Below are 67,969 nucleotides of genomic sequence, written 5' to 3' on the forward strand. Positions count from 1 at the left end.
CGAGACGAGTCCGCGGAACGGGTATCTCGGCGCCTCAGAGATAGCCCACGAAGCCATACAGCAAGAAGACCAAGTCCAAGAGTAACCCGATCTCGAGAATCCAGCCGCCGAGCCTCAATAACAAGTGATAAAAGCGGCTGCCTTGCTAACTGAAGCTATCCAACCTGGTGGAAGGATGGTATCAAGGAAGGTCATGACAATAGACCGGTTCGTGCCCGGTGCCCGGCAACCCAATCAGCCCCCAACTTCTCAGGGTCGGGGTCAGGTGCCTCATCCTCCACCCTCTTCCCAGGCAGGGCGAGCCAAAAAGAAGCAAAAAGTCACCGATCAACCCTCCACCGGCCCGGGAGATGCTGCCGTGCATACCCCTCCCCAACCAGCAGGGGGGATTGTTATCCGCGAGCCACAAACCCAGGTTGGAGCGGGGGTTGCGTCCTCCTCCCAGGTGGCCCCAGCGTGGAAACCCAAGTTCCTGTTGGACGGCAAACCTTTGCCTTCTACCGCCTGCGTGCGGATGTGGGAGAAGGGTGAAGGTGGCCGGATTGCCCAGACGCTGGCCGAGGGTCTTCTTCTCCCCGATGACGTGCACGCCTTCGAGGATGGATCCGAGGAGTCTGTGGGGCGCCGGTTAGAGTGGCACGCCATTGCGGTAATTCTTTAGTCTATCTACTCCTTCATACAGATTTCCTTCTACTTCTTTTCTAACCTTTGTGCTTGCTAGGCTGTTTAACTAGCTCACATTGTGGCCGCCCGGGCACGGGATCTTGCCGAGGAAAACGAGCGCGAGAAGGGGGCGCGGGAGTCAGCGGCCAAAACGGCGAAGGAAAAGCTGAAAGCTACTAAGTCTGCCGAGAAAAAGGCTGCTACCGCGGAGAAGAACCGGGCATTGGCCGAAAAAAGGTGTTTAGAGCTCCTGGCCAAGCAGAATGAGATGGAGGTCAAGTTAGTTGAAGCCATCAGCCTCAATACTGCCAACGCCGAGGAGTTAGCCGACCTCAGGGCAGCCTTGGCGACCGCGGAACAAAAGTGGTACAACGAAGGTTTCGCTGATGCCGAAAATTCTGCAGAGCCAGTAGTGGCTCAGGCTCGGAATATGGGTTTTGAGGCCGGGTGGTTCGCCGCTCTCCAAGCAATGGGAGCTCCCGAAGATTCGCATCTGAGAGACCCCGGCCAAATCCCCTTTCCGAGCCCTGTGCCTGCCGTCCAGGAAGCCCCGGTTGCTATTAATGAGGAGGAGATGGCCAGCATGAGGGAGCTGGTTGAACAAATTGACGCTCACGCCGAGCCTGAGGAAATGGAAGCCACCAGCATCCCGACTGTGCAGGAGCTTCTCGGTGAAGACCCACCTTTCCCCTTGACCGACCAGCAGGAAGTGACCCCGCCGACCCAACCTCCCAGCTGATTTTACTTTTATTATTATCATATTTCTAATTTGTTGGTTTATTTGCCTACGTCACCGGGATGTGGTGACTAAACAATTGCCTTTGTTTGTTTAATTGGTAAACCGTTTTCTTTTTTTGTTTCAATCTGTTGAATGAATTTATATCTATTTGTATGCTTTGCTTGGATCATGCCAGCGTTCTGGCCGTTTAATGGAATGATACCCCCAAAACCTGTTGTGCGGTGCTTTGAGGAATCCGAGAGCGCTAGTGGACTTAGCATTTGTAAAGGGTTAGGTTTTCATCCTGCTTGGTGATTTTAGCTTAACCGAGAACCAGGTTTTCTTCCTTAGAGCATTTAGTTATAAGGTTTAAACCTGTTCGGTGATTTTAGCTTATCCGTGAACCTAGTTTTCGTCCTTAGAGCATTTAGTTATAAGGTTTAAACCCGTTCGGTAATTTTAGCTTAACCGAGAATCAGGTTTTCGTCCTTAGAGCATTTAGTTATAAGGTTTAAACCTGTTCGGTGATTTTAGCTTAACCGAGAATCAGGTTTTCGTCCTTAGAGCATTTACTTGTAAGGTTTCCACCTGCTCGACGATTTTGATCGAGCCGAGGGTCAGGTTTCTGTCCTTAGAGATTTGTTTGTAAGGTTTCCACCTGCTCAGCGATTTTGATCGAGCCGAGGGTCAGGTTTCTGTCCTTAGAGATTTATTTGTAAAGTTTCCACCTGCTCGGCGATTTTGATCGAGCCGAGGGTCAGGTTTCTGTCCTTAGGGATTTATTTGTAAGGTTTCCACGGGCTCGGCGATTTTGATCGAGCCGAGGATCAGGTTTCTGTCCTTAGAACTTTATTTGCAATTCTCTTGGTGTGCGGTCACGGAGCCAAAAACAACATATACAAATAAGTTCATCATAATCTTAATTTTAACAAAATACAAGTTCTGACTTACACGAATGATCATGCGTAGAATTTCTTTAAGTTGTTGGCGTTCCATGGTCGGGGAAGCGGCCTCTCGTCAAGGTCCTCCAAGTAATAGGCCCCTGCACCTGCGATGGCCGTGACTCTGTATGGTCCCTCCCAGGTTTGAACAAGCTTCCCTGCAGCTATGCTCGCATGTTTCCCACAACCTTTCTTAACACTAGTTCCCCGGCACTGAATTCCCTCCCTTTTACGTTTCGGTTGTATCTTTGGGCCAGCTTCTGCTGATACTCGGCGAGTCGTATGGTCGCAGCCTCCCTGCATTCTTCTAGCCAATCCAAATGCTCCATCATCAGGTCGGTATTCTGGACGAGGTCAAACCCGGCGACCCGTGCACTGCATAAGCTCACCTCAGTTGGTATCACTGCCTCCGCTCCGAATGTCAGAGAAAACGGGGTTTCCCCCGTGGACCTCCTGGGGGTAGTGCGGTAAGCCCACAATACACTGGGTAGCTCTTCTGCCCATCTTCCTTTCACCCCATCCAACCTTCTCTTGAACCCGTTCAAAATAGTCTTGTTTACTGCTTCGGCTTGGCCGTTGCTTTGTGGGTAAGTCGGGGTTGAATACTTGTTCCTAATGCCGAGCTCACTGCAGAAGGTCCGAAAAGCGTTGCTGTCGAACTGTAGCCCATTGTCTGTTACTAGCGAATTTGGCACCCCAAACCTTGTAACTATGTTTTTCCATACAAACTTTTTCACGTCAGAATCCCGGATATTAGCCAAGGCTTCAGTTTCAGCCCACTTTGTGAAGTAATCTACAGCCACCAATACAAAACGGCGGTTCCCCGTTGCTCGGGGGAATGGTCCGAGGATGTCTAGCCCTCACTGAGCGAACGGCCACGGGTTGCTGACAGGATTCAGACGTCCTGCAGACTGATGGATCATAGGGGCGTGCTTTTGACACTGTTCGCAGCTCCGAACGTATTCAGCGGCATCCTTCTGCATCTGTGGCCACCAAAACCCCTGGGTCATCGCTCTGTGCGCTAAAGACCGTCCCCCAACATGTCCGCCACACACTCCCTTATGCAGCTCGATCAAAAGCTCTTTGACTTTTTCGGGATGTAGGCACAAGAGGTAAGGGCCTGCGAAGGACCTTCGGTACAATTTTCGGTCCGAAGACAGCCAGTAACGAGGAGCCACCCGGCGAATCTTGTTGGCCTCGTCTTCGTCCTCTGGAACTTTATCCTCGGCAAGAAAATCTATGATCGGGTTCATCCAACACGGACCAACCACTGCTACCTGCGCAACCTCTACCCCGGCTTGGTCGGGAAAACTCTTCACACAGATACTTGGCTCCCTTATAAGTTCTATTGTGACTAGCTGTAGCGTATCCTCGGTAGCCGATAAGGCTAGCGTGGCAAGGGAGTCAGCGTGCTTGTTTTGTGATCGAGCTACCTGGGATATCTTCACCATTCCGAATTGACCGATAATCTGCTTTGCTGTACTTAGATAAGCTTTCATTCGAGAATCCCGAGCCTCGAAGTCCCCTATGATCTGATAAACAACCAGCCGAGAATCCGAGTAAATCTCTACATCCTTTGCGCCCAGATGCAATACGGCCCTCAAACCGGCCAGTAGGGCCTCATACTCGGCTTCATTGTTTGAGGCTTTGAATCCCAATCTGAAGGAGTGTTCCAGTCGTATACCCTCAGGGGTGATTATGACAATACCAGCCCCGGCCCCCATATCATTTGATGCGCCGTCCACAAATACCCTCCACGGGCGAATTTCTGCACTACAGATTACCTTGCCATCGTTCTTGGGTGTGAATTCGGCGATGAAATCAGCGAGAACCTATCCCTTCACCGAGCTTCTAGGCCGGTATCTTATGTTAAACGATCCCAGCCGAGTCCCCCATTTGGCAATTCGACCTGTGAAGTCAGATCTCTTTAACAGGGACTGCAATGGATACTCGGTGAGGACGAACACCGTGTGAACCTGGAAGTAATGTGGCAACTTCCTCGTGGCGTGCACCAGGGCTAAAACTAACTTCTCCAGGGGCAGGTACCTTGTCTCGGCATCTACTAAGGTTTTGCTTACGTAATACATTGGCAGTTGTACTCCCTGGTCCCTTAGCAACACAGCACTTACGGCATGTTCGGTGACTGCGAGGTACATAAACAAATCCTCCCTAGACTCCGGGGCTGTCAATCTCGGCGCCTTTGCCAAGTATTCCTTCAGCTCTCGAAAAGTCTCATCACATCCCTCATCCCATCGAAACCCCTTCCACTTCTTCAGAAACTGATAAAACGGCCGGCAACGATCGGCAAACTTGGAGATGAATCGGTTCAGGGCAGCTAACATTCCAGTGAGCACTTGCACCTCTTTAGGATTGCTTGGTGGTTTGAGGCGGTTCACGGCCTCTATCTGGTCGGGGTTAGCCTCTATTCCCCGAGTAGAGATCAGATATCCTAGGAACTTACCAGCCCCCACTCCGAAAGTGCACTTCTCGGCATTTAGGCGCAATTTGTACCGCCGTAGTATCTCGAATACTCCCCGGAGATCTTCGGTGTGCTGTGACTCAATTCTTCTTTTTACCACCATGTCGTCAATATAAACTTCGACCGTGCATCCAATTTTTTCTCGGAACATTCTCGTCATCATTCGCTGATACGTGGCTCCGGCGTTCTTCAATCCAAACGACATGACCTCGTAGTGATAGTTTGCGTTCGGGGAAATAAATGCTGTCTTTTCTCGGTCCTCGGGCGCCAAGGCAATCTGGTGGTAGCCTTGGAAGGCATCTAGGAAGCTCATCCTTGGGTGCCCATATGTTGCATCTACCAGCTGATCGATCTTGGGCATTGGGAATGGGTCCTTGGGACATACCTTGTTCAAGTCTGTGAAGTCCACACAAACTCTCCATTTGTCGTTCTTCTTCTTCACTACGACAGTGTTTGCCAACCATCTAGGGAAGAATATCTCTTTTATGACTCCGGCCTCCTTCAGCCGCTGGACCTCCAGGTTTACTGCATCGACGTGTTCTTTTGACGCTCTTCTCGGTTTCTGCTTTTTCGGGGGGAATAATGGGTCCACGTTGAGTTTGTGGACAATGAACTCAGGATCTACGCCGGGCACTTCGTACGGGTTCCACGCGAAAACATCTACGTTCTGCAAAAGGAACAACAACATCTCTACCCTTTCCCGGTCATTCATGCTTGTACCTATCTGGAAATATCTGTCAGTATCTGGAAGAATTCTAACCTTTAATACCTCCTCGGCAACGTCCGCCCCTATTTCCCCTTGGGGTTTCTGTAATTGCTACGAAGTCTCTTTCTCGGCATGCTCGGCTTGACCGAGCTGTTCATTTTTCCATCTGACCGCGGTGACAAGGCACTGCCTCGCCACTTGTTGGTTCCCCCTTACCTCGGCAACTCCATACTTAGTAAGAAATTTTACTTTCACGTGGAGGGTGGACGGAACAGCCTTCATGGCGTGAATCCACGGCCTCCCCAGAATTGCGGTGTACGGTGAGAATGATCGGACTACTATGAAGGTAACTACAACTCCCTTGCCTTCCATGTCCACCGGGAGAGAGATTTGTCCCTTGGGAATTATGACTCTCCCGTCAAATGAGACCAGCGGCGTGTCATACTTTGCCAAATCCTGGGTCTTTAACCCGAGCCCTTCGAAGAGGTCCGGGTAAATGACGTTAGCCCCGCTCCCTTGATCAATCATTACCTTCTTCACCAGGAATCCGCCTATCTGAGCAGTCACCACCAAAGCATCGTTGTGAGGTTGGACCGTTCCTTCCAAATCGTCTTCTCCGAACGAGATGGCTAGCCGTCCAACCTTCGTTTTCTTCTCGGATGATTCTTCCCCCGTGCAAGCCACTGTCAATACCCTTTTTGCTGCTGCTGTTCCTCTTGGTGCGGCATGGATGACTTCGATTACCCCCAGCAAAGGTGGGAGGGGGTTTCTTTTCTGTTGGACGCCCTGTCCGGCTTCTCGGTCAGTGGAGTCTACTACAAACTCTTTCAGGTACCCTGCCTTTACTAGCTGTCCGAGATGATCTTTTAATACCCGACATTGCTCGGTGGTGTGTCCTTTGTCTCTGTGATAGGTGCAGTATAGGTTTTGGTTCCTCCGAGATGGGTCGCTCCCCATTTTGTTTGGCTACCTGAAGAATGACTCGTTCTTGATCCGTTCCAAGATTTTGTGCACGGGCTCTTTGAACGCCACATTAACCCCTTCGATTTGCACCTCTGGCTCCTGCATTCTAAAGCCTTTTTTTGTTTCGTCGGCAAAATGCTTTGCCGAGATCTCCCCACTAATGGAGCTTTCCCCCTGTTCTGCAGCCGGTCATCCTCCAGGCGTTTGTACTCCTCTATGCGTCTCATCAGTTGCCTCATATCCTCGGGGGGTCTTCTCGTCAGTGACTCCCGTAATTCAGAATCTTCGGGGAGCCCCATCCTGAAGGTGCTTGCCGCAATTCTCTCGTTTCCTCCATCAATCTCGTTGTAGAGTTCCCAGTATCGGCTGGCATAACTCCGAAGGGTTTCCCCGACCCTCATTTTCATGGAAAGTAGTGCGTCAACCGGCTGTTGCACTCGGCTGCAGGTCACGAACCTACTGCCGAACTCTTGAATCAGCTCGGCGAAGCTGTGGATAGAACCTTTCTGTAACCCATTGAACCATCTCAGTGCAGTAGAGCCGAGACTAGAAGGGAATACCTTACACATCAATGCATCATTGTACGCATGCAAAGACATCATGTGGATGTAATGACTAACATGCTCCACGGGGTCTGTCCTCCCCTCATACGAATTGAATGGCGATCGCGTGAATCTGCTCGGCACTGGGGCCCGTTCAATTTCATCGAAGAATGGAGACCGGGCCGCCATCCGCAAGGCTCGGCTCATAGCATCCATGGCGGCATTGTGGTGCTGTCGTTCCTCCGGCGATTCTGATCCTTGGTCATCGTAACCATGCGACCGTGAGCGGTTCCGCCGATGACGTGGTTCCCGTGGTTACCGATGTGACTCTTGAGAGCGTGATCGGTCTCGGGATCGTTGCGTACCAGATCGGCTGGAGCCCTCCTCGCCCTGATTTCTCCTTTGCTGGGGGTTACGATTCCTTTCATGTCGCTGACCCCTTGCTTCCAGCTCTAAATCCATTACCAGTCTGCGCAACCGCTCCAGCTCTCGGTCTCTATCATCATACTGCTGATGCGCCGAGACGCCTGAAACTGTCCGGTGTGTCTGGGCCGACCCTTCTCCCAATCCGGACCTTTCCTCCCCTCTTGGGTGCTCTCTATCTTCCCACCGTTTCTGCCTTCTCTCCCTCCATGTTGATCCCCGAGAAGATCCTATGGAACTGCTCGGTGCACGCTCTCCTGAACGCTTCTCAGACATTCCCCTCGTTTGAGTCTCAATCGAACCACAGCTTCATAGGAGAGCCCCACGGTGGGCGCCAATTGTAGGGACCAAGTATGAGACTTCTGGGCCTTAAAACACTTGGGCTCACAATTTATTTGTAGTGGGCTTGAGGATTTCCTACTATGGGTCGTTCTCGGCAAAGAGACTCAAAGCAACACTCGGTTGATACTCTCTCACTTGGCTGTTTTCTCTCAGTTTTTCTGAACCCTTTCTTCTCCCAAATTTCCTCTATTTATAGCCAAGGTTAGTGGGAAGATCATGATTATAGCCACCGTTGGTGCTACTGAAGGTCCAATATTATCTGGTTAAAGTGGATGTTTAGGTGAGAGGGCGGTGCAGCATTTATGGCCTTGGAACTTGGTTCCAGCTTGATCGATTATGTTCGGCAACTCAGTTTCCCGTGCATATCATGATGTTCCCGGACACGGCTCATGCGCTTGCCCGGGAAAGTTTAACCGATCACCTCTGGGAACTCAATACCCAAAACTTGTTTCTACATTAAGGCAGCTTCAAGAAGGGTATAGGGTAACTGGACCTTTCTGCTGGGCCTACGCCCAAAGCCGGTATGGGCCTGGGCCCAGGGCCTGTATAGACCTGGACCCAAGGCCAGTATGGGCTTTGGGATCTCGGTGCCGTACAATATGATTTATGAATGATAGGGTTGTAGGCATGCACTATGTGCATCAACCCAATTGTTGGTTGTTTTATCAGTTCTTGGTGTCAGGTGTGTACTATATATATTTTCATCTTTTCTTTCCTAAATTAATTTCCTTCACATACATTCTGCGTGGAAAATTACAATAAATTGTTTTTATACATTAATTTTGTGACTATATGACACGACAAAGTCGCCGGTAAGCTCTAATTCAAATATCATCTCTTCTTCTTGTAACTTATCAAAACTCAACAAGTAATAAAAAGAGAAAAAGAATTTGATGCCAAATAATCCCTGTTATTAGTAACGGGTAAGAGGATATATCATCATCATCAGTCCAATTTAAGTAATTTGGAATATTGCAATATGCAAACATGCATAAATAATCTCATTTCTTAATATTTAGAACTTTTCAATGTTCACAGAAAATTATTCATAAGATAAGACAACAATTCTTGAACGGGATAAGAAAATTGAGAGAATCAACAAAACCATAGAGAGGGATCAAGATTTTTTTTTTTTTTTTATTTAGAATAAAAAAGGGTGTTGCATTGCAACACGAGGACCTCTCCAGAGGTCACCCATCCTAATACTACTCTCAAATATATAGAAGGGTGATAATGTAAGATAAAATACATAAGCATAATACTTTCTACCTTGTGATGCAACATATAAACAAACTAGCTATCCTTAAGTTTAAAACTTGCAAGGCACAGACTGGCCACAACATAATCCCAGGTATGGTACTGTTATAGATATCAGTTTTCAAATTCAATGTATGGATACTTGTCATATTATTATAAAGCAATATTTGTATACATATTCTAACTTGTTCACTAAGGAAGAGGAACTAATATCTTATAAATAGATAATATTGTAAAGAATTTGATGGCTTTAGTTCAAGCCTTCTCCCCTATGGAGAGAGGAGAAAAATTATAGAATTGAGCGTGAAAAGAAGAGATAGAAAAAAAAAAAAAAAAAAAAAAAAAAAAGGTAGTTTTTTCGCTTGGGAGGTAGTGCAAGTAGAGAGAAAATAAAGTTTGGGTTTTGTCGATGACATTTTTTTAAAGTGCACAAATCTTAGAGAATTTATGAGGTTTTGTTAATGTTGCAAAGTGAAGAAAAGAAAACATAGTGAGTGCAGTGCATGAGAAGAAGAAAAGTTAGACAGAGATAGCAACCAATAGGTCGCTTGAAGCAAAAAAAAAAAAAAAAAATTGTTTTGTGTTCTTAAGGTTAAAGTGTAAGTTTTCTAATTTATACTAGCTATAAATTTAGAGGCTGATAGTAAGTATAATTTTTGGACCAAGAAAACATAAGATTCACTACAAAATACAAGGGCTATAGCAACGCTTGTAAAACGTCACTATAGATCCTGAAAGTGCCACTATAGGTCTAGCTAGGTCTATTGCAGCATTTTTGGAAAGTGCTGCTATAGGTCCATAACCTATATTTTATTTTATTTTTTTTAATTGGCTATAGAAGCATTTTTTAAATTCTGCCATAAGTTATAGACCTATAGCAACGCTTTTGAAAACGCCATTATAGAGCAATTTATTTATTTATTTTAATTGGCTGTAGCAATGCTTTTAAAAAGACGCTACAGGCCATTTTCTTTTTTAAAAATAGTTTATTGCAATATCAAATGATTTAAGCAAGGTGCACCACTATATGAGAGAATTTTCATACCTAGAAACTGTGCTTGAGACAGAAATTTTTTTAGCAACAATCCAACTTTACCATCTGCTTGGTTGCAGAGAAATAATAGAGATATCAAATGATGTGATTTTGAATTCCAAAGTTTTAAGTTATTTTGATTTTCGAAATGCAAAATCTAAAGCTTCAAAATGGGAAAGGAACCATTATAAACAGATAGTATCATTAAAAACTATTCTTAGTCCTAGGAATAACTTGCATCAAACTACAGCTTATAAACTAAATTAACAAAAAATCTCACATAAAATTTACTTAAAACTATTTCTTAATTTTACCATAAAAAACTCCAAAATTTTTAAAGCCAGAAAATTCTAATGGCCCTAAATTGGAGCTCTATACTAAACTTAGAAAGAAAAGCAATATACAATCTTAATTCAATCTTGCATGTTCTCTTAGTTTTGCAAACTTCAAATAAGTCAACACTAACCCTAATTGTATCACTGGTTTAGTAGAGTGGCAACCCATTACTTCTCAATACTCATATCAATGAAATCACATTATTCAAAATTTTGACATCTTTTTTCCATCACTTTCTAGCAAATCAAACAAATCTTAAAGCAAGGAACAAAATTTATAAACAGAACTAAACAAATTCAATTTCTAAGCCATGTTGGCCTTATGTATATCTAAAAATCAAAGTTTGCATTAAAAAAATCACAAACAGTAACTCTTGTTAACAAATCAAACAGACCCATCAGAAAAAAAAATAAAAAATTTAAAGTTTTAGCAAATAAAGATTTAAAGTTTCTCTTTTAACCTTTAGTTTTCTAGGAGAAGTGGCATTAAAATTTGATACTTTAGAGTGGAATTTCATAGCTTTACAAGTATTTCCAAAATTCTGACAAGATCTAGAGAGAAGAGAGAGAAATTCAGTTGCTTAAAAGTATCAACTTCCTTTCATAGCCAAGAAAAATCCTAACTTTTTAATAACGGTTTTGATTTTTCTCTCTCTCTCACTCTTTTTTTTTTTTTTTTTTTTTGTGAATTCAATTATGAAAAAATTAACCACAAAAACTAAAATAAATTAACAAATCCAGGCTTGCTATGAAGAGCTTGTACCTTGTTATGTTTTGCTTGTACTTTAAATTATTAATTCAATTTTCTTTTTCCTTTTGTCCCCATTGGTAGGTTGGGGGTACGGTTCTAGTTAGAGATGGAGAGGTGGAAGCCGGCAGCGTCAAGGTGGTTATGGGTGAAGAGAGAGAGATTAGTGGGTTTGTGGAAGTTGGTGGAAGATGAGCTGGAGGTTGGTGGTGTCGAGAGGGGTCGACAATGAGATTGGCAGTTGGGGCTGGCTGGAGGTCCGAGTATGGCGCGCGCACGCGCAAGGGAGAGAGAGAGAGAGAGAGAGAGAGTCCATGTTTTATATGTGAGGGCGGTTGTCAAGTGCCGCTATAGGTCCTTCAAATCCTTTTTTTTTTTTTTGTTTTATTTTTTCGGATTGGACTTATTGCGATGCTTTAAAAGCACCGCTATAGCCCTTAGGAAGACTAGGACCTATTATGGCAGTTGTCAAGTGCTGCTATAGGTAATTCAATATTTTTTTCGTTGAGTTGGACCTATTGCGGCGCTTTAAAAGTGCCGCTATAGGTCTTAGAGAGAAAGCACTTACGAAGGGACGTCGAAAATAGAGAAGGGGACTAGGATTTGTTAGAGAGAGTGAGAGAGACTACAAATGGCCAGCTTTGATGAAAGAAAAGAAGACTAGGCTCGATGTCAGATGAGTGAAACTTGATAAAGGATTATTGTTTGTTGAGTTTGAATGAGACAACACATGGTCTGGGCCCCACAACCTTTCGGTTTATTTACAAGATTGCCACTAAATTTGGTTCTCAATTTTCAAAAAACACCTAAAACTTGTTTCTGGCCTTTTGTTTTGACATAGTGATGATTGGATTCAATTTTTTAAAAGAAAAAAAAAAAAACTGAAAATGCTTTCCATAGAAGGGCCCACGATTCTAAAAATTGAAAACAAAAAACAGGTTGAAACAACTTGACCAAATACATTCTAGAATTCACTTGCTAGTACAAATAATTGTAAAAAGTAAAATAAAAGACAACAAAAGTATGCCGCATGCAAAATTCTATCTTTATAGGAGAAGTAATGTTCAGGATATTACAAATTTTCTAATTTTATGAATTGATGTATTAATTCTTAAATATATAACAAAACAGTAATTAGGATATTAAATTATTTAGTTATTATATTATTATTAATTCTCACCCTTTCTCTCTTTACAGTGAACCTTTGATTTTTACAATTTTTTTTTTTAGAATTTTAACGCTATGTTCTTTTCCTCTCTCTTATTGGACTCACTTTTTTTAGATTTGCCAATGAAACTTCTAAATTGGGCAACACCAGGAAACACAGTATACATATTGTCAATACACGAAGTCTGTAAACAAAGGGTAATTGAGGAATTTTAAATAGTTCTAGCCTTGTCGATTTAGGTTTATGATGGGTATAATTTGGAAATTATTTTTAAGAGAGTTGTTCCTTACTTCAAAAATTAGAATCCATTGAAATTTTTTTATTAGTTATTTTATCTTGCTCAAGTTCTACTTTAGTGGTAATTATAGAGTTGTATGAGGCTATGTAAAATGGTGGACATTTGAGAAAATGTATCTGACCTTGAAACTTACTTTAGCGCTTGTGTTACTGAAAGGAGAAATCTTGTTTCTAAGTTTTTTTCTAGAAAATATGTGAAAACTTTATGGAGAAATTATTTCAAATTTTTGCACAGGAAATAAATTTTAGAGAGAGGGAGAAAAAAACATATAAATAAGAAAGCAATGTTGTTTTATTTATTCTTTCTTTTGTGAGAAGGAATAGGAGAAAGAATGTTGTGTCTCGAGTTTAGTTTGTGTTGTATATATAGGTATATACAAGATATGTTGTAATATATATACCAAAAGATGTTTGTTGAAAGGTCATAATCATTCATATTTGATATATATTAAAGGTGCCTATTGAGCTAAAAGGTGCCTATCGCCCGAAAAGGTGTTTATTGAATGAAAATGTGCCTAATGAAGGGTCATAATCCTTTGGGTATAAATAGTGGTTCATATTCATTTGGTAACTTCTTCTCAACTTCTTTTCTTTCTTCTTTCTTAGAAACACAAGAAACATGTAGGTCTTTTCCATATTGTTATTTGCAGAATTCAATAAACTTGATTGTATCCTGAAGACAAATTTATAGTTACCCTTTAGCAACTCTTGTGTGGGGGCTGTTTAGGTCATATTTTATGTAATTGGCTAATATTTTGACAAAATGCACATTACTTGTAATTGGGTAGATCTAAATTGGGTTTAATACATCATGAAATATGTTGTTCAAGCATATTAAGTGTTCATATTAAAGACATAAAGATTAATCCAAGAAACAAGTGAAGAAAAGTTGTTTCATTAAGTCTCAATATATACCTTGACAAATATTGCTATCAAGACTAAATAGTAGCTTGACAGATGGCTCGATCTTTCAAGAATTACGATTTTCAGATTTCTAGATCTGAAATTCGGCCCAAACTTATGTATTTTTTTAGGGTTTCTTTTCTCACAATCCTAGATATATTTATATATATATATATATATATAAATATATATAAGGCTTATTTTAAGAGTCGTCACACACGGGTACAGAGACCAAGAGCTTTATTTTCTCTATGAGAAGCTACTGTGTTTATGCGCCATAGGGTTTTGTAACCAAGTGTTTCCTGATCTTCATTGTTGATGAAGTGAAGAACTTTGTAGCCAACAACATCTATTCAAGTTGCTGAAATTAGTCAGTACTGGGATCCGTGCAAAAGGGTTAATCACAGATTGGAGATTTGTGCATCAAAGGAAAGAAAGCTACTACAAGATCAAGTTCAATTAGGTACTGGAGCAAGGGTTCAACTGCAGGTTGGTATTTTGGGATAGGCCAGAGTAGTGATAAGTTTCCTTATACTTCTAACCACTTGATTGTTGATTAGTAGATTCTTGAAAGTGGTGACCTTAAAATCACCCAGTGGAGTTTTTTTTTTTTTTTTGCCTTGCGAGAGGTTTTCCCCATTTGTCAACAAATCACCGTGTCAATTTAATTTCCGCAGTATTTAGTTTAATTTGTGATTTGTTGGTACCTTCATAATTTGTACGCAATTTAACCTAATTAATCAACTTGGATAATTGAATTAATTAACCAGAGTCAAGCTATTTTAACCCAACAACTGGTATCAAAGTGGGCACACTCTGATTAAGTTTTAATCTTTGCTGTGTAATCCATTGACCCTTGTTGTTATGGATCATGGGCAATCCTTAATTATTTCTCCTTTATTTGATGGTACTAACTATGTATACTGGAAAGTACGCATGAGAGCCTTTTTGCAGTCTTTAGATGAGAAAGTCTAGCTTACAGTTGAAGTAGGTTGGACTAAACCTGATGATCCACTGGCATCGTGGGATGACTATGATCAAAGCTGCAAATTTTAACAGTAGAGCACTAAATGCCTTGTTTAGCACTGTGACCAATGAGGAATTCAAAAAGATCTCCTCTACTATTAATGCAAAGGAAGCATGGACTATTCTTCAGAATACTTAAGAGGGCACAAAAGCTGTTAAAAACTCCAAAGTCCAAAGGCTCACTACTAGCTTTAAGGAAATAAGGATGGATGATGATGAGTCATTTGATGAATTCTATGTCAAGCTTAAGGACATAGTGAATTCAACTTTTAATCTTGGAGAACAGATTCCAGAGCCCAAGATTGTCAGAAAGATTCTCAGATCTCTTCCAGAGATTTCATGCCAAGATCACTGCAATAAAAAAATCAAAGGATCTTGACTCTATTCCTTTGACAGAATTGATTAGGAGTCTGCAAACCTATGAACTAGGTTTAGTAAGGGTTGGCAAAGGTAGAAAAATCAAGAACATGGCCTTGAAGGTCAAGAATGATGATAAAGATGAATCGTCTGAAGATGAGGGAACTAAGTTCAAATCATACATCACTAGAAAATTCAAGAAGTTCATCAAGAATGCAAAAGTCAAGGCAAGTGACAAGGATCGCAAACAATCTGGATCTTCTCAGTTCAAGTCCCAAGACAAAGGCAAGAGAGAATTCAAAGATGCTGGATAAAGCAATAATGTTCCTGTTGGGCCAAAGTGCTATAGATGTCAAGGATATGGACACATGAAGTAAGAATGTCCCACATATCTCAAATCCATTGGCAAGAGCAAAGCCCTAGCTACCACCTTGAGTGATACAAAACCAGAGGGAGATTTTGATGATAGTGATCAAGAGGGGATAGTGAGTGCTTTCATAGCTACCAATGAGGCTCCTGAGGAAGTAGTAGAACTAGTTAATGAGGAAGAAGAGCTTATGGAATCCAAGTTTGAGAAGATGGATGAACAAGATAACATCCACACTGCCTACTCTAAGCTGTATAAAGTTTCTGAGAAGCATGAGAAGCTTTACAGGTTAGCTACAAGGAAGCTAAGTGAAGTGGAGTTGGAATGAGAGGAACTCTCCACTAAGGTTGATAAAGCTAATCAAACCATCAGAGCACTAAGGTTTGAAAACAACTTTCTTGCTGAAAAGACCAAGAAACTGGATGCAAAATTGTTTCAAGTGAGAGCACCATTGGAAAGGACCTTAAGTGCAAGTTGGATGAAATGCTAAACTTTCAGAAGTTTGCATCTAACAAGACAAGTTTCGGGTATGATCATTCTCTCTCTTCTTGCAGTACATCTTCTAATGCTTTAAATAGAGTCATTTTTGTCCCCCCTGCTAATGATGATAACTGTGAGGTAACTAGAACTAAAACTGAAAATGTGAGTGAAGATAAAAATGATAAGGGAAAATCCATCCTAGGAGCACCCCCTAAGGTTCTTAAGAAAGAGACTAAGCAAAATAATCATCGCTCTACCAACAAGAAGTCTCAACCAAAGAAGCCACATTTCTACCATTACTATGGAGCAACCGAGCACACTTGTCCAAATTGCTATTAGTGGCTAGCCACTTAACAAAGTAATAGTGTGTCATCCTTTGGGAGACAAAATCAACTCCAACTCTCTTTAGCTCCTTCTGGAGAACTTCTTAAGGTTGTCATGTCTTCAGTGGATTCAACTCTCCTTTTTATCCATCTGAACAAAGGTTTATACAAAAGAAAGGTTCTCCATCCAGGTCTCCCATCTCAAAGGAAAAAGATTTCAAGTGATTCTTTCACATTCTTAATCTCACACATGGTTGTTTTGTTGTGGTTTGAGTCAGTCTAGTTTTTTATGTTTTTGTGTGTTTGAAAAATACAAAAACAATGTGTGTTTCTGTACATTGGTACTTGTGTACCTTGGATGGCCTTTGAAACAAAGTTTCTCAATTTTGTATCTCTTGTAGCTTAGATAAGCATCTTCATGCACAACTAAGCAATGTGAGTTTTGTGAATTGTTTATGTGATTTGTATGTTTTGGTTGATCTTTTATTATTCATATCTTTATCACTCTTTTTTATGGGAGGGACTAAAAATCCTAAGAGAAAGAAATAAATAACCATTTCACCACTAAAAGCCATCAATCATAAAACATCTGAATGCAATTCATAAAAGCCGTGCTCGGTAAGGTGTAGAACTTACACAGCAAAAACAGAATGTTTAGCTTACATAATTGAGTATTTCTTTTCTCTCTCTTATATGCCCATGCATGATATGCTTAAAAGAAAAAATATGCAAAGAACATGAAAAGCAAAAAGAATTAAAATGCTTTTAAAATGGTTGCAAGCGTGTTTCTAAGAGATGTGGGAGTTATATGATATACCTTAAAGGTGATGGTCCCAATCAAAAAATTATGATTGTGTGTGGATGTAATTGATCTTTTTATATTATTACTCTTCATATAGTAAATTGCTTATGCTCTCTTGCAAAAGTTTCACACACAACACGCGTACTCTTTGCTACTCTTGATACTATTGTACAGGTACAATGTGATTTGGCCATCACAAGGAATACATGTGGTAGTATATGCTCTCTAAACAGTCTAAACTTGTTTTTGAAAAATAAAATTGGTTAGACTTGTTTAGTGTGTTTTGATTTAGGAATGCTTTGCATCTAGAGTTGTTAACGTGTTTAAGTGCTTAACATGCTTCTTGGTTGCTTGTTTTGGTATCTATCTTGATTGCATTCATCTTTTGTTGTTTTTCCTCCTAGAAAAACCTTGTTTCAAGCTTCTCGATAGATGCTAGATACCTTCTCGATAGAAGCTCGATAGCACCTCGATACAAGTCTCTTCTATCAAGATTTTTAGGTTTTTTTTTTCGATACCTTTCGATAGATAGCTCGATCCATCGAGTCAATTCTTTGGAGTCTCTGTCTACTCGATACCTCCTCGATTTATCGAGAATTTTTTGCCACTGATACCTCCTCGATATCTCTCGATCTATCGAGTTTTTGTTCTCGATACCTTCTTAATTTATCAAGCTGCGTTTTTCTATATATATCTCAGGTCCGACCTAGTTTTGCTCAAACTCAAATATCTTGATCTCTCTCTCTTCTCTCTCAATCTAAACCCTTTCTTTTCACCAAAAACCTTTTCCATTCAAGATTTCAGCCTAATCCAAGCCTCATTCTCTTGGTACGTGTTCTAAATCTCATCTTTTTCTCTTTCTTCATGCATTTCATGCATTTTAGACCTAGATTTTCTCTTTTTGGAAAAAATTTTGGGTTTTTGAGTTTTCTATGAAATTTTTGGGTTGGGTTTTGTTGATTTGTTCTCACATGCTCATGCATTGCATTCTCTAGCATTATAATCATGTTTTCATGCATTCTAGGTTGTGTGCTTGATTTAACAATGTGAGTGTAGTAGTTTGGATTGGGTTTTTGTCCATGATGCAATTTGTTTTGCACGTAACATGCTCATGCATTATCATGCATTGCATTTTTTTTCTTCTTTCTTGAGCCTTGTCTTCTGTTGTGTTCTTATTTTCTTTTCTTCTCTATTTAGTTTCCTGTCTATGGCACCCAAGAAATTTGTCCCTTCTAAGAACCCGACCTCATGTCATGGTTTCTTTTTCTCTTCTTCTCTCTTCATTCCTAATTCCCTTAGGTTCCATGATGTGAAGGTCAAATAGGACTTCTATGAGAACTTTTTTGACTAGGAGATTCATTCGAAACACCAAGTCATTCTGTCTGATTTTCCAGACACTCCCCTTCCCGGTGTCTTTAGCTCTCGAGGTTGGGCTTCTCTATGTGAGATACCCAAGAGGTGTCCCAGTGTGTTCATACAAAAATCTACTCCATTATACATGCCATCGATACATCTGTGCCTAGGTTTACTATGGTATTCCGAAGCACACATCTCGTAGTCACCCTAGAGTTCATTTCCAAGGTACTATGTGTCCCTAGGGTAGATCGTCTGGACTACCCTAGTCACATTCATCTCCGTTCTATCCATCTTTCCATTTTCTCATATATATATATTCAATGTATGACGTCCAATAGCATATGTATGAACAATCAAGATAAAACATGTTCGTGGTTAAGACAATGAACAATAAGCGTTTAGCTGTAGATATCAAGGATGTCAATACCGTACCAGAGGCCGTATTGGTTTGGCCACCGGTACGATATATTTCGGATACCGGTCAATACCGGTATACCGTTTCGGGTTTACCGCTATTTTATATATTTAATATATGTATATATATACACACACACACACACACACACATACACACACAAAATCTCTATTTACCATAAAACAATACCTCAAAAATTCATGTTTACCATAAAACATTACTTCAATTAAGAACAAATAATTCATAGTTTTAAACTTTAACATCAACTAAAAAAAAAAAAAAAAAAGGTATATTTCATGTTTCAGTCCGGTATCCAATTACCGACCAGTACAGCCGGATTTCGCTGGTATGGTTGGTACGATGTCGATACGGCCGGTATTTTTTTCAGTACGAAATAGGGGGGTCGAGCATACCAGATTGCTAGCCGGTACGGTATATTCCGGCCAGTACGGTACGGAATCGATAATCTTGGTATATATAGCCCTGTGTGACTATGTCAAAGGAGATTGGAAAGGGTTTTATGTTTGCTAATTAGAATGCGTGGTCCTGGCTTTGTACGTTCTATAGTTTAAAATTTAAGGAAAGCACCTATAAGTAGAGAATGGATGCTTATTCCTTCGACAAAATGAAATCCTTCAAGGAAAGGATAACAGTGATCAACAGATATCCTTGGAACACTTTTCAGCTAGGAATAACACGGCTTCTCTCTCTGCCTTTATAAGCAGAAAAAATCCAAACTTATTGTTGTGAACGGCGTCTACACAGCTCTCGATCTCTGGTCAATTTCTTTATCATGGCCAATATTTTCTTCGATATCCCAGATGGTATACTATATATATCTTTATGTTCTTCTTAGTTTGTATGTGTCTTTTTAGTTTTTACATATTAAAGCATTATTTGCATGAATGAAATCCTTTGGCTAGTTTTATCACTCCTTTATGCTACTTAGCCCCGTATACGATTGCCACATATCAATTTAGAACACAAAACTAAAGGGTTTTTTTTTTTTTTTTTTTTTTTTTTTTTTATTTTTTTTTTTAAGCTAAATATTCAGTTTTTGAAAATTATTTTGTTAAAAATTCTCTATTGCAACTTATTCAATTATGTAGCATTTTTACGAACTTAACTTTCTCAAAATCGAGTTTAAAGTTGATCAACTTAATTTCCATAAAGTTGAGTTTTATACAATTTAGTAATATATGGCAAACTTGGAATTTGATTTTCTCAAACTCGAGTTCTATATTCTATTGAATTGCATAGGACTCAACTTTAGCAAATTGAGTTCCATGCTAAAACTCTCAACATTCAGAAAATTAAGTTTTGAAAAGAGGCGACATAACTAAATAAATTGCAAAAGAGGCTTTGTAACAAAGTAATATTCAAAAACAGAATATATATCAGCAAAAAATGACCAAAAGAAAATAATGCAAAAGAGTTAATGATTGGCTCCTTTATGAGATTGCAAATAAAATATATGTTTCTTATTTTTTTTGTAGTTCATTTATGAGACATTTTGATGTCCTTGGACTGAATCAGAATACTGTGATTTTCATTGGATTTTAAAAGAGATTGAGGAGTTCAATTTTTTATATGCTCATCTTAAAGAAACATTTATAAGGATTTTTTCATAACCTGATGTACTACTTTGCCATGGTGATAATAGGAGATGTCTTCTTATTTCACAACAAAGTTTGAATGTTGTAATGCACATGCACAAAACAAAAGAGGCTTTGCCATATTCCTTAAGATGTCTAAACAACCCTATTATATATATTTTAGCTCTTACCTCCTATGTTTGTGAACACAATTTGCAGACATTTCAAGGTCTACTTCAGATGCACCAACAATGCACTACACAGTCAAAATAAAATCATTTTCATTACTTGCAAAGAATTCAATGGAAAGATATGAAACGGGGGAATTTGAATCTGGAGGTTACAAGTGGTACATTTTCTTTTTCTCTGTTAATTTAATCTGTAGCAAGCCATAGCTACATTTTGATATGGGCACGGCCTTTCATTATCACTATCTTCATGTAATCGTTAAATTGCATCAACCAATTAAGGATTTTCTTTCAGGAAATTGGTTATCTACCCCAATGGAAACAAGAACAACAATGTAGACAAGCACATGTCTCTCTACTTGGCCATTGAAGCAGAAGATTTACGGCCTCCTGGTTGGGAAGTGCATGCAATTTTCCGATTTTTCTTGCATGATCAGATCAGGGACAACTACCTGACTATTGAAGATATCCACTCTTTGCATACTCAGTAAGTCTGAGGACGTAACCATTTTTTTTAATAACTTTTTTTATTTTCATATTTATTGACATGACTTTATAACAACAACAATAACAAAGACTTGGTTCAAAATATTTCGGGGTCGGTTATAAATCCTCAACAAACTAGTTATCACTTGTATTCTTTTCTTTTATTTTATTCTATCCGAAGTTATATTTTTTGTCATTTCCTTAATTGGCATATCATTTTTTACTAATACTTTTTTTTTAATTATGTTTTTACTACTTCTATTAATGTTATTTTCGGTCTTCTTCTACTATTTTTTCCTCTCTTAGCTTGAATAAACTTTTACTTTTAGCCCATACAACCCTTCTTCTTTTTTCTTCTTTTTCTTTTTTTTTTTTCTTTTTTTTTATTTTTTTTTTTATGGTTGCAAGTGGTTAACTCTCTAAATCAAACCTCAACTTTAACTTTTTTTCCTGGGAGCTAATGAAGCATTGTTTATGTATTCTTGTCTAGTTAACACATCTTCAATGTCTCAGTTTAATGATATTATCGAAGTGTATAAAATTTTCAGTTTTTTCGTCAACATTAAATGACAAATTATTTATTCTTTTTGTAAATTTGTTTTCCTTGATCACAATAAAAAATCTCAAACGTCTGTCTTATGCATATGTAAATCATTTGCTCTTTGCTAATTATTTTTGTCACATTGTATTTTCTATAGATACCAAAAAAAAGGAAAGGCTCTTTCGTGGAATAAAGCTTGAGTGGGGCTATGATAAAGTCATTCCTCTCAAAACTTTTAATGATGCCAGCAATGGATATCTTGTTGATGACACGTGTGTGTTTGGAGCTGAGGTCTTTGTTAGTAAGCAAAGAAGCATGGACAAAGTAGAGTGTCTAGCACTAATAAAGGATTCCATTACAAAAAAGTCTGTCATTAGATTCGATTACTACTCTGAGTTGACCGGAGAATCTCATTACTCAGCGCCATTCAATGTTGGAAATCATAAATGGTACTTATTTATGAATTATGATCAGCTTTCTTAGCTTTTCCCTACCCCTTAAGTGTTTGTGTGTGTGTGTGCGCAATAAATATCTTATACATCAGACATATATTATGCCTGTACTCACATCCTGGGATAGAAGTGCTATATATGCTGATTGTCAAATATATACGCATGAGACACCACAGGCTATATGTTGACAATACACCATTCATGCTGATTGTTGCAGGAAGATACGTATCTGTCCCATTGGAGAAGGCATTGGAATGGGTATCTATAATTCTCTGTATTTGGCTCTGGCTGATCCAAAAAGCCTTCTTCCTGGTATGAAAATTTTTGCGGACTTCACGTTGCGCATCCTGGACCAAGTATATGGGTGGAAGCATCAATATGCTAAACGTAATTGTCAGCTTCTGGTTTGTTTGTTTGTGTTTTTTCTTTGAGGATGTGATGCCATAAAATCAAGCTTTGATAAGACATCAGGGGGTATTAAATTATTAATTGTCAAGTTTTGAAACAAGATTTATAGGTGTTAACTTAAGATGTAGTATAGAACCACACGCACAACCATAAATGGGAATGGGGTTCTGAAAAGTAGCTAAGATCCTTCTTTTACTCTTTGCAGTTAGCAGATGGTTTAGTGCCTCAAGCCATGAGCATGGTTGGAACCGATTCATCTCAATCAGTTCTTCCAATCTGACCAACTTGGGTTTACTGAGGAGGGACACGATGTTGGTGGAAGCAGAGATCACTATCCTTGCCGTGGTTAATGCAACATCCTGAGTTTATCTGATATAAATTTGAAATCATATTATGTATATATGAATGATAGGGTTGCAGGCACTATGTGCATCAATCCAATTCCGAAATTTCCTTCACATACATTCTGCGTGGAAAATTACAATAAATGGTTTTTAATTTATACATTAATTTTGTGACTATATGACACGATAGAGTTGCCAATAAGCTCTAATTCAAATATCATCTCTTCTTCTTTTAACTTATCAAAACTCAAAAGTAATAAAAAGAGAGAAAGGGGAAACGTGCAAGGGTGAAAGACAGCAGCAGTGGAAGAGTATATCTAGCCACCACCATCATAAGATAAGTCAACAATTCTTGAACGGGATAAGAAAATTAAGTGAATCAACAAAACCTGATATAGGAATCATATTTTTCTTTTTAGAAACAAAAAAGGGTTGCAATGCAACACGAGGACCTCCTAGGAGGTCGTCACCCATCCTAATATTAATTATTCTCAAATATTTAGAAGTGTGATAATCTTAGATAAAATTTACATAAGCGCAATACTTTCTACTTTGTGATATAAATATGAACAAACTGGCTATCCTTAAGTTTAAAACTTGTAAGGCACAAACCGGCCACTGCATGCTCAAGTATAGTACTGTTATAGATATCAATTTTCAAATTCAATGTATGGATACTTATCATACTCATACTATTATAGTGCAATATTTGTATTGCACATTCTAACTTGTTCACTAAGAAAAGAGGAATTGAAATCTTATAAATAGATAATGTTATAAAGAATTTGTTGGCTTTAGTACAAGGCTTCTCCCTTCTGGGAAGAGGAAAAAAGTCATAGAATTGAGCATGAAACCAAGAGAGGAAAAAAAAAGTATATTCGCTTGCATGGTTGTGCAAGGAGAGAGATAATAAAGTTTGGGTTTTGTCGATAACATTTTTTCTAAGCACAAAAATCAAAGAGAATTTGTAAGGTTTTGATTAATGTTGCAAAGTGAAGAAAAGAAAACTAAGTGAGTGCAGTGCATGAGAAGAAGAAAAGTTAGATAGGGATAGCAACCAATAATGTGCCACTTAAAGCAAAGAGAAAAATTATTTTGTTTTGTGTTCTTAAAATTTAAAAGGTAAGTTTTCTAATTTATACCAGCTATAAAGCTATAAATTTTGAGGCTGGTAGTAAGTATAATTTTTGGACCATGAAAACATAAGATTAAATTTTGAGTTTGGTAGTAAGTATAATTTTTGGACCAAGTAAACATAAGATTCACTCGCAAAGTACAAATAATTTTAGTTACACAAGTAACATCAGTAAAATCAAATCAAATCAAATCTTATAGGGTAAGCCACAAGCAACTTATATCTTTAGATTCCAAATAATATTATAAATTTTAGGATAAAAAGCAAATTGTACTCTCTAAGTTTAATTGAAATTTGTTTAAGGTCTCAAACTTTACTTTCGTTCAATTCATCCTTTAAGTTTCAAATTTATTCAATTTAGGCATTCCATCTAATTCCGTTAAAAATTTGCTATTAAAAAAAAATTAAGGAATCATGTATTTTTTTCTGAAAATTTTTTTAAATTAATTTTATAGATTTTTTCATGTGAGAAATTTTATTTATTTATTCAAAAAATGTTTTTTATTATTTAATTTCATTTTTAACAGAAAATTTTTTTTAATGAAATTGGACCGAAAACCTAAATTGAATAAATTGAAACTTTTTTTTTTTGAGAAATAAATTGAAACTTAAATTGCTTAATTGAACAAAAATAAAGTTAGAGACATGATATGAATTTAAGCCAAATTCAAATGGTGTAATTTGCATTTTACCCTAAATTTTACTATGAACCAATGATGTGAAACATGATATTTTGACTATAAAAAAATATACATCTAAGTCTTTCACTTAGAAAAAAAAAAGTGATACTAATCATAGCATATAAATGAACAAATAAGGTAAACTACATGTAGTTGTTAAGATGGTGAACGACAAGCGTTTGGCTGTATATGACGTGGGGGAAATGGACAGCTCGAAATAAATATAAATATATATATTTATAATCTGCATTATATATTAAATATATAGAATGCGTGCTCCTATGTTATGTTATGTACGTTTCTTTAGTTTAAAATCTGAAGTTCACATCTACAAGCAGAGAATGGATGCTAATTCATTGGAAACTTTTTCAGCTAGGAATAATAGCTTCTCTTTCTCTCTCTCTCTCTCTCTCTCTCTCTCTCTCTTTATAAGAAAACAATCCAATCTTATTGTTGTTACGGGTATCTACACAGCTCTCTGCTCAATTTCATTATGATGGCCAATCTTATCTTCGATAACCAAGATGGTATACTATATATCTTTCTATTCTTCTGTGTTTGTGTGTCTATATATGTACATATCTTGAAAGCATTATTTGCATAAATGAGATTCTTTGACTAGTTAAATTACTCCTTTATGCTATTACTTAGCTCCTTTATCCAATTGCCACCATATCAATTAAGGACACAACAAAATAATGCAAACTGGGGGAGTTAAATTGTCTCATTTATGAGATTCCAAGTAAAATACATGTTTCTTAATTTTTCATAGTTCATTTCTGAGACAATTCGATGTCATTGGATTGAATCAGTACTTTACTGTGATTTTCATTGGATTTGAAAAATGATCGTGGAGTTCAATTAATCTTATATACTCTTCTTAAAGAAACATTTTTAAGGATTTTTTATTATAACTTGATGTACTAATTTGCCATGGTGGTAATTAGGTGATGTCTTCTTATTTCACAATAAAATTTGAATGTTGTAATGCACATGCACAAACACGAGGCTTTTTCATATTCCTTAAAATGTCCAAATAACCCAATCTTATGATCATCTCATTTTACCTCCTATGTTTGTGAACACAATTTGCAGACATTTCAAGATCTATTTCAGATGCACCACCAACTCATTACACAGTCAAAATACAATCATTGTCATTACTTGCAAAGAATTCAGTAGAAAGATATGAAACGGGGGCATTTGAATCTGGAGGTTACAAGTGGTACATTTTCTTTTTCCTTGTAAATTAAATCTAAAGCAAGCCATAGCTCTAATTTTTGAGTTTTGGTAGGGGCACGACCTTTCATTATCAGTATTTACATGTAATCGTTTGAATGTATCGATCAATTAAAGATGTGCTTACAGGAAATTGGTTATCTACCCCAATGGAAACAAGGTTAAGAATGCAAAGGAGCATGTCTCTCTCTACTTGGCAATTGAAGACGCAGATTCACTCCCTCCTGGTTGGGAAGTGCATGCAGTTTTTCGGTTTTTCTTACTTGATCAGATCAGGGACAACTACCTGATTATTCAAGGTATTCCAGTCTTTACTGTTAACCTATACACTTTTGTTTACTATAATATTATTGAAATTATTTCAGCGTACCAAATTTTAAGTTTTATTTTTCCTACATTAAATGACAACATATTTTTTCATTTTATAAATTTGTTTTCCTTAATCACTATAAACTCTCAACGCCTAAACACATGCAATTTTAAAGTATTTGCTATTTGCCAATTGTATTTTTGTTACATCGTATTGCCTATAGATACCACAAAAAAGGAAAAGCGCTTTCGTGGAATGAAGCTTGAATGGGGATTGGATAAAGCCATTTCTATTAAAGCTTTTAATGATGTTAGTGATGGATTTCTTGTTGATGACACGTGTGTGTTTGGGGCTGAGGTCTTTGTCTGTAAGGAAAGAAGCACGGGCAGAGGAGAATGTGTATCTCTAATAAAGGACGCCATTGCAAACAAGTATGTTTGGAAAATTGAGAACTACTCTAAGTTGAACGCAGAAAGTTATGACTCAAAGCCGTTCAATGCTGGAGATCAAAAATGGTATTTATGATTAGCCTTCCTGGTTTTTTTAGTATCTAATGCATTCGATATGTGCTTTTCTCTCATAGCGTGTAGGTCTTTGTTGTGTCATATTCACACATTGTGAGCCTATGAGAGAGATGATGCATTTATCAGATGTATACATCATATACATGAGATACTTTCTTGTATCTGGAGAGCTGAGGGAGGAATTATAGTTCAAATGCTGGTTTTTGCAGGAAGATACGTCTCTATCCCAGTGGAAAAGGCATTGGAATGGGCAGCCATATATCTCTATATTTGGCTCTGGCTGATCCAACGAGCCTTCCTCCTGGTTTGAAAATATATGCGGAATTCACATTGCGTATGCAAGACCAAATGTATAGCAGGCATCATTTTGGTAAAGGTAAATGTCAGCTAGCTTTTGTCATTTTATCAATTGTTAGGTTTTTCCTTTTTTTTTTAAGGGCCACAACCATAAATTAGCTATGACCTTTCTTTTAATCTTGCAGTTAGCCGCTGGTTCAGTGCCTCAAGCCAGGAGCTGGGTTGGTCGAGATTCATCTCAATCGGTTATATGAATCTGACGAACATGGGTTATCTGGTGAAGGACACTTGCTTGGTGGAAGCAGAGGTCACCGTTCATGCAGTGGTTAATGCACTGTCCTGAGTTTGTTGTACAAAATCATGTGTAAATTTGAATTGTATCTTCATTAAAGAAATTGTTTGACTTATGAATGATAGGGTTGCAGGCACTATGTGCATCAACCTATTTATTGGTTGTTTAAAATATCGGTTCTTGGTGTACTATATAATTTCATATTTTCTTTCTTATATTTCTCTCACATACCTCTTAGTTGAAAAATTATCCGGCCAAGAGGAAGAAGAAAAAGAAACCAATGTGAGGGGAAAATAGGTACTTTCCCATCTTAAACCTGATTTTCCCTCATTTTCTTCCTAATTTGGAGGGAAAACTCACTCTTCACAAAATGTGGGCCCGGAGAAAAAATTGTTTTCTCCTCCATTTTCCATCCTTCCAACCAAATGCACACACTATCATTTTCTCTCATATTTTTTTTTTTCTTCCTCATTTTCCATCCTTCCTATTTTCACCCCAACCAAACAGACTCGAAGAGTCTGTTTGGTTGGAGGAGTGGAAAAGTGAGAGGATGGAAAAATAGGAGGATAAAAAAGATTTGATTTTCTCTCATGTGTGTTTGGTTTGAGGGGTGGAAAAGTGGGAGGGTGGAAAACTTTTTTGTTTAGTTGGAGAGAAAAAGGGAATGATAAAAAATATAGTTTATATAAATTGACTATTATATCCTTATTATATAACAGTGGTAAAGTGAGAGGGGTAAGTGAGTGTAATAAAGTGGAGGTATTTGTGTAAAATGTATTTCTCATCACTTTTCCCTCTTTATTTTCCTTCAAATTTGGGAGGATAACAAAAGTGGGCCCAGGAGGGAAAACTTTCTCCCCTGTTTTTTGTCTCTCCTATTTTCTTTCCTCAACCAAATAGTGGAAAATAACATTTTCCACCCTATTTTCCTCTCCCTATTTTCCATCCTCTTCGTTTTCACCCCAACCAAACACACCCTAAGGGTCCATTTGGTTGGAGGAGTGAAAAAGTAAGAGGATAAAAAAAAAAATTAGCTCTCTTTCATTTGTATTTATTTGGGAGGATGGAAATGTGGAGAGATTAAAAAAAAAAAAACTTATTTGTTTGGTTGAGGGGGAAAAAAAAGATAAGATGATGGAAAATGATGTTAGTATAAATTTACAATTATATATGTCCCCATTAAATAAAACAAAAAAGTAACACTTTTTTTATTAAAAAAAATTTGTGTATGGACACTTCAAATTAAAAATAAATAAATAAATAGCACAAGCCAAAGGAAGATGAGCACCCAAAAAAAAAAAAACACTGTTGAGAAGTACAAGAAAAGCCAAAAACAAAAAAACAAAGGAGTAGAAAAAAATAAAGCGCAAGGGGCCAGAACGACACCCAAGAGAAAGAAATAAATAAATAAATAAGGCAAGAACAGCGCCCATGTGCAAGTGCACATAGACATTTTGGTCAACTCAAATTGAGCTTTCCTCCCCCTAAGTTTTTTTCCCATTTTAGGGAGAAAACATTTTGATAGACCCAAGGAGAAAATACCCTAACCCCACCACTTTTTTTCTCCTCCCCCCTTTCAACCAAACAACCACTTAAAATGCTATCTCTACACTTTTCTCTCCTCAATTTTCATTCCTCCCTAAAATCCCTCCAAATAAACATACCCTAAAGATAAAAGAGAACTGCTTAAGAAAGTGGAAGAACTGCCTCGATACAAGGCTCGATTCTTCCCTACTGATTGAGATTCATTAAACCTCGACACCACTTGATTGATTGAGCCATGAGACTGTAGAATTTTCTATTGTGACCCATGATGACTTGGGATTCATGCACTAGAGTTCCCAAAAATTTAAATACCATATTTTGAAGGACGAAGCCAGGACTATTGCTTTAGGGGGTACAAAATTGTACTCAATGCACAAAATTCTAAATTTTGTGGGGTTTAGGAGAGGTGATGGTTATTTTTAGCCTAAACTCTAAGTTTTTTAGAGGCTGATTGTTGGGTTAAAACCTACCGCCCATTGCTTTGGATGGAAGTTACTTACTATCACACTAAGGTTCGACCTCTAAAATAAAATGTATGGAAAAAAAATTAATCATTCTATAATCAGAAATATAGTAAAATTTAAAGCTAAATTAATATATTGAAAATTAAAACTAGCACATAATATTAAAAAAAATGTAAACAAAAAAAGGTATGAAATGATAATTTCTTAATACATTTCTACTCAATCATTTGTGATATATCTAAATGTAATTCAACATTCTTTTAAATTGCAACAATCATCTATGATTGATTCTGGACTAAATGTTACAATGATTTCTCTTTTAATGTACAAAATCGAATACTCCGTTATAAAATCATCTTTTATTATATTGCGAAAACTAGCTTTGACAATATTCATTATTGAAAATGCTTAGTTTATAATTGCAATAAAAACTGAAAAGATAAATAGAAATACAACTATTCTATAAAGGAATAGTATTAACCACAATTTTAGAATCATATTTATCATCATTATATGTCCAATATTCTTCTTACTAAAAAAAATTAGTGTTGTTAAGTTGAAAATTAAGACAATCAAACACACAGGAAAAAAAAAACACTTAGGTGGAAATGTAGCACATCACTTAAAATCTAAATTCTCAATCTTTTGACTTAATTTGGGTCCCAAACATCAAACTTATTGATTGTAATACTAAACACATATAAGTAAACTTTTTTAAATATACACACACTAATATATCATAAAACCTTTTTTTCAAAAAAAATTCCCCCGGGGGGGGGGGGGGGTGTAGAGAGAGACATATACCTCCATTCCATATCACCAAAAGGAAAAGCACTGTATACTTGGAGAAGTGGTTGTGACCTTGTGCACCGAGGGTTTTAAATTGAGTTGCTTTTTGGTTCATTGGAGATCAAGTTTTCCTGCAAAGACACTGCACCAACACTTTCAACAATCAAAAGATTTGATTGTGTGAAGTAAAACTTGGATTGGATATTTGTGCACCAAAAAGATTCACATGATAGAGTAATCCAATTGGATTAGAGCAGCATTCGAATAGCGTTAGTAATTTTACTGTAGGTAGTTACATTGGGATTGAGTCTATATGTATTCGTTGTAATTGTAATTTCAATTTTCACAGTGAATGCTTCAAGTTGGTGATGATCTTCAAACCACTTAGTGAGGTTTTCCTTATCGTAATCATATTGCTTGTGTTCAAATTTATTTTTTGTTGTACTTAGTTTTTGATAATATGGATGTGCCGATAAAAAATTAATTGAACTGTTGCATAATTAGCATAAATAATCAACTTGGGTAATTAATTAAAATTAATTAGGGTCAATTTCAACCCAACAATTATAACAAAATATTAGATAGAGCTATATCTCTTCGAGTGCTGGGCTAGTGTATAGTTACCCTAGTGCCGCCAACTTATTCATTCGCCTCGCCAAATGCTGTACTCAACCAATGTCTTCCGACTCCTACAATGTTATGCTCAACCATTGTCCTCTAACCCCTGTTTGTCGCTAACTGCGATCACCACCAACATTTATCTCGTTTATGCCATTATTGAGCCACTATTCCTCTGTCTTCGTTTTATAGCACTGGAGTAGCTATACTATGATAGCCATCATCTAGTCATTGGCGCAACCGTCCTCCAGCCATAGTAATCATACTTTGACCTCCATCCATCACTGATTGTCGTTAGTGTCTACTATTGCCAATAGCTATCTCGTGTTCCACTTCATGCCAAAACTAGTCCATTCTATATTTGATTTGGTCCTGCTTGTACTCTTATATGGTCACAGTTTCTTTCCATTAAAATACTCGAACTTCTACCTTGAGTTTGAGAGGGTGTGTTAGAGATATTCTATATTACTTCTACTATTATATTGTAGTTTTTGTATTACACACCAGGGTTAGTTTTTTTATATACCTCCAATTAAGTGTGTTGTAACACACAATTCAATATAGTAAATATGTATCCCTTCATTTCTCTTAGATGTGTGGGTCGGTTGTTAGGCTGGATCAGATTATTTTGCTTTTACTTCCTATCTCAACATTCTCCCTCTCACTTCTAGTCCCAATATATCAATTTTGACATGATACCAAAGGTATACCTCTCTTCAATTCTAACTAGTACAAGTTCAACTTGTGAGTTGTCTTCCTAGTTAAAATTACAAGTGAATAACCAACTCATTTGTTCATTCAATTGATTTGTGCCAATTGCATAAAGACTATTTATATTTTTCTCGTGTTAACACATTGTATGTGCGTTTGACCTTATCAATGCGCAAAAGCGATCCTAAGTGAGCCCTAAGAGCAGCCATGTAATCCCACCTCTCTCTCTCTCTCTCTCTCTCTCTCTCTCTCTCTCTCTCTCTCTCTCTCTCTCTCTCTCTCTCTCTCTCAAGGCTGAGTATTTCAAAGTGGAGGGAAGAGGGATCCTTGAGATGGAAGGCCTAGGCCAAGGATTTGGGCATGAACTTTGAGGCAATCAACAGAGAATGTCAATGCCAAAAGTCCATGTCCTTCCTTGGGCCACACAGGTATTTCCTCTTCTACTACTCATGGTTTTTGGTTTCTAGAAGAATAGTTTTTTTTGGAAGTAATCAATAAAATGATATGACGAGAATACATGTGTGAGTTAAGTCCTATATTGAATAATGTTAGGACATATGTGATTCAATGTTAGGAACATATGTCAATATGTATGTAATTGGCTAATCTTTTAACAAAACGCACTTTACTTGTAATTGGGTATATCTAGGATGTATTTAATACTTCAAGGAACAAGAGTTCAAATCTAGTATTGAAGTCATGCAAATCTGTCCAAGAAACAAGTGAAGAAGTGCTGATTTTTAAAAGCTCGATAGTTGCTCGACACCTCTCAACAACTAGGCTATCTATCGAGCTTTTCAGCTTCTTTTTATTGCAATCTCGATACCTCTCAATAGCTAGGATGATCGATCAAGAAACTTTTTGTCCCCTCAATAGCTCCTCGATAGCTCGCAACAGGTCTCGACAAATAGCTATCTATCGAGATATCTATCAAGTTTTACGAAATTTAGATTTCCAAATCTAATTTTCGGCCTATACTGACATGTATGTGTAGAGTTTCTTTTCTCACAACCCTAGACATATATAAGGCTTATTTTAAAAACCGTCTCATAAAATAATACAAGGAGAACACATGCAAAAGGTGACCGATGCCTTATTCTCTCTTAAAGAAGCTACTGCGTCTTTGCGCCTTAGGGTTTTGTAATCAAGTGCTTCTTAATCTTCATTGTTGATGAAGTGAAAAACTTTGCAACCAACAATCTTCTTCAAGTTAATGTGTTAGTCACATACTGGGAGCCATACATCATTGGTTAGTCACGTACTGGGATCCGTGCAAAAATGTAGCATTCATATATTGAAGAGTTTAGAGGTTTTGAAGCAGTAGAAAGTTTCTACTATAAGTTCATCTACGAGGATTGTAAAGTCTAGGAACAAAGGTTTTGTACTAGATCTGAAACTTCACTTTACTATATTAAATTGCTTTTCGGGAAGGTTCCCCCCCCTAAGTTTTTTACTGTAAAACTAGTTTGTTTCATTGGTTTTCCTGAGTCATCATATCTTGTCTTATTTATTTTTCTACTGCATGATTTTGACATGATATTAATGTTAGTGTGTTTTAACAAGGTTTATTCATAATAAATTTAATTAACAACTTGAATTTAAAACTTGTTAATTCTATCAACCGGAGTCTAAATTTCCTAACAAATAATAATGAAAAAAGTAAATAGTTAATACAACATAGTTGGATTCAAACTCATAAACTTAAGTTTTTGGGTTAAGTGGTGTCCTATATTATATTAGTGTTGGTGGCCATTTCGGAAGCCCAAGTGGAAGGGAAAAGCCCAGCAACACAGACAGAAAGGAGTTGGCAAACGAATAAAAAATCCATTAAGCCCAAAAGGCAGGAATAATGAATCATAGGCCCATGAGATAAACAAATGGATTTTAAAGAGGTAAATGGGTTTAAAGGAGCCCGGAAAGAGAGAAAAAGCAAAACCATGGGCAGTATATGATGTGGAAAAGTGAGAATGGGCCGCGACAGGCCCAAAGTAATGAAAGAAAAGAAAGTAAGGGGTTGATGGCAAGCCCATGAACCCCAAGGATGAGAAATAATGTAATTGGCCCGAGGAAGCTCAAAGAATTCAGTAAAAACCCATGGTAATGCGAAGTTAGGAAAAGGGCCGAGCAAGCCCAAAGAAAGCAAACAGGTCCAGGACACCCAAGAGAAAACAAATGGGACATAGGAGCCCGCTAGTGATGTAACACAAGAACCAATAGTCTTGTTGGGCCATTAGGGGAAGAATAAACGGCAGGCCCAAAAAGGCCCAGCCAAATTGAAACAAAACAATTTCGCAGCAGGAATGATAGAGTAGCATGGTAGGAGATAGTAGTAGGAAGAAGGGTGGGCTGAAGAAAGAGCAAAACTCACCATCAAGCAAGGCCCAGCCCTGAATAGGGCAAGCCATAAAGGAAAGGGAAACTAGAAAATAGTCAAGAATGGACGGCAGACTGTGCAGACCAACCACGGCAGACGCATGAGCAGTAGGCAGATTTTGGACTTATATGGAAGAGAGGCACGCGCAAGGCCCAAACCTCACCAACCTATACCCAGCCAATACAGGACACGATGAGGTTATGGGTCAGAGGTAAAATGGCATGATTTGGCGGTGAGGAGAAGGGAAAACCTATTTTGAGGTTCCTACTAGGGCTCTTTTAGTGGAAGTGTCCTGTTGAGATGACATACCATCCAAAGGGGCAACGTTAAGCTGGAACCACTAGGTGCATGCCATAAAAGATAGGGAGAGAGAAGGCACCCACACCGTAGCAGGAAAGGGTGACACGGCAAATAAACAAACAAAATAGTTTTCTTTTATCTGGCGATGGGGAAGACGGACCAGTGGTGGTCGGCAGGTACACCCAGACCAGATAAAGGTGGTTAAGGGCTAAAATAGTAAAATTCGGTCACAGTAGACACTATAAGGAGGCCCTTGCCGTGTACATGAACAATAAGAACAATAAGCACCACGGTATTGAAAACTTGAAAGCCAGGAAATAGAAACAAGGATTAAGAAAAAAAAAAAAAAGATAAGAAAAAAGGAAATATTAGAAAAGAAGGAAAGAAAAAGATAGAGAGTTAGAACGGAATGCATGCACCAATAGGTTAATTCCCTCTCTCCCTCTCAAAATCTTACTCTGTCGGAAACGAAAGGTGTCTTGTGTACCAACCGTTTAGGTCCACTTCCTTCAAAGTGATTAATTTCCATAGTAGGATCTCTTTAAGAGATTATTCACTTTGAGAAGAGGTGTTCTTCCCTCTTTGGTTTTGGTCCTGCGGATCAGACTTGATCTAATTTATTTACTCTCTCAATCAACTCACATACTACTCACTTGTTCCCCTTTACTTTTCTTATAAATAATTGTTGTTAGAACTGTGATTATCTTTTTCTTAAGTAAAATTTATCTGCTCACCTTAATAAAGATCTCAAAGTATTTGATTTTATTATTATTATCATATCTGCCTACCGTAACTCATTTGAAACAGTTTTGCCTGCCGTAAGCGTGCTAGTGGCAGACTAGGCATAATTTGTGCACAAACTAGATCAAATTGAGTTGTAGTTGGACCGGTCTCAAGTCCCTTACTCAGAACACTCGAGTCCAATACCGCAGGAGGCAGTCTAGCCCACTTTAACCACAAAAAGGTCCACAACAATTAGCAACTCAATTAGAGTCTCTCGAAGGCATTCTTTCCTAACATGATAGAATATTATGTGAGTTGTATTTTGAAAAGACTGTATATAGCTAAAATATGATTAAAAAAAAAAAGATTTTTAATTTACGTAAACGATTTATAAAATGGGCCGGATATGAGAATGCTCTTATCTCTCTCTCTCTCTCTCTCTCTCTTCTTTTCTTTTTTCCTCTTTCTCTTTTGGCAATAAGAACTGCAGTTTGTCTTTGTCCATTGATGACTAGCCTAGTTTTTTTTTATGACTAGCCTAGTTATATTAAATATAAAAGACGTACTGTATATGAATGATTTAATTCCCTCCTCCACCCACCTAATTTATTCTATTGTACGGCTTCCCCTTTAATAATGAAATACAAGTTCTTCTTTCTTAAAAAAACATATCTTATTTGATAATTGACTGATTTTTAAGTATGCGGTAGAATCGATGGAACAAATGTCACAATTCTCTTAATGAATTGATATCAGGTTTGCATCTTATGTGAGAGAGTAACACTACGCGATAATACTTTTACAAAAAATATTAGGTGGAACATTATTATACCATTTTTTTACTCGCTTTTAATAGTTTGTTATTAAATTTTTATTGTAAAAATGTTGTAGAATTAACATTGTAAAATGAAAACCTCAAGTATTTTAGTCATTCAGAGTGTGCAACCTTTCCAATTGGCTAGCTTTTTACAAAAACAAGGGAACTAGTACGTACTACATGTTCTTAGAAGCGAGATGGTATCGCTGATAAATTATGTAAAGAAATTTGTTCTTTTATACGGGTTGTCGCTAAAATGTTGTTCACGGCATTGACAATAAACATTGTATACTATACTATTCATAATAAAGAGATATGAATAGTACAGTAGCAGGCCTACCTATGTAGTGAAAAATTATCAATTTGGCGTGGAAGAATCTAAAAGTATGCAAATTAATAATCTGGTAATCACATATTCCTTTGAAAAAGAAGCATTTGCATTATCATCATGACATGTCATTTTTAGGTAATTATTCAGATAACGTTAAAAATTAAATCAATAATATCTTCCAGTGTTTTAGCAAAAAAAAAAAATAATATCTTCCAGTGCACAAATCGGCATCATTTATAAAATTTAAAATAATGAATTAGTAGATGAATATTTTTTCGGAGGTCTCTTTTGTGATTTACAAGATCTTAGAAAATATATGGTTCGGTAAAAGATTAAGCGCAAAAGTAGTTTTTTTTTTTTTTTCTCCTTTTTTCTTTTTTAAATAACCAATATTTCAGATATATTACAAAGAATAAAGTTTGGCAACAAACTTAGTTGTAGCTTAAAGCTACAATTTTTTTTTTTTTTTATTGGATGTAAATTTTAACAAATTCACCATTAGATTATATTTTCTTAGTATATTCTCCGTGCTTACAAAATTTCAAGAAGATTAAAGATGAATAGGGTATATCATCAATCATATGTTAAAATTTCAAATTTTGGTAATATAAAATTATACATAAAAAAATAAGTTTATGGATTGAATAATAAATAACATCCGATTGAGATGAAATTTGAAATATGTGTTAAACATATAAACAACATATAATCTAATGGTTAGATTTTCAAAACATGTAGTTATGTTAATTCTTTTAATTAAAGTTGTAGTCTTAGGCTACAACAAAGTTTGTAATCAAACTTTATCTATTAAAAATATTACTTTTATTTGGGGGTAACCGACTTTATTTTGGTATATTATTATTATTATTATTATTATTATATAGATATTGGTCTCGTTATTAGAAGAGGTGGAAGTTTAATTTGAACTAAAAACTCATTCGCATAGCTTGGATTACTTAATTAATTGATGCCAATATATATAAAATAGTCCCAACTCCCAATCATCCACCTCCCCTCTCCACTATCTCAAACATAGTCTTAATCATCATGCCTAAGCGCTGAAAGTAATCTGGGCTTGGAAAGAATTGCCTTGAAACACAAAAAGAATTGATCGGTGATTCAGCACTATAGATTATCGTTAAAATTAAGTGCAAAACTGACTTGGTTCAATTTCTATAAACAGAATACAAGATTTTCTACTAATATTTTCTAGTGGTGTGTAATGACAGTAGTGTAGTTGCTATAAGAATAATGCCCTTATTGGTAAGCACTCGATTGTTCTCACTGAAAAATGTACCTATTGGACATATTCACTTTAGAGTATTAAATTCTCAATTATGTTTTAAACTGTTAAAGGTATATCATCCAAAGATTCTCTTTTTCCAAGGCTTGTAAAAAAAAAAAATTTGGAACAACATATTATAAACTAGAAGGGCTAGCAACTGCCCATAGAAATAAAAATAAAAAAATAAAAAGAAGGGCTAACAAATAGCAATGTGGGAATATGACTTTGTTATGCTTTTTATAGATAGATGATGCATATGTTATGTAGTAAGCAATTCAAAGATGGTGGAAAAAGAAGATTTTTAGAGAATATATGTTCCCTTGGCATAAAAATCCAGCTTTTCCTTCATTAAGCCCATCCATATAGCTGATATTCCCTGGAACCCAAGTACCAGCATAGCAACCATGTTAGCTTGACGCACATCCTGAAGCATTAATTTGATCAGGATATTGATACCATTCCCTGCCTAAAGGGTCTAATAATTTAGGGAGACTTTATCTCCAAGTCCACTGAATTTTATCACAAGAAATAGCTTGCATTGAATAGTATACAACTTTGGAATCTTTTTGATAGAGATTAAGCCTTAAGGAAGCGATACTAAGGCCACATTGAGAATATCTTCTAGGGCTGGGCTTGTCTTAAGTTTTCCTTTCTTTCTTTCCTTATTTCTAAGGAACCTATATATGCCATGGCTACCGTACTAAAGAGAGCAATTGGCACCATCATATCTGCCATTAAATACTGTTGCTTTCACTATCGAGACACCCACAAAATCAAGACCTTCAACAACTACAACTACAACATCAACATGCCTAAGGGTCGACCCCTTTCTTTGCAGGTTCGCTTTCTTACCTCTTTTGTTTTCAGAGGTATCTCGCTGGCTTCAGCTTTTGCCATGATGTTGTTGTTGTTTTTGTTATTTTCAACTAACCATGACATGAGTAGTTTCAGCCACCATAGCAATTTGCATGACATGACTTTATATGTGTTTCTCATACCAGACGAAAAGCAAGTAAAATTATTAAGTCTTCTTCTTTTTGTTGTTCTTCTTTCTCTCATAATAGCTTGATCTTCTTACTATATGGGTTTGGCAATATAAATCATGCTTCAATCTTTCATTTCATCCAAAGATCATGTCATCTGTTGGAATATGCGACGTATTCATTTGTCCTTGTTTTGTCCATGGGCTACAAAGAGAAAAGATTAGAATATAAACAAGAAGCCAAAAAGAAGAAACAAACAAAAACAAACAAAAAAATCTAATTCAAGTAGGGAAAGTTATTGTATTGACCCTACTGTAAACTAAAAATGATATATATCTGTGCTGCAATCACTATAGGGTTTTACTAAACATGATACCAGCCATGAATTGGGTGATGAAATTAGGTTACCTATATATGTTGAATTCTTTAACGTTGTTACCATATTTTAAGGGATGTATAAACTTTGTAAAAGATGTCATTTGAATTTGCACATGTTAATGAATTCTTTACAGTTGATGCTGTCTTTTAACTTTTAGAATTTAGATCGGGATGTACAAATTTTTTAAAAGATACGTATAACCTAAATTTATACATATCAATGAATTCTTTACTGTTTTCACTGTCTTCTAACTTTTAAAATGGATGTACAAACTTTGTAAAAGATGTCACTTAAATTACATGTCAATGAATTCTTCAAAATTCAGTCCGAAATTTAGAGAACAAATCCGATCTCTTGAACTAACTTAAATCCCTACATCTTGTGATAAATTATTGTAGGTTCTCATTCCATGTCTCACTTTCATTCATGTTAATCCCCTTGAATCACAATAATATCTTTGTAATGTGCTTTGGTTATAATTTAAATAGTTGAAAAGACGATCTTCCCAGCCTTAGTGAAAAAAAGAATCTACGACAATTAGATTAATATGAAGCTTATATAGCTTTTCTTAATCCCTTTAATTTGTTGCCTACACATAACCGCCCAAAGTATAAAGGCCTTAAAAAGAACAAAGGGAACAATAGAATAAGAAGAAAGGAAAGAAACTGTGAATACTTCTGGAAGCAGCATCTGCAAATTGTGTTTGCCTTTTCTTTTTGGTGGGGTAATGTATGATAATATTATTTTTCCTTGGTGTTGAAACCGTGTTTGCTTTACAGACCGTGGAGCTCAAAGTAAGGATGTGCTGTACGGGCTGCGAAAGAGTAGTAAAAAATGCCATTCACAAACTTAGAGGTACATGCCTTTTAGTTTTTAACTTTACTTTCCCTTTCACAACTTGTACATATAGGATCCATATATTTGTGTAGGTTACACGTGTTGTAAAAGGATGGTCTCATAGAATTGCTTCATGAGACACCTTATCTTGAGACTATTGCAATAATATACTATATCTATGTATGTTTAGCTACTGGCCTTGTTATTGTCCATGTAATAACGATAATTATCTCATACATAGATTATATGCAATAAGCATCTCACAACTTTTAGATCCCTTAATGCCTGAGACTCACAACTAAAAGTTGTGAGACACATGCAACATAGTCATTGCTTAGTCTAGGGTATCAAGTCTTGGTTTTATACGGGCAATGTTGGATTCAGAGGAATTAATCAACTCTCTTGAGGTGCAATTAACTCTACCATAACCCTTTTGCCCAACACACATATGGAGCTGAGCTACATAATTTTGGAATTTCAAATGTTTGCTAATTAGTGACATATAAAAATTTGTATTACATGCATGTATATATGGTTTGTCAGGGATTGATTCAGTGGAGGTGAACCTAGAGATGGAAAAGGTAACCGTAGTTGGGTACGTTGATCGGAACAAGGTGCTGAAGGCAGTGAGGAGGGCTGGAAAGAGGGCTGAATTCTGGCCTTACCCTGAAATACCTTTGTACTTCACGTCCACCAATAACTATTTCAAAGACACAACTCATGAGTTCAAAGAGAGTTACAACTATTACAGGCATGGCTACAATATTGGGGACAGGCATGGCAACATTCCCATAAGTCATCGAGGAGATGACAAGGTCAGCAACATGTTTAACGATGATAACGTCAATGCGTGCTGCCTCATGTAATTGAAATATATATGAAGCATGCATATGTATCAATGTACTATCACCATCATCATAATGTGTAATATTTATGTATCATATTTTATAAGAGGGGCATATTTTGTATGGTTTGGATGGAAAAAAAAGATCCATCAATCTCTTTCGTTGTACTGTACAGTATGCAAAGCGCCTTGTTGCATTTATGCTGATTGTATGTAGGAGTGGGGAATATATTCAATGGAACAGTTCCAACTTCCAAGTACTTTTTTTTTTCATGCAATTGTTGTTTTCGTAATTTGCTTTCTACTGTGCCATTAGTATTGTTGCTTGGAAAATGCTAAAAGTACTACTATTTTTACTATATAAAATTTACAAACTAATTTATCCATGTATGTAATTGGTGAATTTCAACTATATACCTAATAAATAAATGTTTAATTTTTTTTTTTTTATAATTAGTGACACATCAATTTGTAAGCTCTAAATAGAAAAATAATAATATCTTTAGCATCATTATATTTCTTTTTATGACTAACAATATATAGTTAAGCATAAAACATGGGATCAGGCTTTCCCCTGCTCGATGTCACAGCAATCACCATATATATATATATATATATATATATATATATATGCGCGATGCTTTGCATTTATTTTCCTTGCCTCCATCACTCATCAGAATTCAGTACTAGAGAGCCTTGGGGAATACACTCGTTGGGGGCGTGCAGCATCCAAAAAATATGAAAAGAAGATATTGATATATTATTGGTTGATTAGTTAATGGGCTGCGATACATCAAGGAAAACAAATAAATTATCATTTTTTTTTAGTTTCATTCATAAAATAAATAAAAAAGAAGAAGATGAAGAAGGTTTTCCCAATTTCGATTTGTAACTATATAGTTGATGTTTTCCCAAGTTATATATAACTTGTGCTATTTGATGTTTCCTTCTAAAACATGTAAATGTAAATTCCAAAAAAAAAATTAATTAATTAATTGTATTTGTATGATCAAATACTCAATATGAATGTGTCAGATATCCACACTTATATATAAGGTAGTAGAGGCATTATCATCAATTGCCTTCATCACTTCTCACCTCAAATTAATTTTTTGATATATTTTAAATAATGGACGGGGTTCAACTCTTGGAAGTTTCTATTAAAAACACCGGATAATGTTACTGAGCTACCCAGCTCTCTGCATTACCTCAAACTAAGTGTTGGCCAACAAAAATCTGAAACTTCCAATTCATTCCAATCTATATACTAATAACTAGCAATAAGTACGTACCCAAGCAACACGTTATTCATATGCAGGTCGGCCATATAAGTATTATTTAGATCATTTCTTTTATCAACAAATGATTAATTCAACCCAAGAGTGATAGAAAATAAACAATGGACTTAAAAAGGGAATTAAAAATCACATGGTCAAGACTTATGAAATAAATTACGAAATAAACGGTTTTTTTTTTTCAAAAAATAATTCCTAGTAAATTTTTGTTGCAAATCAATGAGAGAGGAAGACCTAATCAAAGTGTGAGAGGTTAAAACTTGTAAGCTTTATTGTAAGTAGACATAGTAGAAGTTTTTTTTTTTTTTTTTTTTTAAATCAAGGTATATCAATGGTTGTTTCATGTATAAGTAATATAATTCAATCACAAATTTACACTGGCATAATAAAAGATCTAGTTGGGAGAGGGAAGTGGGGTTTTGAGAAAGATAGAAAGTGCTTGGGTTTGATGGGTAGTAATAGACTGATAGTGAGATGAGGATGGGTCAGTTTTCAAGGGTTGAGGTAGGTCAATGATCAGTTGCCAAGGATGGGGTTGGTCGATGGGTTGTTGCAATGGTGGTTTTGATCTATTTTGTTTGAAACTAAATTATTTTACAACTTTTTTTTTTTTTTTGGGTGTCCTCATAAACATCTTTAGTTTGACCAGAATTTAATGTTGCTCCAAACACCTATAAAGAATGAAAATATTTTCAAAAAAACCTTGTTATACCTTGCAAAACTAATAAACGCAACCTAAAGAAAAATGGTGTCAAAATTTGTTAAGTTTATATAGGTGCATAAGTGCATCACATATATAGAGCCAAGACACAAGAACTAATGGATAATCCATAATATAAAAATCCTTAAGAAATGTGTGGTAGCATTTAGTATCAAGCTACAAAACTCGATTCCCAACAACAACAACAACAACAACAAAAGTTTGCAAAACTCGATTCCTTTTAAGTTTTAACTCGAGTAGTCAGGTTGGTATTCGGATTGGGCCCAACTAATGGGCTTGAGAAAAACCTACTTTAAGATCGAAAGATTTTATTAAACACCGTGTGGTGGGCCTGGCCTGGGAGGCAAAATAAGAAGTAATAAAGGAAAAGAAAGGGAAATCTAAATTATGTTCCTGGGCTATTAAAGGAATGGCCATACGGACGGGTTAGGGTAAAAGTCAATAATTTATTTTAAGAAAATTTTGACACTATTTTTTATGGAAAATAAAAAAATTGTTAAAATATTTTTTTTTTTTTCTCCATAAAAACTTTCTTTAAATAGATTATTAACTATTACCCTAACGGCATCCATTGACATTTTTCTTAAAGTAATAAAGGTAATAATCCTCATAGTCGAAGACATTCTTTCGTGTGTACTGAGTTTTTTTAATTTTGTGATACCTATTTTTGTAAGATATATAATTACCATGCCTATGCCTTTTTCTTTTTGTACTCAATAAATTGTGCAAAAAATTTAAATAAAATATGAATTTTTTTTCTTTCTATTATTTTTAGTTATAAAATTTGATAACTACAGCAGCTATTAATTGTCTTGTTTACTTTTGTATAAATATAAATTTTGATTTTATAATAATTACTAATGGATAATTATGATAGTTACTAAAAATATTTTATTTTAATTGTGACAATATTCTAATGGAATGTTTAAATATAGAATAAAATCTAAAACATGTAAAATCAATATCCCTCTAGGTGAAAAATTATTAGGTCCACCAAAGGACTGCTGAGGTAATCATTCTTGATCTTTCTAAATAATAAAACATTGTCATTTATGTAAATGTGACATCACCTATTGATTTTTTTTTTATTGTGCTAATTAATTAGGAAGCCGACTCATACATTTGCATAAGTGACATCATTTTATTGGTTCTCTTGGTAGACCTAATAATTACAACAAAAATTTGCAATAATTTCACCACATTCCTAAATTAGTTTATCGCCTCACACATGGGTCATTAAAGAAAATTAAACTGCAAATTGTGATGGGCTCAAGTGTGAGACAATAGATTAGTTTAGGAATGGTGTGAAACTTTATTGTGTTTTTAACTTATTTGGTAAAATTGTAAGACCCTTAAAAGTTTATGTAGTAAAATAGGACAAAATTTTGCTACAATGTCTACAATTTTCACTAAAAAAAATTAACATAACTATATATTTTGAAAATCTAACTGTTGAATTACATGTTATTTATGTTCTTAACACACATGTCAAATTTCGTGTGCCAATAAAATGTTATTTACTATTCAATCCATAAACTTATTTTTTATGCATAATTTTATATTACGAAAACTTAAAATTTAAACATTTGATTGATAACATAATTAATAATATTTGATTTTATGGAAAATTTACAAGTATGAAGGATATCAAAAGAAAATGTAATATATTAGTAAATTTGTTAAAATTCACTTTAAATAAAAAGATATTAAGTGGAATTATAGCCAAAATTTGTTTAGCAAAATATTATGAGGTCAAATAATAATTTTATACATAACGGATTTTCTTATGAGACTTTGTTATATATGTAAATGTGTATTATATATAAATAAATTAGCTTCCATTTAAAAGCTTTTGACTCTTGAGTATTGCTTTAAAATATATATATATATATATAGAGAGAGAGAGAGAGAGAGAGAGAGAGAGTATTAGACCTTGTTTGGTTTGTCACTCATTCATATCCCAACACTCATTACTCAAATCTCCTCACTCAATCTCATATCCCAATATCTCACAACTCTATCTCAATAAAACCCATAACTCACTCTTATGCTTGTTTGGCTGAAAATTTTCACAATTATCTCAAATTCAAAAACCCACCTTTCTATCACTCAATGAGTCACATATAGCATTGATTGCATTGCAAAAGCACTACAACGGCAACAAACTACCCGTGTGTAATACCTCTCTCTTCTTCATGCCCTTCCCACAAAATCTCATCAGCTTCTTTCTCCATTCTCTCCACAAAAGCCTGCAGTGGGACTTGTGTTTGCTGGAAATTTACAGAACTGCCACTGATAACTCAAAACTCTTAACTTAAAAATAGTCTCACCGTATTTCCAAAATTGCTCACTCATCACTCAAAATTATGAGATATTATCATTGAGTTAATGGTTTGGAAATTCATCCAAACAAGCATGCTACCCGTGGGCTCCATCGATTTTGAGTTATGAGTTAACAAAACTGGGATTTATTAATTTAGTTTAGGGAAATTCAAACAAGGGCTTAGTTTTATAAATATTATAGATAGATAAACAAGCTTCTATTTAAACAAAAAATAATAATAAAAGAAAATTAAAGAAGAGACTTTGTTATATTCAGCAGAAAAGAGGACAAAGAAGTTTCACATTCTTAAATAATCCGAGTGTAAACATTGGAATTAACGGGTACACAGCTCCATATTTTAGAGGAAGAGAATGTAAATGTTATGTTCACCAAAATAAATAAATAAATAAAAATGAGAATGTTATGAATTTTCCATGCCAAATGAAAATAGAAACAAAGGAAAAAGGAAAAAGAAAAATCATGGTACCTTCGTACAAAGAATCTGTCAAGTTCTCAGTCTCACTCTCAGGTTACTTTTACTTATTATTTTCTCTCTCTTTTTTTGGTGGGTTCAATTTTGTCCTAGTTGGAAACTTCGTTGAGAAGGCAAGGAGGACTAAAAGGAAGCAGAATGGTGTAGAATCTACACCGTTGGATTCTCATTGAAAAGGAATTAGTATTATCATATAATATGCACTCAGCATTAAAAAAGGGTAACCATATACAATACAATAGGATTGTATGGACTTTAATCATCTGTTAATTAATCAGTTTGTGGAGTGTGGACCCCTTTAAATTCTTATATTACAAATGAATAGTGAATGTTTCCGAATTCTTGTCTTATTTCTTTGTTTCATAGTCCTTTCAAACACAACAATTTACTCACCATTACCACTTGATTTTTTTTTTTTTTTTTTAATATTATTACAGGCCACGTTACTACGTGGCTCACTGTCTCTCCACTATAATTCTCCTTAAATTCTTTATTTTTTTCTATTCATTTCTATTTATATTAAGGATACAGATTTTAGAGCTTAATTTGATTTTACAAATATAAATTTAAAGTTTGAATTGTGGTTTCCAGATAGATAGATTGATAAATTTTATTAATCCTTGAATAATTGATCTTATCTGAATCCTACCGATTTTTTTTTTTTTTTAAATCTATTAGTGATTTAGTGTTTTGAGGTGATACTTGGTGACACTCTTTTGGATTTTATATATGGGTCTACTAAAATATTTATTTCAAAGGAAGAAGAAAAAACTCTCATAAATGAAACCGCAATGTAAGCCCAAGGAAAAAGTTGGGAAATGTAACTTGGTAGACAAAAGAGGAATTAATTTTCTCATTTATCTTTAGATTAAGTGTGTGTTTGTCAAAAATTATTTTTGCCAACTTATTTTACTATTCAGTTTAGAATTTTATTTTGCAAAAAATAAAAAATAAATAATGACTGTATAACAAAAGTAATCTTATGTGAGTAAAATGAAAAGTTTTAAATTATAAACACTTGTTATAATTTATCACTAAATTGTAAACACTTGTTTTATCTTCCTTTTAGCACTATCACGATTTCCCATCACCTTTCTTTTTTAACAATACCTCATTTTCTATATATATATATATATATATATATATAAACAATACCTCACTAATGCCAAAGGCACATCAATTGAAATTAGTGAAAAAAATATATTTAAATATTCTGAAAATTCAACAAGATGAAATAGGAAATCAAGCATTCCAATTTGCTTCTCTATTGAAAAAAAATCTGATAACAAAAAATTTAGATACAATTTTTTAAATATTATATCTTTAAATTTCTTAATTAGATTCAAACTCATAGCTATATTGACCAATGTAATATAAAAGGTATTATATTTTTCAGGAATAATTAAATCTAATGTACGAATTTAATTAAGAAATATAAGCATGACTGTCCTTTTTTTTTTATATAGAGTACAAATATATACACAAAATGTAGAGGGTCCCCTAATAGAAAGAAACAAAGAAGAAAGGGTACGGATGCAAAAAAGAAAAAACGTGATTTTTTTTTTTTTTTTTTTTTTTGAGAAACCTAAAAAAATAAATAAATAAATAAAAAACGTGTTGTTGGTTCCTCTTCTTTACTAAAACTCTAGTTTGTCCAGACTTTGAACAAAGAGTTTAAAACCTCAAACTCAAAGCATCAAAGGTAGAGGAAGAGCCACTTCAAACTAAAACCTTAAAATTTGGAGCAAACACTTTACTTGTAAAGTTGTCATTCTTATCTTTGCTTGGTATGTTCAGAAAAATATCTTCCTTCTCTCTTATCTCATTTCACTCTTTTGAGTTTTGACATATGCATATATCACATATGATTGTTACTATAATTATTGGATTTTACACCATTATTGATGATGATTATATGTTAGTGCTATTTGATTTTTTTTTTTTTTTTAAATTATGTTGAGTACTGTGTTTGTTATATGCCGTGCAATGAATCCCAGTTCTTTGGACACACAAAAGATAAGAAAAAGGACTTTGGTTCTTTTTAAACTTGTTTGCTGCTGTAAAGAACCAATTTTGACAAATTTTCTTTTATTGAGCTTGAGTTTAGGTCTGTGGTTATGTTAGATTTTTGTTTATGATCAACTGGGTTGGTTTTGTTTTCAGCTTCTGAAACAAAAATGGAGGGTCAGGGAGATAGAGGCTTGTCTTTGACTTTGTCATCCCGTTTGTCACCTTTAGCTCAGCCCTTCAATCCCCAAACCACTTTGAATTTGTTGGCTAACTCATGCCAGCAACCTTCTTCACCTTCACTAGGCGATTCTCAAAGTTCTGACCTTTCCTTTTCCTTTCTGGGTTCCGTTTCTGATCTCAATTTGGAAGGAGATTCCATGCACAATGTGCCCCTGGATGCTTATGGATTTTATGGCCATCAGTCTGATATGTGTCCCCCAGCTTTCCCTTATGATTATACCCCAGGTTGTGATTTTGATGCCCAATCTTATTATCCACAGCACTCATCATTGGCATTGCAAGGAAATATTGAGTCTGCTGTACCCTATGAGTCAGACTTTGATGCAATGCCATTAACCGAATTTTCCATGCCTAGTTACAACCAGAATTTATCAGGTTTGATCCATGTTGGCCAAAGGGCCGATGATCTTGATTTGCCATTTAATACGGAACAGGACAAGACAAGTGATCATAAAGGGACTTTCTTTTGGAAGGAAGATTCAATGGCCTGTCAGAGCTTGCTGCTAAAGCAAGGTATCTTTCTTTTACTTGGAGAGTTTCATAGCAATATTGCATGTGATTTGTATTAGACTTTCTGATTCTTATTCTTATATCTGAACTCTATAATATTGTATTTTGATAATGCTTTGAAGATTCATGGTTTTTAGTTGCTGTATTCTGCCTTAATGTACCTAACTTAGTGGTGTCTTGAAAAGTTAAGGTCTGTAGTCTTTTTATTCATTTAATATTAAATCATTTTCTTTAGTTGGTATGTTACTGATGCAAATAACAATTTTAATTTTTCTGTATTGTAGCTTCAGTACAACATCTGTTTCTATTTGATTAATAAATGCTTTTCTTATAAAGTTTTGGAATGCGTACCCATGTTGATTGTATAGCTTTAATTCTCAGACTCTGCATCTCTTATATGAGAATATTTTTTATACTTCTACTTCTATCTTGCTTGTATTTGAACCAAGTAGCACGACCATTTCACTTGTGGGGTCCTTGCTTTATGAACACGTGCAATTAGAAGGTAGGCTAGTAGAATTAGGTGAGAGTAAATACCAAGAAAAAATAATGTTCATGGTACTAGATCATTTAGGGTACGGTTTGCCTACAAACAGGTTTGGAGGAAAATTCCTCCAATCCACAATGTGGCAATTCAAGAGACCATCCACATGTACTTCTGAGCTATTTAATGAGTTATGTGATTTAATATGCTTGAATGGTTTTATAAATTTCCACATAATTGGTTGGAGGAGATTCCTCCCAACTGGCTTGGAGGAAAACTCTGTCTTTAGATTTATGTACCAGAAGATGGAATAGAAAGAAAGCAGGTCATAAACACCTAGAACTAGGTCTTACGATCTGAAGGGACAATTAGTTTTTCATTATGTTAAATATGTATATACAATAATACGCCTTCATTTTGACTTATATCTTTCTGAAAGTTAGAAATTACTAGAAAAATGACACGTACATTGGAGAGACCTGGAAAAACACAGTATTTCCTAAAAACTTTCCATAGATGAATATTTGTTAGCATTGGAATGAAAAAAGAAAGCTATGGACTATATCGCTACTTGTATATGGAGATTCCTGGAAGAGTTGCCTTTAATGGTCATGTTCAATAATTCTATTAGAAAAATAAAATCATTTCAATATAATTTGTATCCCTGGAGATCAATGCATTATGAAATTTTAATATGTTAGACATCATGCGCTTTTCTTCTTCTACATGATTAAAAATTTTGTTTGACTGTAAGTTTAAATGTGAGTTTCTTGAAAGCCTTGCGATGTGATGCTTCATTTTGAACCGGAGAACTCGATGATAGGAAGGAAAAACAATACACAAAGAGTACTCAAAAATGATAACTATATTTTTTGATTGTGAGAGCCACAATAAGACTTGCATTTATGAGATGTTTTTGTGCAGGAAAGCATGCTGCTGAAGGGTTGAAGCATTGTGGTGAAACTTCTGGCAATATTCATGGAAAATTAACTGGTATGATCTTAGGAGGAGATAATCAAATCAAATCTATTGGCACAGAGCAAGTAAATGCTGATTTTTTTCCTGAGCAAAGTTCTAGGCCCGTCTCTTTTAAGTTTTCAACATCGTCAGATTTGTGCTCTACTGCAACACTCCAAAATATTCCTGAAGGTCAGCAGTCATGTACAATGCCAGTAGTGACATCGAGCAGTTCTAAGTTGAATGCTGCATCATACAAGGGATCCTTCCCACGACTTGATTCTTCCTCATCTGAACATACTTTTTCTCTACCAAAAACAAATCCATTGCCAGCTCAATCCTTTGGATCACCATACACTAGCAGAACTGTTTCACCCTTTAATCCCATTCTGTCAGTGAATGCGGATTCTGTGGGCTTTAATGCACTCAACAACAATGAGAATTCTACTGGTTGTACTCCATTAAACCTAAACAAGCCGCATGTCCTGCTGAATGCCAAATGCAAAGAGGTCTACCAAGATAAAAGCTTGATAGAAAAAGGTAATGAACAAAAAAGTAACAAGCCTATCGTTGTTAATGGTGTGGATTCCTTACTCACAGCAACATCTGAGATACAAACTACTTCTACCAATATCCCTGATGATTCGATTCTGCAACCTCATGTGATAAAAGCTGGTGTTACTGTTGAAAGTTCTTCTAAGGTGCTGGATGAGAATGACTCTGATTTGGATTCACCCTGTTGGAAAGGTACCCTGGCTTCTTGTCGATCTCCATTCAGTGTTTCTGGGTCTCTGAGTTCACAACGTCTTGAAAAGGAGCTAGAAACAAGTTACAGTTTAAATCCTCTGGCACCTCATTTTTTCCCTAGTAATGTTAAAGGAAGCCTAGACTGCCATGAAAATGAATGTGGTAGTAGTGATTTCTTATCTTTCCAGAAGGGTGAAACTTCAACTGTTTATGTATCACCAAGACAACATAGAAATATGGATTATGCCAAAGTGGGATCACATCCTTATGAATCAAGCGGTGGAATTGACACTCAATGCTCTGATGACATCTATGAAGCAAAAAAGGAATTTACTCTGCTCAATAACTCAAGAACTAGTGCTTTGCTCGATTCTGCTCACATGGTTCTGCCATCTCTTGTGAAAGACTGTACATATAATGGAAGGCTTGTCACTGGGGCAAATGTTGAAGACTCTTCTCAAGGAATCAAAGATGATGTGCATAGTGATTCAACAGTGGTGCCTGTTCTTGCAAATGAACATGTCCTCAGTCCACCATCTTCCCAAGTTGCTCTTCATACTGATGTAACTGAAACACATCAGGAAGTATCTAAGTCTTTGTCTACACCTCCTAAAATAGATGTTCAGATAGTGATTAATGCCATGCAGGATCTGTCAGAGTTGCTTGTACACAATTGTTCAAATAGTTTACATTCATTGAATGAGCATGACCGTGACATAATTCAGCATATAATCAACAATCTTTATCTGTTTACCACAAATAGGGTTGGACAAAAGACACCAATGCCTGAAACAACTCAAACAGGCATTCCTTCCTATCCTTATAAAACAACAGAACACTGCAAGGTATGGCAGGTGTGTGTGTTGGTTTGATTGATTGTTGTGATCTTTTTTGAAGAATGTTGTGGGTGAATCAGACAACAAGAATGAACCTTGCCTTCCTTTAAAGTTGATGTACGATAGAACACGGGTCTATTTTTATCATTTGTTATTTTTATTTTTATTTTTTATATTTTTATATATTTTCTAAATTTTAGATTTTAGAGATTTATGTCCTTATTTTTAGTTGTTTAAGGGGTTTCCTAGTTAAGGGCCCTTGTATGGTATTGTATTTATTTAGGATTTGTTTAGTAATTTTTTACTTGTAAAATAAGTTTTCTGGAGCCCTTAAATTGACCTGCAAGCCTATAAACAAAAAAAACAATCCACATTTCAATAAAATGGAGATTTTCCTTGTTTCTAGTGGATTCCAAAGTTCTTTCTTGTGGATTCAAAGAGTCCCTTATGGATTTAAGGGTTTTTGCCTAGCTAGAATGAGACTTAGCCCTTTCATGCTTTTAGTTCTACACTAGAAGTACACTTTCTTACTAAATTTCTCTGGCATGTAAGAAGATTCTTATTGAATGTGCATTTTATGCATTTTGGAATTGTATTAGCATGATTCATCAGAATTATACCAGCAGATTTGATTTGTTTCATTCTTTGAGGACTAAAACTTTCTTTTCTTTTTTTCTTTTCTTTTTTGTGGTTTAGCTGTTGTTTCCAAAGATATGCTAGTTTTGATTAGCGGATAGATTTCTGACTCAACATGATCAAAAGAAATGAATATTATCATCATCATCATTTCTGTTATTACTAATGCTAGAGAGAGGAGGGGGGGGAAGTTATTCATATGCACACAAACACACATTTGTTGGGTTATAAGAACCTGAATAATATCCTTTTCAGCACTCCAGCATGGAACTTAAACTAGCATGGACAAAGACAATGGCTGTTCCACATGAGTCTGGCAATCAGAATTTCCGTGAGGGGCCAAAGAGTTATTATACCATGTTCAATGAGGGAGGCCTGAATTCATTTTGTTCAAACAGTGATGTAGGCACTGAGAAGGGCAATGATATCATCCAGGTTTGGTTGTCATTATGCTGAGAATTATTAAATTGGGGCTTGATGTATTCCTCTGTACTCTCTCTCTCTCTCTCTCTCTCTCTCTCTCTCTCATTTGTGAAAAAGGGGAGGGGAGCCTTAGTGTTTATAATCAGCTTGCAGTGAAACCAAATCTTTGCCAAGTTGCAGGTTGTTACAAAGGGAATGAGAGAAAACCATCAGATTGAGGAAGAGGTGCATCCACAAGCTTTAGTGTATAGGAACTTATGGCTTGAGGCTGAAGCCACAATATGTGCCCTGAAATATAAAACTCATGCTTTAAGCAGGAAATTTGATGGGATGGATGGATGCAAATCAATCAAAAACTAAGGTGGGTACTTTTCCTTACTCTTGACCTTTTTCTCATTTTGTAATGTGACCCTTTTTTTTGCTCTGTCAGGTGCTAGAAGAGCTTGGGCAGAAAAACAAGATGTCGGGAAAGCTATTTGATTGTGGGAGTTTGTATTGCGGCAAGCACTGGCGCTTGTTTTTGAATGCCAAAACTACAAATACTGCACTTGTATGTGCGAATTGTATAAGCGGTTTGTTTAAAGATGTCATAGCTTACATTTGGGCATGGGTCATCTATTTTAAGATGACGGCCTCAAATTTATACAAGGAGTTTCATAAGTCATGCATGTCTCAACACTGTCCAGTCTATGTCAGACAAAAATCTGGCTGAAACCTCATCTTGTAAAGTTTGTTCCTTCAGGATCTTGGAGAGGTGACAAACTTTTGGAGTTTTTATTAGTGACAAGATGGGAGGCTGTAAAAGAAGATGGGAGTTGAACTTGAACTGCAACACCATTAGTTTTTAGTTTAATGGTGACAAGTTTGTCGCAGAGGCCAGAGTTAATATCTTGTGATGATGTAACTAGTTAACTGTAATATGTATGAAGAATGACTTGATTTGCAAGTTCTGGGAATGGCTCCAGCTTGTGTGAATAACATTAATCGAATTTGGTGCATGTAATGGTTTAGCCATTGTGGAAAAAATAACAACTCAAATTGTTTTTTGGACTTGAACAACATCTTACAAGTGTTTAATGTTAATCTGCTATGATGTATGCTACAGTATTCATATTCCTTAATGAATGGATGACATTAGACCTGAATGGGAAGACAAATCCTTTACTTTCAATTATTCTTTATGACAGTTGATATTTAGCTGTTATGAAAAAAAAAATTAAAAAAAAAATAACCTCTAAAGCTTTAGCTGGTATACCTTTTTTTTTAATAAAAGTTTTACCTTTTCTTTTAGATACTTTTTTATTTATTTAAAGTTTTACCTTTTTCTTTTAGATATTTTGTGGAAGATATGTTTTTTTCTAGATACTTTAATCTAAAATGTTTTCTGAGTCAAATAAATCAATGAAGATGTGCAACCTGTGGGAGTGCTGTCTTTTCGAAGACACAATGAAATGGAAAGTGTAGCTTGAATGAAGTGGAGCCAACCAGCATGCAAGGCGAGCAAAGCTTAGTTTATTGGGCTTGGCTTGTTAATTTTAAATCCTTGTGGTGGGCCTCTTTGTGTGCGTTTGTTCAATTTTTTCCTATACAATATAACCAACTTTTTATACTTTAAATTCTCCCTTAACCTTGTATTATATGCATTAGGAATTCAGTTCAACCACAACCAAGGTTTACATTCTCTCTTACACTCTTCATCTTTGACAAATCTATTGTACTCTCTTAATAAAACAAAAACCATCTTGTTTATTTACCTCATTTTTATGCTTCTTGTTAACCAGACCGTAATCATGAAGAGTGGCTCGTGATTCCCACAAGCGACTGTAGATATGATTAAGAGGGACAGAAAATGAAGAAGGAAATTGAAGAAACTTTGTTGGATGAAGAAAAATGTGGATCATGTTCAAAAGTAATAAAATTTCATTACCCCCAAATGACTAATCTAATAAAATTTTATTACCTCCAAATGACTATTCTGAATGTGGTATATACTTCATTGTTCTAAACGATTGCTACAAGTTAAATAATAATACCTAATTCAAGAAAAAAAAAAAAAAAAAAGAATTAATGGGACTTGCATTGGTGAATATAAAGATCACAACTATTCTTGATTTATAAGATCAGAATCAATTGAATACTTTTTTACTATTTGGTTACAAGAATTTATAATTGGTATGTATTCATTTGCAAATTATTTTTGTTCTTAATGGTATGTATTGCTTTACTGCTTACGTTTTCGAAAAAGAACATTATTTCATTCTTTGGCGCATTAAAGATTATTAATTGTTTTTAATTTCCTCAAATATTTCAATAATTTTCCTTATAAAAAAAATTGTAATGGTGTTATATTTTATAGAAAAAAAAAATAGAAAGACAATAAAAGTGATGTAGTGATTTTTTTTTTTTTTTTTTTTTTAGAATACTAAATATTTTAATACACACAGGGAAAAAAGAGAATGTTGTAAAGTGGTGGGCTATGCTAGTGGTGTTGGGCTGCTTCCTGCGGCACTAGGCCCAAGTTTTCTGGATAAGGGAGTTGGGACCGGTCCAGCTACAACTCAAGTTGGTCCGGCTTGTGTGCAAACTAGGTCAGGTTTGCTAGGAACGTGCTTACGGCAGGTAGAACTGTTTCAGACAAGTTGTGGCAGATAGACATAATAATGAATAAAATATCTGGCCACTCAGTGGGAAATGACCAAACAACCCTCAAACACAATTACAGCAGCAATAATAATCATTTTTACAGAAGGAAAAGAACAGAACAGAAGTGAACAAGTATAAATATATATGGATTAATCAGAATGTTAAGAAATCAACTAAAGTCTGGTCCGCAGGAGCAAAGCCAGAGAGGAAAGAACGCTCCTTCTCAACTCAATTAATCTCTCAGGAAAAGTCCTGCCGTGGAGATTAATTGCCCTGAGGGAAACGGACTTGAGTAGTTTATGCACAGAGGCTCCTTGTGGTTTTCACAGAGAGTAGGATTTCATGAGAGAGAGAAGGAATCGATCTATCGGTGCATGCCTGCCGTTCTAATTCTCACTTTATTTTCTTTCTGGTTGTTTTCTTTCTTTCCTTCCCACTCGTTTATTTTTCTATTTCTTGGTTTTTCTCTTCAAATTCCTATTTCTCAGTTAAGTTTCCCGTTGTTACTCCCCCTTCTGTTCACGGCAAGACCCTCTTTTTATAGTGCCTACCGTGATCGGATTTTACTGTTTTAGCCTTAACCTCCTTTGTCTGGTCTAGGTGTACTGGCCGACCATCACTGTTCCATTTGTGTCCCACCCCCCATCACCAGACAAAGAAGGGTATTTTGTTTGCTTGTCTAGCATGGCACCCTTTCCTGCTACAGTCTAGGTTCTTTCTCTCTCCCTATCCCTCATGGCATGCACCTAGTGGTTCCAACTCAGCTTGCTTCTTTTGGGTAGTAAGTTATCCCAGCAAGACACCTCCCCAAAAGAGCCTGAGCCGGAATCTCAAAAATAGATTTTTCCCCTCTCCCCACCACCAAACCATGCCCTCTAAATCTCTGACCCCCGACCTCACCATGCTCTATATTGGCTGGGTACAGGCTGGTGATGCCTAGGCCTTGTGCATGCCTTCCTTCCATATGTGTCCAAAATCTGCCTGCTACCCATTTGTTTACTGTGGTCTGGAGGCTTGCTTGCATAGCTTGCCGTCCATTTTCTTTGACCTTTTATGTGGACTGCTTTTTGATTTCCTGCTCCTCTTAGGAGCTGGGCCTTATTTGATGATGGACCTTATATTTCTTTGGCCCACTTCTTGATTTCTCTCATTTCCTGCCATATTGTTCTATTATTCCTGTTGTAATGACTCAATCTTGTTGGGCCTCTTTAGGCTAGCCGTTTACTCTTTCCCCTAATGGCTTGATATGACCACTGGTTTTTTCTTACTTATGGGCTCCTGTGTTCCTTTTGTCTTTCTCTTGGGCATCCTTGGCCCACTTGCTTTCTTTGGGCTTCCTTGACCCTTTTACTAATTCTGCATTCCTATGGGTTTTTACTAACTTCATTGGGCTTCCCTAGCCTAATTACCTTATTCTCATCCTTGGGGTTCATGGGTCTGCCATAAACCCCTTACTTTCTTAGTTTGCATTACTTTGGGCTTGCGGCGACCTTTTCTCACTTTTTTATATTATACACTGTCCATGGGATGCTATTTCTCTCTTTTTGGGCTTCTTTAAGCTCACTTGCCTCTTTAAGACCCATTTGTTTATTTCATGGGCCTGTGATCCATTATTCCTGTCGCTTGGACCTAATGGTTTTGCCATCTGCTTGCCAATTCTTTGCTGCCCTTGTTGTTGGGCTTTTCTTCTTTCTACTTGGCTTCTCACAAATGACCCTCAACAAAGGTCTTAAAGAAATTGACAGTAATAAATATCCAAAATAGCTTAGTGATGTAGTGATTTAATCATACTATATATGTTTACAAATTTGAAAATTGCATGATATAATGGTTGATATAGATAGACTACATGTTACATGCATACTCAAGAATGCTATTAATTTTTTTGTTTTTTGTTGGATTCTGCTTCAATTGTTGTAAAAGCAACTAAATTTGAACAAGAATATCATATTTCAAATAAATCGTTTCTCATATAAATCTAAGAAAAATGAATTCAAATTTCATTAGGCTATACTTAAATAATTAATGTGCCACTTAAAATCATTAATATATGTATTTATCATATTAGTACCTTTTTAATTACAAACTATAGATACTACAATGTTAGTTTTATTGCTTAATATATAATTCCATCAAAGCAATAAAACTATCTAATAAGTAAATGTGTAGTTTTATTTCTCTTCAAGTTATGGGATTGGCTCCAACTGGTTGTGTTGTATGAATGACAATAATCGAGTTTAGTGCATGTAATGTAATGGCTCAGCTAATGTGGCATAGGTTTAAATTTTATCACAGAAGTGAACGTCATAAGTTTAAATTCTAAAAATAAAAAAAAATAAAAAAAAAAAAGCAATGGCTCAGCTAGTGTTTAATGCTAATCTTTTACGTTGTATGCCACAATATGAGTTTGGCTTACCTTCAGTGCTTTTTTAACTGGAATCTCCTTTTATTTTAATGAGAAACTGCCACATCATCCACTAACTAAATAAAATATGAAAATTAAAACCCACTACTACTTATTATTGTGTATTTAAAACAAAATGACACCTCTAATTAAAAAATATTGGATTTAAGCACCCCCCCCCCCCCCCCATATTCATATTCCTTAATGAAATTTAAATGAATATGTTTGAGATCAGACCTGGTTATGGGCTGGTCAGTCGTCTCTCCGTTCGGCCCACCTGAGCCATCCTTATTTCTTGGTGGGTTAGGACTCGTTGTTTTAGATCAGTGGGCTGTAGTTTTCTTAAAGCAGGAGCCCAATTAAAGTTTTGGGTCAGGCCTGGGATGAGTACTTAAATGAGAACACGTAATGCCCTTTCTTTTTCTTTTTATTCACTCATGTTTTTTAGCCCTGATTGGGAAGACAAATCCTCTTCACTGTTTGTTCTTTCTACTTTATGAGTCAAGCCATGGGACAACGAAAATAAGCTTACCCTAAAGAAGCTGGGTAATTTTTTAAGTTTTACTCTTTCTTTTTTTAATAAATATTTTTGTTGAAGTTTTACTTTTTTTAAGATACTTTTATGATTTTATCTACGATATTTTTAAAGCCAAATAAATTATACCAAAATAAGCACTCGTGGGAAATGTGGATTGAACTTGGTTAGTATGAGCTACAAATGTGCAACTTCTGGGAGTTAAAAATCCTTGTGGTAGGCCTCTTCTTTGTGCGTTTGTTCTATAATATTTTTTGTATGACAAACTTTTTATCCTATAAATGCTCACCTATAAACCTTCAAACTTTAGAAAGAAAGAGAGTCCAATTATGATAGAAGTTTAATGAGCAAGATGTTAGGGAAACACATTCTATATATTATATTATATGATATGCTCTTCACAGTTACATTTATATATGTGCAGGATGTTTGGGAAGGATATAGAAAGAAAGTGAATGGAAATGTTAGTTAACTCCCATTCACCAAGTGGCACCACATGACACAATACTGGCTTAGATGAAAGAATAGCTAGTTGGAAGTACTTGGACAGCCCATGTAATCATTCATCCAACAAGACAAAAAAGTGACCATTCATGGAAGTGGGGACCTGTAATGTAACTTGGGCAATTTGGTATCCTTTTACTACGACCCCACAAGTGGTTACAAGTATTCACCATTTATACTATCGGGTCTACATAGCCAAAAACTAAAATGTGAAATATGTTTTTGTCATTTAGGAATGCAGTTCAACCCCAACCAAAGTTTACACATTCTCTCTCTCTCTCTCTCTCTCTCTCTCTCTCTCTCTCTCCATATGGTTCACATGGTCCTATATGGTCCACCCTACCTTCCATAATTACATGAAACCAAAATTATAATGTTAACACATAAATGATGAAAAGAGAAAGCAAAAGAAAAGGGGAAAGAAGGCAAGTAGGTGAAATAATGAAAGAGAAATGAAGATAGAAAGGAAAGAAGGGAATTAGAGTAAAGACAAAAGCCCGGGGGGGGGGGGGGGTCGAAAGGGTTTGAAGTAATGGTAATAGAGGAAAGAAAGGGTAATGGGAAACTGAGGCAGTGTAATGCATATGGTGCAGTTTGGATACCTTAGCATGAATCTAGTTATCCGGCAATAAATGAGGGAGAGCATTGGGTCAGGAAAAATTCCAGAGCTGCCCCATCCCTATATGCCACCCCATATCTCTATCCCATTCCATCCAGGTGGGTCAGAATATTTTGCAGTCAGGCCCACTTACTCTCACACCCTGTCCCCCCATTTTTATTTTCTATTCTTTCTTTTTTGCTACTGTATGAGACAGAGTATTGTAGCATTCAATACAATATAAAAAATCTAAGAATGGTTTGATGTCAAAATACTATAAATTTTATAAATTGATATGTTATTTATGTCAATTATCATTATTTATACATTCATTTATTATGTTGTTAAAGTTTATTAATCATATTAATTATCATACGATAAAAATATCAATTGATAGTAACTTTAATATTTTCTCAAGTCTAATGACATAACAAATCTTTTTAGTTTTTATTATCAGATCAAGACATCAATCAATTTTTGGTATAGATGTGAATTGAACTTCAGATCTCTTATTCAATTATCAAAAACTTTACTAATTGAGCTAATTAGAACTCATTTGATTGTGACTAAAGTATAATAAAAATGATAAATATGAAATTGACGCAAACTTGTCACAAAAAAAAATAATAATAATAATAAATAAAAAATAAAATTGTTGCATGTAGCTATAGCATTGTTGTATAGTATAACAGTATATATTTTGTTTTTGGGTAAAATGAATAAGTATTATAAATATATCTTTACGGCTGTTGTAAATAAAGGGTGTGCACACCATGACATGTAGCTGTCATCCGGACCCTTATATTTCACCATAATTACGGTTGTTTTCTGGGATCGGCTGCCACCCTTTGCACTGTCATTGTTAATGCTCTGTCACATGATATCAATGTACACTGTACACTGAGCAGCCCCACCAGCTTTTTTTCTCTTCTCTTCTTTTTTATTATTTTTCTTTTTTCCACTCCTGCTGCTGCTGCTGCTGCTTCTTCTTCTTCTATCTTCTTCTACATATCCTCTTTTTCCAGTTGCTTTCTGCGTGACAGTGTCTGAATATTATAACGAAATCAAAAGTGTAAACAGCCCTCTTCTCAGCCTTTAATTCTATCTTTAACATCTTTGTATTACATGTCCATTTTTTTACTTTTGGGTACATGGAATGTTTAGTGGTATAAATGAGGAAAAGAAAAAAAAGCATGCCATATGCCTCATGCCACGTCTCTCTCTCTCTTTGAAGTTTGTATTTGTTTTTTTTTTCATCTTTTTATTTTCACCATAAAAGAAATCTACCCAAATAATAGAGCCAAAGAGGGTGAGAGAGAGAAGGTATCACGGGAATGTGGTGCATTAAAACCAAAGAAATATCAACGTGGTCCATGCAGTCTACAGAGTGAGACTTTGTGAGTAGATTGCACGCGTCCTACGGAGCCAAAGTCTTCCTTACAAGATAGAGAGAGAGAGAGAGAAGAAGAAGAAGAAAATTAAACGAATGAATATGAAAACTACTTTTCTTTTGTATAATAATTTAATAGGGGCTTCTTCTTTTATTGTCGTCATTGATTACGCCTAGTAACCCTAAAATCTATACACACTCAGACTTTTTATATATATAGAGTGGGGACACACCATACATCTCTCCATCTGTTCAGGGTATACGAATCTTGTTTCTTTCATTACTTTATTTAATATCCTTCGCCATTTAGCTACCACCTTAGTTTGTTTTGTCACTTACTTCCCTACACTCACACACAAAGCTTTGGGACCTGAAATATCAATGTCATCCTGTTTATTTTTTTCAACTCATAATGCCAGAATAACTACCACATGCATAAAAAATTACAGTATCAATTAATATACTTTAAGTTAAGTAATTAGCTGCAAATAATATTCAAATGGATTATAGTACAATTATATTTTTCTTCAGTCTTGTAGTCATCATGTGGTTTTAGGTCAATACACTTTTATAATGTTACCAATCCATTAAAAAAAAATGAAAATAGATACAGCCTGCAGTTTTTTAATCAAACCCATTTAGAAAGGATGGGATTGGTTCAAAATTTTGTAGTAGTAGTAAATAAATGTGATTGAGAAATGTAAAATAATGCACGTGAATGTGATAGGGCGAAAAGGGCAGAAAAGCATGCAGTAATAGAAGAGGGATCAGAGCAGTTTCCAATTGCAAACTCACTGAAAGAGTAGCTAGATGGAGATCAGTGTAGAGTATATGGGGGTTATTTGTGCAAGATTTCGTTATGCTTGTCTGGTCTGTTCCTTAGTCTATACGGAGCCCCATCATCTTAATGCTGACTCTAGCTCTACTAGACGCTGATGATGCCTCTGTGGATGACAGTCTACAACTAGATTCTAGATGCTATATATATATATATGAGTGTACACACTGGAGGCTTGGGGTCCCATCTCTTACAAATTGTGTACAGTATATTTTTGCAAATGATCATCGATCAGTCTATTTTATGTAATATTTATTTATGAGGCTAGCATTAAGTATTGGCAGTGGGTTGTCCTTGTGAAGGATGACAAACTTTTTTTTTTTTTTTTTGAGAAACAAAGGATGACAAACTTGAATGACAAGAATTAGCTAAAAGTAATGTTAGGGAGGTATAAAAATTGGATTTTACTAAAGTGTGTTATGACACACAATAATAAACTAATTTTAGAAAAAGTTTATTGAAAATTGAAAAAATTTTAACAATTTTTTCAAATTCCAATAAATTTTTTTTAAAAATGGATTTGTTAATATGTGCTCTTAGACCCATAAAAATTTACAATTTTGTGTCACAACTTATCACGTGGCGAGTTGTGAGTGGTGAAAGTGTCCCTTACATAGCCCACCGTCACACCTCCATCATTGACAACTCAACACATGACGAATTGTAATACAAAATTGTACATTTTTATGTGTCCCTAACTTAGCTAAAGCTTATTTTTACTATTGAAAGGAATAGCTAAAGCTTACTCTTACTATTGAAAGGACACACCCCAATGTTGCTCATTTGACACAAACCAAAATACCATGGACTACTGGGTCTTTTTTTTTTTCTACAACTTTTTTTTAGTCCACAATATCTGCGACCTTTGTCCCACAAATTTTGTTTTCCTAAATACATTTGGATGATTATTTACGTTGTTCTCTATTGACCTACAACTCACATTTCCATTGTGAGAGGGAATAAAAAGAAAAAAAAAAAAAAAGCTTTTGTCTTATGCCATGTTTCCATGCTAATCAAAGATACGAATATAATGTAGTCAGATTTAGAGATTGTGCCCATGAATATTCTTACTACTTTTCTTTCTCCTCCACAGCAAAATAGAACTTACCATTAATGTAATATTAATTTAATCTGAATCATGAAATAGATTATTTTTAAATAAATAATAAATCACTTTCTAAGAAAAAAACTATTCCCCCTTAGTAGTCATTCATCATTAATGCTTGTCCTCCAAGGAATGAGGAAATTTTGTTGAATAATATAATTACCAAAAACTTATTAGTATCTTAGTCTAATGATAAAGAGCTATCATCAGAAACAAACGTCATAGGTTGAAAACTCTCTCTATCTATATATATATATATATATATATAAACAAATAAATAAATAATCCTAGAACCCATCCTGACTAAGCCGAGAATTAATAGACTTCCAAAATTAGTTAATGACATTGGTGTAGGTGCGTTTGGAAATCAAAGATAAAAGATGATTAAGCAAGTCAGTTGGGAATTTGGGACTAACTTATGTTGGTGATTTTCAATTTAGAAATTATTAATTTACAAGTCCTTCCTCAAGTTACATGGTGAAGTTGGTTCAAAGACAAGGGAACCAAAAAACAAGGAAAAATGGAGCTTTTATTAGGGGTGTCAATGTTCGACCCAACCCGCGAACCCAACACGAACCCGACATGGGTTTTTCCGGGTTAGGGTTTGGCCTTAATGGGTTTGGGTCATAAATGGATCGACTCGAAAACGACACGATAAGAAACATGTTATAAGTGGGTCAGCTTGCGTAACCCGCAATAGACACGTTTGACACGTCAATTTATTTGTGTCAACCTGAAATGACCCACTTAACACAACCTGTTTAACTCGTATAACAAATAAATATTTATTTTATTTTAGATTTTTCAAATACCTTTTATATCCAACATATATTTTAAATTTAAAAAGAAAAGTGAGTAATTACAAAAACTTACAAGGGATATAATTGAAAATTGAAACTTTATAAATCCTAGATCTCTAAACTCTACAAACCCTAAATTATTTATAGATAGATGTTATATTTAATATTATACAGGTTGAAATGAGTTGTGTTACATTCATATCAGCCTAACATGACTTGTTTATTAAGCGTGTAAAATGGGTTGGGTCAGGTCAACCCGCCTTATTAACAGGTCGGGTTAGGGTTGAAGGAACATGACATGATTATTAAATGGGTCGAGTTAGGGTTGATCCATTCAGTCGAATACCCTTATCTTGACACGACACGAACCCAACACGCTAACCCGAATTGACACCACTAGCTTTTATCATTTAATATCAGTAAATTTAAGTTTTAATGAAAGATTAATTGCAATTTTTCTTGGAAGAGGCCTCTTCCAAGCATGGTGATGTGGATGAAAGGTAACCATTTAAAGAATAAATAAATAAATGAAAATAAGGAAGACAGATTTATCGTAGATTACTTTTTGTGGTGATTTGCAGTGACATGTAGTAATTACTAAAATTATGGAATGAATTTGAAGATTTTTTTTTTAGTAAACAGTAATATATATTATAACACACACAAAAATAGTAATACTAGTGTTTTAAACCAGGTTTATAATATATAACATAACCAAAGTACAACTACAAAATGGTCTAATATTTGTAATTGTAGACTAGGGTTATAAATAACAGATACTAGACACACATAACTAATGTAGGATAAACATTCCTATTTTTTTTTAAGTAAAAAGTAATACATATTAGAACACACATGGAAATAGTAATACTAGTATTTTAAACCAATTTTATAATACATTACATAATCAAACTACAACTACAAAGGTTACAACTACAAAAGGGTCTAATTTTTGTAGTTGTAGATTAGGGTTATAAACAGCGGAAACTAGACACGCACAACCAATGTGGGATAAAAATCCTTATTGAAGATATAATCCAATAAAAAATTGAGGAAATATTATTTCCTCAATTTTCTAAATCTAAACCATTTGCTAGCTAAATAGAAGATCCTTTCCATTTCAAAGCAAATTGAAAAGACCCTTCTTCTAAGATCCTTTCCATTTTAATGTGGGATAAACATCCTTATTGAAGATATAATCCAATAAAAAATTGAGGAAATATTTGATTTTCTAAATCTAAACCATTTGCTAGCTAAATAGAAGATCCTTTCCATTTTAAAGCAAATTGAAAAAGACCCTTCTTCTAAGATTTAATATTTTGCAAATTTAAATGTGTATACAGTGCACACCATTTTAAATTAATTATTATATTTCTTTTTTGTGGGTATTATATATATTTATTTGTTTTATGTGATTATATTTCTTATTTGGTTGAATGTAATTGTGAATGACACTATACTATAAGTACATTTGTGTATACATATAAAAACTAAATCTTCACTTTGCAAATCTCTCCATTTGATTTGAAATAGAGAAAAGTATTTCCTTAATACGATCAAGGAAAATGTTCGTATATATCCATTGTTACTCGAGCACAGCCTCCAAACTGCAATAACAATGTTGAGTTGGTTAAAAATTGTGTGCAATGTTATAAATATATTTCTGGTGTACTGAAACAAAACACAAAACAAAACAAAAAAGAAAAAACATATAATAAATGGTTAAGTATTTCATGCTAGTGCTCGTTTGGATGAGGAGATTTTCATTAACTAATTTTATTTATTTTCAAGGTACAACTTTTAAAAGACTCGTTTTTTTTTTTTTTTTTGGTACAACCATATTTTAAGAATAAACAACATAAACAGATAGAGATAAGTTCATCAAACGAAAATTAAGTATTAGCCATATAATAAACCAAAAAAAGATATTAGCCATATATATATATATATATATATATATATTCATCTCATTTAACAAGATACACCACACAAATAGCTATGCAATGGAATTCAGAGTAGTGCAAAGCTTCTTTCTAAGATAACATATATAGAGCGCCTATAGACTAGGAACATACTTTTTCCAAAAACATAATTTCATCGTTTAGACAATGAAATTCACTATTCTAAATTTACCCAGAGAGAGAGAGAGAGAGAGAGTAAGAGAAATTCTGAGCAAGAGCAAGTATCCCTCTTAAATTCATGAGACAAGATCATTTCCCACGAGAGATTGATGCATGCATGTGAGACTGATTCCCTAAAATGAATTCACACATGTAATTAAAGGTAGGTTGAGGCAATGATTCATGATATCAGTTTAACTCTATCTCCTCGAGGTTATAGATGAACATCGTTTAAATGTGGCATGTACATACCTGTAGGGATTAGTCTCAACTCAGTTAGTCGGAGACACCATGGCATAACAGCACAATATCATATAAATCATAATAAAGAATACCCTAGCTAGATAAAGATTAAAGAACATTTTGTTGCAAATTAATTTAGATAACAGGCTATATATATTGGGCATGCAGTACGTATGTACTGTTAGAACATGACACAATAATAAGTATTCATCAAAGAGGAGAACTAGACCTAATTAAGACACATAATTAATTGATACCTATTAATGCATCTAGTACCCTTTAGGTATACAATTAGCAATGTCTTCAGCAGGTACTAGTATCTCTATTTAGCCCTTAGGCCTAGATTCAGGAGTGGGGGAACAGTATTTAAATAAATCTAACAGTCAAATTTTTTTTCCAAGAAAAAAGAAAGAAAGATAGAAAGAATAAAACCAGCACAATCTCCTAGAAAAAAGAAAGAAAGATTGAAAGAATAAAACCAGCACAATCTCTTTATATAAGTGATGCCCTTTCAGCCACGTAAAACTAGAGAAGTTAACACCAGGTTTAATGTTCACTACTCTATAAAACATGCATGGTGGAAGTGAGCTTATTTTGCAATGTAAATGAGTACATCACCTTTACCTGAAGGTGGGTCTTATGTGTTATAAACAACCAAATTTCTGGAGCAGAGAATCAGTTAAAAAAGTCATAAGCAGATTATTATTTCTACTCTACTAGAGAGGTGGATATGTAACTTACCATTACTATACATACGTGAGAAATTGTAAACTCAAGTTTTTAACCAGTATGAATTCTTAGATTGTAACACTTGAGATTGAATGGAAAGTAGAAGTAAGAAACAGTAGTAAACTCGTCTCCTTAAACAGAAGGAAGACATCTCAAAATCATACAGTGGTTCAATGAATAAATATGAAGTTTCACCTTTGGAGAAATAGATTTTATAACCGCTTTGCTAATTAATCTCGTGTATTCCCCTATTTTTCCCTTCTTCACTTTGTATAAAAACCAAACATTTTAAAGTTCTTTCTCTTAAGAAGAAAAAGAAGGGAAAATTTTATAGGATTATCCTCAGATATTCTTGTTCCTTTTAGTGCACCATTATTATTGGCTCTTGAGCATTATCACAGCATTACACAAGAAGTTAACATGAACTTAATTGATGCTTTTTGATGATAATAAACTAGACAATACAACTAAGGTGCATTTGTTTTATAAAGAAGCAATTCAAATTTCATTTTTCAGATTTTTTTTTTTAAGATAGTTACAATATGCATGAGGATGTGCTAATTAAGTTAGAAGAGAATATGTGTGGTCATCCTTAACTACGTACTATTGAGAATCTATAACTGACCACAGAATTTTGGGACTAAATTTGGTTCTTGTTGTTGTAGATATTCTCTAAGTGCGTTCAAATTGCAAAGTGACTAGATATAGATTAACAAAACTCAAGTTAGTAACTTCTTACGGTGAAACAATTTGAGTTGAGTTGTGTCCAGATTGGTTGCAAACTAAAGCAAGGTATGATTCAAACTTTTGAGTTTTGAATTATGGTAAGGAAATTGGTAACATAGATTAAAGAAGAGGAGTTTTCAGTGAAAAGAAAAAGGGGAGTTTTTGAAGGTTCTTATTACAAGACATGAACCACATACTTTCTAATCATTGTGTCATGCTTGTAACAGAACTGTTTCTATATATTGCCAATTTGATCTTACGTTTAAGCATAATGCGTGGGATGCAACATGTTTTTTTTTTATGAACATGTTGGGATGAGTAATAGCTACGTACAGTTATGACCAAAACTAGCTTCTAACTTATTATATTGGCATGGACTGTTAAATTAAATCGCATACTATTGCTTCATTATGTACACTACTCCATATAATTAGATCAAAAGTAAATTCGGTGGCACAGAAATGCAACATGTGAAGGAACATTTAAGGTGGCTATTGGTTCAAGTATCAATAATTAAAATCATTTCGATGGTTCTACAAAGGTTGACAAAAACTAAAGCCCTTGGAAAGTTATTGGAAAATTTTGCTGCTTAACTGTTTGATTTCTGACTACTAGCACCCACAGCAACATGTATAACCTAATTTGCAAAGGATATACATACACATAAAGATATAAAAAATTATAATGATGATGATGATGATAATGAAAAACGTGCCTATATCTATGTTTAACGTTTAGTATCATATATTTTGTTTATAGTTGATCTCAAGTTCGGAAAAATGAGGAGTATTATGATAGGTTAATGGTTAGCGTGTAAAATTTAATTGTTTATTAAAAAAAAAGATGAAAAAAAAAAAAAAAAAAAAAAACAAAAACAAAAGAGAATGACTAGACTATACATGGGAACGCTAGTCTATAATATAAACTTAGATATACCATGTACAATTTCTCTACTGTTACCTCTAAGTTCTCGTGTTGATTATGCAATGAGATTGTTGAGTACTAATAATGCAAGTAAACTTTGGTTAGTAGCAGGAGTGCTAGTCTCTGCTTAGACAGTGTAGTTGTCTTTTCTAACATCAAAATCACTTCCAACTCTATTGAAAGAAGAAAACTTCTTGATTCATGTGGGGGCAAAAACAGTGAAGGAATCGTTTCCTAGAAGAACTTGGAAGTGCACAGTGAATTTAGTAGGGGAAAGGGGTCAGTCAGTATGAGACTTGCATTAGTGTTTTTTTTTTCTTTTTTCTTTTTCTTTTTTTAAAATGAGAGCTGGTAAACAAGCAGGTATGATATAACTGCAATAAAGATAGAAGCAATATAAATAAAGAACAAAGATAGTTTTCCTACCTTTTTAAGGCTCTGAAATCTTTTCCTGCAAAACCTGCGTGGCGTGCCCAACGAAGCAACGACAAGAACAACAACCTACCAAGATTAAATACAAACAAAACTTCCATTCCATCAGGGACCTTGCACTTCGTTCACTGGCTTCATCAGCTAGCAGTTCAACAAAAGTAGTTATCT

General features: G+C 35.4%; 4 protein-coding genes across 7 annotated transcripts; all 4 read left to right on the forward strand.

Moving 5' to 3' along the window:
• The first annotated feature begins 19,410 nt into the window (after window positions 1-19,410).
• On the forward strand, window positions 19,411-22,677 carry LOC115962192. Its single transcript, XM_031081086.1, has 7 exons — window positions 19,411-19,468; window positions 20,459-20,588; window positions 20,723-20,914; window positions 21,427-21,446; window positions 21,612-21,903; window positions 22,124-22,293; window positions 22,520-22,677. Exons 1-7 carry the CDS (start codon window positions 19,438-19,440, stop codon window positions 22,675-22,677), a joined length of 993 nt encoding a protein of 330 aa, XP_030936946.1. The 5' UTR covers window positions 19,411-19,437.
• A 2,257-nt stretch (window positions 22,678-24,934) lies between these two features.
• Window positions 24,935-27,312, forward strand: LOC115978015 (TNF receptor-associated factor homolog 1b-like). The gene is made up of 6 exons (XM_031100050.1): window positions 24,935-25,000; window positions 25,569-25,698; window positions 25,842-26,011; window positions 26,246-26,537; window positions 26,756-26,922; window positions 27,029-27,312. Exons 1-6 carry the CDS (start codon window positions 24,967-24,969, stop codon window positions 27,184-27,186), a joined length of 951 nt encoding a protein of 316 aa, XP_030955910.1. The 5' UTR covers window positions 24,935-24,966; the 3' UTR covers window positions 27,187-27,312.
• A 10,404-nt stretch (window positions 27,313-37,716) lies between these two features.
• On the forward strand, window positions 37,717-40,242 carry LOC115977874 (heavy metal-associated isoprenylated plant protein 30-like). Its single transcript, XM_031099899.1, has 3 exons — window positions 37,717-37,930; window positions 39,234-39,309; window positions 39,835-40,242. The coding sequence occupies exons 1-3, from the start codon at window positions 37,781-37,783 to the stop codon at window positions 40,155-40,157; spliced, it is 549 nt and encodes a 182-aa protein (XP_030955759.1). The 5' UTR covers window positions 37,717-37,780; the 3' UTR covers window positions 40,158-40,242.
• Window positions 40,243-46,611: 6,369 nt separating this feature from the next.
• On the forward strand, window positions 46,612-52,820 carry LOC115975147. 4 transcript variants are annotated; one of them, XM_031095827.1, is made up of 6 exons: window positions 46,612-46,754; window positions 47,131-47,730; window positions 49,136-50,769; window positions 51,643-51,822; window positions 51,991-52,171; window positions 52,241-52,820. In XM_031095827.1, exons 2-5 carry the CDS (start codon window positions 47,145-47,147, stop codon window positions 52,168-52,170), a joined length of 2,580 nt encoding a protein of 859 aa, XP_030951687.1. In that variant the 5' UTR covers window positions 46,612-46,754; window positions 47,131-47,144; the 3' UTR covers window position 52,171; window positions 52,241-52,820. The 4 variants fall into 4 exon arrangements, with proteins under 4 accessions (XP_030951687.1, XP_030951688.1, XP_030951689.1 ...); XM_031095828.1 differs by having other exon boundaries at window positions 49,136-50,760; XM_031095829.1 differs by lacking the exons at window positions 51,991-52,171; window positions 52,241-52,820 and having other exon boundaries at window positions 51,651-51,765.
• Window positions 52,821-67,969: the final 15,149 nt, after the last annotated feature.

The sequence above is a fragment of the Quercus lobata genome, chromosome 2 (assembly GCF_001633185.2).
Source record: "Quercus lobata isolate SW786 chromosome 2, ValleyOak3.0 Primary Assembly, whole genome shotgun sequence".
NCBI classification, from domain to species: Eukaryota; Viridiplantae; Streptophyta; class Magnoliopsida; order Fagales; family Fagaceae; genus Quercus; species Quercus lobata.

Coding starts and splice junctions, on each gene's coding strand:
- LOC115962192 (XM_031081086.1), top strand. CDS start 19,438: ATGGCCAATATTTTCTTCGATATCCCAGATG. Junction 20,589..20,722: donor GAATCTGGAGGTTACAAGTG/GTACATTTTCTT, acceptor ATTTTCTTTCAG/GAAATTGGTTATCTACCCCA. Junction 22,294..22,519: donor GAAGCATCAATATGCTAAAC/GTAATTGTCAGC, acceptor TACTCTTTGCAG/TTAGCAGATGGTTTAGTGCC.
- LOC115978015 (XM_031100050.1), top strand. CDS start 24,967: ATGATGGCCAATCTTATCTTCGATAACCAAGATG. Junction 25,001..25,568: donor TATCTTCGATAACCAAGATG/GTATACTATATA, acceptor CACAATTTGCAG/ACATTTCAAGATCTATTTCA. Junction 26,923..27,028: donor CAGGCATCATTTTGGTAAAG/GTAAATGTCAGC, acceptor TTAATCTTGCAG/TTAGCCGCTGGTTCAGTGCC.
- LOC115977874 (XM_031099899.1), top strand. CDS start 37,781: ATGGCTACCGTACTAAAGAGAGCAATTGGCACCATCATATCTGCCATT. Junction 37,931..39,233: donor GTCGACCCCTTTCTTTGCAG/GTTCGCTTTCTT, acceptor TTTGCTTTACAG/ACCGTGGAGCTCAAAGTAAG. Junction 39,310..39,834: donor TGCCATTCACAAACTTAGAG/GTACATGCCTTT, acceptor ATGGTTTGTCAG/GGATTGATTCAGTGGAGGTG.
- LOC115975147 (XM_031095827.1), top strand. CDS start 47,145: ATGGAGGGTCAGGGAGATAGAGGCTTGTCTTTGACTTTGTCATCCCGT. Junction 50,770..51,642: donor AACACTGCAAGGTATGGCAG/GTGTGTGTGTTG, acceptor TATCCTTTTCAG/CACTCCAGCATGGAACTTAA. Junction 51,823..51,990: donor AGGGCAATGATATCATCCAG/GTTTGGTTGTCA, acceptor GCCAAGTTGCAG/GTTGTTACAAAGGGAATGAG.